This window comes from Cyprinus carpio, chromosome B18 (assembly GCF_018340385.1).
Source record: "Cyprinus carpio isolate SPL01 chromosome B18, ASM1834038v1, whole genome shotgun sequence".
Classification (NCBI taxonomy): Eukaryota; Metazoa; Chordata; class Actinopteri; order Cypriniformes; family Cyprinidae; genus Cyprinus; species Cyprinus carpio.
In genome coordinates, this window is record NC_056614.1 from 19,535,559 (window position 1) to 19,607,647 (window position 72,089).

Sequence of the window (72,089 nt, forward strand, 5' to 3'; positions counted from 1 at the left end):
ACACACCCACACATTGTGGATTTGCTCTGAACATCGGTTAACACCGCCATCCTCGGAGGTCTAAATTTGTCAGCTGGGTTAAGAGGGACAGAGGTGGCTGATATTGGCTGTGAAGAGATGTGTGGCTGACTCAGGCGGCTGGTGTCTTTGTATGTCAGGGTGCAATGGAAAAGCCAATGAAACAGTTCTCAGAGGGTGTCATAAACTCTGCTTTATTGCCAGTTTGTGTTGCCTTTGCAGATTAAGTTCAAAGAGAGATGGCTTCTCTTCTACCTCCATCTTAAATCCCGTTTCTATTGAGTTTCTTCTATGGATATATTCTCGGGGGCTCTGAGAAATAACCCTGCAGTCAGCAGCTGCAGGGCAAAGAGTGATTGTAAATGAGGGAGGATTACTCCCTCAGGGTGCTTTTAACCCCTAGGATACTGGATAGAAATTGTGTCCTGGCATAGAACCCAGTGGTTACATTTACTTGGGCTGGTAACACTTTAGAATACTGTTTCTTACTTACTACATAACTAATAAGAAATTATTGAAGAACTAACAGGTAATTTTTCATTAACACTTAACTCACTACTGTTAACTACTAAGGAAGATATGTTAATTAATCAGTATGTTATACAATTCCATGATTGTGTTAAGTAACAGTTAGCTAATCAATAACTAATGTATTCTGTCATACCTCTTGAAGAACTACTATTAATTATCTACTAGTTAAGGTTCAAGATAAATAACTATGAAGTAACTACTAATGAACAGTTATACAAAATTACATTGAATTGTGACCCTTTCATATAAATGGTATTAGCAGCAGCAGCAGCAGCAGTAGTAGTAGTAGTATGAAAATGCAATATTAATAAATGCAATAAATTTTATAGAGGTTTTGCCTGTGTAGTTAATTGTTTTTGTGAGTGTGTTTTGTAAGAAATCAGCTTCCAATAGGAACCCCACCACGACTTATATTTTATATACAGTACTGTATGTGTGCCTCATCAGCATATACCACATTACCATTAATTCATTTTCTGTTTGTAAGGCAAAGCCTGAGGAAAAGTGAAAATACGGGTAACCAATTAGTAATTAATAAATAATTATCAAATAATTCTGCAGGACTTATTTCAAACCTGAAACATTAGGCCTATTCTAAAGTGAAAATATTGGGAACCCATTAGTAATTAATAAATAATTATTAGATAATTCTGCTAGAATTACTTAGAACCTGAAACAGTATTCTAAAGTGAACCTATTAGTAAATAATAATTACTACATCATTTTGACTCAAATCAAACTTACATTCTAAAAATAAAAAAAAAACTATAAAGTAATTATAAACTATGTAAAATAACCAACACAACTTGTTTACGATCTTTATTTCAGATTAGAACATTTCGTAATACAGCATATTTTATTCCATTTTAACATGTATACTGCCCATATTTAAACAAATTTAAAAAACATTTTATAATCAAAAGTTAGAAGCAAACAAAATGCATATTTCATTTCCATTATAGGCTAATAAGTGGACTGTAACAAAGTTGCTGCTGTAGTAGTACTTTGTACTTGTCCTTTTACTCAAGTAATTTTGAAAATGAATAGGCCTACTTATAATTTTACTGGAGTATTATTTTATTGGGGTATCTGTACTTTTACTCAAGTACTTGATTTGTGGGCCACAGCCTGATTATTATAGTGATTATTTGCGTATAACTGTTCAGTAGTAGTTACTACATAGTTATTTTTCTTGAACCTTAACTAGTAGATAATTAATAGTAGTTCTTCAGGAGGTATGACAGAATACATTAGTTATTGATTAGCTAACTGTTACTTAACACAATCATAAAATTATATTACATACTGATTAGTTAACACGTCTTCCTTAGTAGTTAACAGTAGTCAGTTAAGTCTTAATGAATAATCACCTGTTAGTTCTTCAATAATTCCTTATTAGTTATGCAGTAAGTGAGAAACAGTATTCTAAAGTGTTACCCTTGGGCTTTATTTAGAAGATATGATTCATCTCGCAGTATCCGTGGGGTAAGGTGTTTTTGCAACCATTTACTCATAATGCCTCTTTTGAGACATGAGCCAGACTTGTTTTTTCTTTATCCAAAACTGGAAGTAATAACACTGGGCAATAACACTGCACTAGAAACGAGAAAATCTAATATTTTTTCCCTGCCACTTTTTTTTTAAGTAGACTATACCACTGGGGAGTAACCAACTAAAAATAGCGAGTAATAGCTAATTAGCTGCATTCAGTACCATGAGGCTGATTTTGCTGCATTCAAAACAATCGCCACATTGCTGTTTATTCGCGTTGTATCGAACCTAAAGCTTTAGAAACGAGCGAGCTGAGTTTAGAGAAAAAAATAAACCCACTTGGGCTGTACTTGTGCTCCGTTTTCAGTCATATTTAGCGCTAGGAAGTCTGATTCATATGAATGAATCGGTTCATTTGAACCGTTGCATGTAAATGAACGATTCATTAATTTTAACTTGCGCAAAATCCTCTATATTCGCAGTATTCTCAGAATTATATTAAATGGCGCTGCTTTCACCATATATCTTTGCAAAATGAATGATATATTTCTGATGATTTTGTATGTGCTATGGAAATAGCCTATAGCTATTCTGTATCCTATTCATCAACCCAATGGTTATCATCCATTAAATATGTTAATGTCAGGCATCCTTGCCTTTGAAAACAAAAAGAACTGACAAAAAAGGAATCTGAAATATGGCCATGTACCTTGGTAATCACTTTTTCGATTTTCAAGCTAAAGCTGGACTGCTGACATTGAGAAGATGATCAGCACTTCACCAAATGCTTCAGCCTCAGCAGAACACCACATGACAAGTTTTAAAAGAAAGTGGAAAAATTATGAGAATAGCAAGCCATAGAGAATACCACACAGCAACAACAAACACATAGGCCTACATCAAAACTAGTGCTTCAGATTCATTTCCATTTGCCACCAGTCCTGCTTAAATATTAATAACACAGGTCAAACAATGTGTTCATGTGTATTACATAGAAAGCTTACATACAAATAAACACTCAGAAACTATCATTAATACTGCTAAATTATAGTTGCACAGTGTCCCACATAATTCTGCACCTTTTTCCATAAATAAATAATTTTCCATAAATAAATAACTGAATGAAACAAACATATTATATCATTGTGAACCATCAATTCTAAAGGAATGAAACAATATGAAAAGGAATAATTTAGTCCACCATATAGCTTTCCTCTTTTCTCTGCATATTTATTAATTGGCAGTGCACATTGCATTTAAGCATCATATACCTGAGATGAGGAACTGTTGTTTACACAGCGTATTTCCAATATGTAAAAGTGTTGGCGTTTAAGGGCATGTTTCACATAGAAGTAATAAACTGCTTAAATGAACTAGCAGAATGACATGAACAACAACAAAATTTACAAAGACATCCTGAAATCCAAGATGTTTTTAAAGGCTAAACACTGGCACAATTTAATATTCCCAAGCTCCATAATCTCTGCATTTCAATGCAACATATGCAATGAAATTACATTAGCAGGTATTTGAGCTCAGACTTCCAAAATGTGATAATTAGTAGGGCCACATTAACCCAAGGGATCACACGGGCTGCAGCCAAAGGCTCAACCTCAAGGGGGCTCTGTGAACAAGAGATAGCATATTAATTAAATGAGGATTTTGATTTGTATAGTTTCATATCTGTTATCCACAAATTGCAAAGTGGCTGCATAGCTCCAAAGTGCTTTTCCCAATGTTGACACTACTCTTAGAAATAATCACTGACTCTGACTCACAAAGCCATCAGAGGGAGATAATGTTTGAAGTTGTGGCTTGCAAAATAAATAAAAAAATTAGAGGACTTCAGTGGATGGAACACATTGAACTGTCTGCCAGTGATTTAAACTGAACACAACCTTCTGTGCCGACTTGATTTCATTAGGGACTTTGCTTTTAAGAAGAACATGGAAGGACATTTCAGTCATTTTAGATCTCTGTTTGAATGTTTATGGGGTTGTAAGGACATATTTGCTGATCAACATTCATACTTAAGGCCAAGGGCTCGCCAGACGATACATGCTATTTATTTGATCATTTGACCAGCTTTGGCATGTTCATCACTGGCAAGTCTGCTGTGCTTTTTGTCAATAGTTCTTTGGTCACATTAATGCACATTTACAGGCTGAAAATGGTGGGCCTGGGTGCTTATTTAGCATCATACTTTTCTAAAGGCCTGGCTCATGAATATTAAGAACTTTAAAAGGGATTGTTCATTCAAAAAATGAAAATTCTATCATGATTTTTTTTTCACCAATATCTTGTTCCAAACCAGACTTACTTTCTTCTGCAGAACACAGAAGAATATTTTTTTAAGAATGTTGGTTACCAAAACATTTTGGTTACCTTTGACTTCAATTGTATGGGCAAAAATCACTGAGACAGCGAAAAGTAATAAGTAAGGGAATGATAACAAATTTTTTGGTACCTTTAAGGAAAGGTACCAAGCATCATAATCATGACCTAATTATTATTAATGAGCTAGCTTGTCACCAAAGTAAGATCTATAATGTTGCATTTACAGTACATGGCACTGACAACTGGTATGCAAGTTGCCAAAACAAACTGAAAAATATAAAAAAATTCCATAACCAAATGTACTTTGTTGGGACTTACGAGTCCTGTTTGATTCAATGTATCCACTGAATGTAATATAAGTCACTTTGGATAAAAGTGTGTTGCAAAATGAATTAGTAGTTTGCTTTAAAATACCCTTTACTATGTCCTGGGCTCCATTAAACTTTTTGTTATATTCCTCAGTTCATCTACAGACTGAACAAGCTTATAGCCAAGTAGAGATAGAGTTCTGTTACAAAGAGATTGAACTGTCTTAACAATGTCAAAGTTCAGATGTACTCTCCAGCTCTGAGCTGTAGCTTTTGAGTCTCTTGTGGTGGAGTACTTATAGTTCCACTCTGAAGAAGATGGGACAGTGCCATTGGTGTTATGAGCAATCCATTTGAGGACTCTTTGATGCAGGTCCAGCCCCAGAAATCTGTATATCTCCTTGGCCTTTTCTTCAGGATTCAAGGCCAAGTCTTCATAGCGCACCAACAGATACCTACCCCTCAGCCATGTGGGTTTCTGCAGGCTGGTCTCCACAGAATACTCGATATCTCTGCACGTTCTTGTTATCTGCGTCAGGTCCACATACCGTGGTTGGCGGCCGGTGGCATTCCAGATCTTCCAGGCCCTGAATTTACCGGCAAAAGCAGTCATGCGGGAGGCAAGAATGGCTCGGGGGTCTCTCACCAAATGGACGATTCGCAAATCTAAACGGGGGTCTTCTGAAAGCGTACGTAGGTCGCCTATCTCTGGGATACGCACCGTTTTTATGGCCATGTGGGTTCGTGCTTGGCAAGCCTGAGAGGCTAGTGTGAGGTTCAAGGCCTGGCACTTTTTTGGGCACCAGACTTCATCCGGCTGGCCTGCTAGAATCTCCTCGACACCTTCCTGGCAGACAGGCGGCGTGCACAGAGCGTGACTGGAGCTGCGGCGGAAAAAGGCCCCGGTCATGTGATCCTGTGGTTCGGGGCGAATGTAGCTCTCCAGGAAGCTGAAGTCACAGTTGTAAAGATTGAGTAGGAGGTCTCGGTAGGCTCCAAGAAGAGCTCTGCCATCCAAAGCCCTTTGCAGACGGCTAGTAGAATTGGTGAAGGCCTGTTGCACGTGAAAAAGGGGCTCAAAAACATAAAATATGCCAGGATGTTGATTGAAAAGTTGTCCCGTAAATGAGGAGCCACTGCGGGTTTGCGCAAACAGAAGGATGTGCTTTCGAGCGGTGGCAGCACTAGTCTCATCAGGGACGTGGCTGTCATCGCAGAGAGATTTCCATCTCTGCTCTGGGGAAGAGAAAAAGAGAAAGTGAGATAATACGATGCTCTGAAACTTCAGAGGACATTATAAGGCCACAAAAGACCCAATTAGTTCAGCTTCAACTTTAATCAATCATTTATTTGGGTAAGAAAATACCTGGAGCTGTAATTTAGTGGAAAAACACAGTATTATCTGAACAAAAACTGCAATTCAAAAACCTATTCTGCCCACAGAGAGGAAATGTACAGCAGTAATAATGTTGTTTTGAAGACTTGGATTGCCTCCCTCTGTGGTGGTAATCATTTCACCATTTTGAAGCAATATTTGAAAAAAAAAAACGAATAAAATTGAAATATGAACAATAAGTGCATTTCTCCACATACGAAAAAAGATTATGTGACTTTTGCTCAAAATGAACAATTACTATATATAGCATGAGGGTGGGAGAGACTGATAACGCTTGTAATTATGGCTGATGAGAGACTGATTGCGCGTGGCACATTAGGTTGTGTGAGTTGACGCTTGCTGGAAGTGCAAACAGCTGGTCCGTGAGGACATATTACGGCAGATTAATGATGAGATAATTGTAGAATTAATTATTGATATTCCATCTCTCGCTCCTTACAGCAGAGGGGGGAATTTCCAGGTTGCATTTCTAACAGTTCTGCTAATTTCTTTCCTTAGAAACTTACTCATTACAGAAGTGATGACCTGAGAGAGATAAGCCTATAGAGAGAATGTCATTTGATTCCTTTAGGGTGATCTTGTCAAACCAGCTAAAGCTAATTCCATAACCAAACATGAATTATAATTGAATTTAAATCTCTATGCAAACTATAATTTAATGGAGGTAAAAAAATGCATTGAATGCAGATGAAATTCAATGCACATCAATAGATGGGTCATTGCTGTTATGCAGTTTTTGAGCTCTGTAACTTTATGTCTGCATAAAAGTATTTCTAAATGTTTTGAGGTATATGATCTAGTCAAGCTCAGATACTTCATTCATTCTGTTTATATGATTATTTACATAATGGCAAGAAAACAAAGAGAATTTTTATCATCTTTTGACATATAGATAATATAATGTAATTTTATCTAAACTACATTGGATGCTTTTAAAGTAAGACTCATCAACTAGATCAAGGCAAATCAACTTGATATAATTAACCATAAAACATTGAAAATTTAACAGAATACACTAATAAAAATACAATGATAATATTAACTGTACTTGCTGAAAAGTGAACTTGAGGATACGGAGAAAATATAAAATGTTTACTGATCAATACAATTACCCCAATAAATAATGTTTTGTTTGAAATATATTTTAATTAGAGATTTTTTTTTAAATATCTGTTTTCTGTGTGTTAGTCATTTATTAGATTTTTTTTTTTAAATCCCTGCTAGGTTTATTTTATCCAATATATTTCAGCATTAAATGAAAATTCACCCAATCTAAAATGCATTTTATTGATCTCATTGTGAGCATTGTGAATGTTTTTATTTTTATTTTTGACCTTGTACGTTTTAATCAAAATGTCATAACCCAATCTTTGAGTGAATCAACATACTTCTCATGCAAAGAACTGTCATTTCATTTATTTCATCCCAGCTTTAATAAATATATTGTATGATGGGAACATGCATCTGTACAGCACAACAGAAATGACTCAGAAGCAGATAGAGGAATTAATCAGAATAAATCTAAATACAATCCATCAGTAAGGTTTTGTAAACCTGATACAATTTGAATAAAACCCACACATTTCCACTTACAAATTTAATTTTCTTTCTTCCAGTGATGGCACTGATCTGCAGAGTCCTCATGCAATGTTAAATGTCATTGTGAAAATCTAATGCATTGTGTTCCAGGACAGTGACTCACCTTTACCCTGGCGTCCTTGGCAGTGGGCGGAGTCTTGGCATGGGCCACTGAAGGAGTCGTGGAGGGAGCGGATGGCAGTGTACTGCACCCCCAAAGACGTGCACACGAGCAGCAGAAGAGTCTTCCACGAGCACTCCATACTGCTCCGTCACCATCACATGCTTCATTCTGTCAGAAACGCAAGCATGGACACTCATTAACTAAAGCAACCTATATAACAAAAAGGAAGGATTACACTTTATTTTTGGAGTTTAAAGGAAGTGCATTTCAAGAAGATTTGTTTTAAAATTTTAAACAGTGTATCTGCTTTGCTTTGAGAGATCATTACACTGAGTGCTTGTGGAGTTTTATTACAACTAGGCAGATGTGAGATGCATTATTGTTCAGGGAGCTAAAGCAAGGGGTTGGTATTACATATTTTTCACATTTAATCATTCTCACAGTCACAGAATAGGCTGCTTGGCCCTGGTATTTCCATATTTAAATGATTGCAAACTCATAACCTCAACCACAGTAACAAGGTGGTCATTTCTGTCACCTGGACTTACACCCACTGACCAGTTCATTCCACCAGTCCAGTCCACCAATAGCTAATGCATACAGATCTCTCTTGATCTGTCAAGCTCTAATCTGATTTATTAGTCAACCAGGGGACACATTTGTGTTTACAAGGTACCAAGCTGATACAACAAGCACCACCAAATTTTGTCTATTATTCTTATTAGTCTTGTTGCTTTATATGTCGACATGTTGATTTTCATGTTGATCAGGAAGTTTTTTCCTATCCAGGGTTATTATATAACTATAACCATATTAAATGAAAACCATTTTCTTAAAATAAATGTTACCTGAAAAAAGTATTTTATTTCAGCAAGTTGCTAAAGAAAATACCTCTCATTTTCACTTAGTTTAAAAATGAATTAAAAACCTATAGACAAAAACATACAACAAAAACTTTAAAGGAAAAAGGAAAACATAAAAACTATAATAGTATCTCACTGATACTTAAAATAACAATGTTCTGTTTATGTAAGCAGTTCTTGGCCAGAATAAGATGTTATGTGGACCAGGCCTTTTGACTTATTTTCAAAGATACGTAAGACTAATGTGTCAGAAGCATTCATCTTTGTCCATTTGCATGTGATTTAAAATTCATTTACTTTTGAATGCCCAGAATTCAGCTCAAAACGTATAGCATCTCAGTATTAGTCACAGATGACAAACCAAGCTTTGGTCTTTCCTCATCTAAAACATTTCAAATTGCCCAAACCTGCTCCAAAATCAATGTGTTGCTGCAGTTTTCAGTTCACACTGTTTGATCTGCAACATATTCTCTCATCACAATCTCATTTCTCTTCAAATGCCAAAAAATACCATCTTAAATAATGCAGTGCCTATTTCAGCTGTGATGTATGTTGCCACATGTTTCTCTTGAGGAAGTCCTTAAGAACCATTTCATCAATCATAGATGGCACAAAATTGGCAGTGATAGCCTCCAAGTACAAGTTATTCCCTAAATGAATACGGTCTGTGGTATCAGGGATTTTGTAGCATGGCAATATTGGACTTTGTCAGAATTTCAAACACATGCCAGAGCATAAATTTACAGATATGGCAATCAAGCACTCAACAAACTCCTTATCAATGAACAACCATGTCACTTGCCTCAGGTTCCTTGAACTTTGCAAGAAAACGCTCTTGCTGGCCTGCTAATTGAGCATTCAGTGAGGTGGTTTCCTTATGCTTTTTATTAGCTCCTGAGAGGGACTAGTCACCACTGCAGGCTCTGTATATAGTGACAGTTATACACAGCTAATGGCATAAGAGGGCTGTGACTAAATCAGTCAAGCATGTTCAGGAGATTGATCAGATTGTTTTGTGTCAGTGACAATCAATATATTGAAATCAGTCAACTTATATCTGCATGTGACCAGCCTTTTGTATTTTTGTGAACCTCTGGTTATGTCAGCTCTCCTGTTTGTAACATATCTACACTTTCATTTCCAAGAGAGGCCAAAAACACATTATGATGGCTTTTGAAAAAAAAAAAAAAAAAAAGAATCAAATCTGACATATATTTTAGGGTTTAGACTGCAGTAAAGATCTTTTTCTTTTCAATCACAGCGATCTTGAAATCCTCACTGGCTGCAGCTCTTTTAAAACCATTTACAGGATTTTCAGGGTTGTCTCTTACAATAAACTCTCTTATGATTCTGCTTTTTCAGTCAACAAACTGATTACCACACTGGGAATAGGGAACATGGGGGAAAATTTATGTCCATCAGTGTGCACACTGAGAGCTACGATTAGCTTTTTCTGCCATTTGACAAATTTGCTCCAGCCACATCGACCAACACAATCAAGCACCAGTACTATCAGCCGTCAGCTACTGGAAGAAAATTTATATATTTTTCTCTCTGTCACATTTCTCCTATGTAAATGTCTTTAGGTCTCTTGACCTTGCTGTGAATATATGAATCTGAAACTCATTACAGCCATGTTAATGTCGCCAAAGATGACCAAATAGTTATTATTTTACCTCACCTAATAAATGTCAAGAGTAGTTTGAAAATTCATTAAATATCTGAACACTCACCGCGATTTAAAACTTAGGTTTAATTCTTGCCAAATAAAAGTGCTTCCAAGGTCTAAATCTGCATTGGTACATCTATAGCAGATATTTGACCACTTTGAACTAAGTCACATGAATGAAAAGAATGTAACTTGTATTTTTATCATCATATAGATTAATTACTATGTTAATACAAGTCTAGAAAGATATGCAGGATTCTAAGTTATGATAAATTATTTATTATTACATATGTGTCTGAGCTCTCTCCATGTGTCTATATTCCTACAGCCACAGCATGCTACTATTCAAGGTTAATGTGTGTCTATGGCCAGTATAGCTACAGGCTAGACATTAATGTGAGCGACCAATCCATAATATCCAAAAAATCATAAATACTGTATCAGTCAATAAAGACCATCAAAATGTCTATAGAGCATTACCCAATAGCTTTCCTGCAGAATTTGTAAGAATGAAAACACCTGAACAATGGTTTGCTGGTCTTATCTGGTTTTGCTGGTTTAAGATGGTATCCAGTTGGTTTGCTGGTCTCATTAAGACGGCTCACGGCAAGGCTGGTTTCCAAGCAAATTCAGTGAGAAGTGGCTAAACCCTACTTAACCAATGAACTCAGCATGACCAGGTTTGGAGACCAGATAAGACTGGCAATGTAGTAAAGTCTGGTGTTTTCTATTTTACCAGAGCATAATAGCTGGAACAAGGTGCAATACATGATATTTAACATGCATGGTTTTTAAATCGTGGTTTAAAAATGAATTAAATGTTTTCTTTTTACACTGATAAACCAACCATACCTAACTCTTCCCAAGACTGCCAAATTAATTCCAAACACATATCTAACAGAATATTTTACGAGCATCTTACTGGTAGCTACATATAGCTATATTAGTTTACATATCACTTATGTTCCCAGTTTATATCGCCAGCTTTTTTATACGACTAAATCTAGTCACATCTGTCAAGAGCATCACTTGTCACACAGCATCCGCTGACACAACTTCTTGCCCGAGCTCCGAGAGAAGCTGTATCAAATACATTTGCAGCGTAAGTTATTATGATCAGTACCCCAGTCTAAAATCAAACGCCACAAACACAACATTGCTGAAACCTGACGAAAGCAGTAAGAATGAGAACGGACACTAACAAAAGGAAGATCCGCGCATCTCTTACCACTGACGACGTGCAGAAATATTCCCCGATAAAATACGCATGGACTCGGTCCAGTAAAGTTGCTATCCAGATAGTCCTGCGGATCTCGAGTCAGCCCACCTATATCAGCCCAACGATAGGCTACATGTGCTGAGCGTCTGTATGAAATCACAGATGGATAATGCTGGCGTTCTGTAAACGCAGGGGGTGGGCATCACGCGTGGATAACCAGTGGGTTTTTCTCTTCCTCTGTCATTGGTTTGTCTGCGTTTATCAGAGACGATCGCAGAAAACCGGCATTAGGGAAGACAAGAAGTTTCTGGTTGTTTGTAGGCTATACCTGACGCAAACCAGTTGCTGCTTTCTTTTATTGAGTCTTTTTTGACACTTATTCACAGGGTTTCTTACAAAAAAAATCGCTTATATATGTGTTTAATATCGGGATAGTTCACTTAAAAAATAAAAATGTTGCTATATTTAATCAGCTTCATGTCGTTTCAAACCTATGACTTTCTCCTATGTAAAACAAATTAATTTCGAAGTAGGCTATAAACTGGTCAATATTTTTCATGCAAGGAATGGTGATATATCAGGATCGTAAAAGGGATCTTAGTGCACTTAGTGCATAAATACAGTTTTTCTTAAGTCACATGATACCTTTTTTGTGATGAATAGAGCGACATTATTCATGATAAACCAGTTGCCTAAACCGGTTATTGCAAGAATGTGGATTAAGATATATATAGATATAAGATAGCCTACTGATGTCAAAGCGAGATTCGGCTTAGGACCAGATCAAACAATTTATGAACGGATTCGACTCCAGTAATTCTTCCCACTATTGGACATTGCTAGTACTCCTGTGCATTGAATATTCATGAACGATCCAAGACAGTTACGGCAATTCAAAGATTTTTAATGAAAAATAACAAGTTGCTATCATAAAAGACTTAGCGAAAAAAATTGTGCTGACTACTTGGGGGTCAGTGCTTTTATGGTGATTTTGCATATCGTTTTCCTTATATCATTTTCTCATTTAGAGTATTATATTATACTTGCAACCCTCATGGGTCAAGCAAGGATTAATCGTGATTAATCGCATCCAAAATAAAAGTTTTTGTATGAATAATATATGTGTGTGTTCTGAGTATATTTATTATGTATATATGAATACACACATAGGCTACAGTATATATTTTGAAAATAATTAGATGTATTTACATGTCTATATTCATATTTATATCATTTATATTGTAAAAACACATTTTATCTTATATATAAAAATCACATATTTTTCCAAAATATATACATGTATGTGTGTGTATTTTATATATACATAAAAAATATACACAGTACACATACATATATTATGTAAACAAAAACTTTTATTTTGGATGTGATTAATCGCGATTGATCATTTATATATATATGTATATATATATATATATATATATATATATATATATACATAGTGTGTTTGTGTGTGTGTGTGTGTTTGTGTGTGTGCGTGTGTGTTTGTTTGTGTGTGTGTGTGTGTTTGTTTGTGTGTGTCTAAGAGTAATTCCTCCCCAAATTCATGAATATTGTAACAAATACCTTACTTAGCATATTTTACAAGTACAAAGCTCTGTTTTTATCAAAAGCACTTAACAAAGACAAAACCACTAGCAAAAAATATAATCAGTGATAGATTTTTGTTTCGAAAGGTTGGATACTCATTACAAGATCTCACTAAAGGCTTGTCTTTACTGTCCTTATAGCCACCAAAGGGGGAGCTGACAGACCCCATGCCAGGCTCCAAATCACTTCAGAGGAGTCCACCACCAACAAAAACCTGTAGAAAGATAAGCACAAATATACACCTACACATAAATACCCATGCAACAGGCCAGGTGCAATAATTATACCCACATAGCATGCAGGGAGAAAGAAATGCAGCCCATGGCAGCAGGAAACTGAGCCTGCAGGTCTGCAAACACCCTGAGGAGGCAGTGTACACAAAAAGACTAAAACAAAAACATTATTTACACTAGGCAGCTGGTCCCATAAAATGAATTAAAAAAAGCCACACAATCCTTCAAAAGAGGAATAGTAAACATTATGAAATCAACAAGATGAGAATAAATTGACTATCATACTAAATCAGATAATAAAAATCTTAACTATATCTGCCAGTTTAATGTACAATAAAGTCAATTAGTTAATTAAAAAATAATTATATTCTCTGACACATAGGGAAATTTCATAATAAGGAATTTTCATACTAACTCAGGATTGAAGTACCACCTGCGTATTTTAAAATCATTTTTTTTCGCATTATCTAGTCAATGATGTACTGTACTGATAATTTTTTAACTTATTTTAATTTGGGGAATTTCCTCAGTTCATTTGAAAATGAAGATATTTAATCAGCACTGTATGTAATTAATTCAATTAAATAAATTGTTTAATAATCCTGTTATTAACACACTGATTGATTCATTTTTCAGGTTTGTGAACCTCATCATTTGAACAGCCATTATCTCACCTAGAAGCCCCACACTCATCACATTCATGTTGAAATCAGTTTACTGATAGACATTTGATCCTCTCTCCTTAATTTCAGCCCCCTCAGAAAGCAAGAGGACTTATGCTGCTAGTGGCTTTTTTGTCCTGGAAGTCACTCCTAGCTCATAGTGTTTGTATGTGTGTGTGTGTGTGTGTGTGTGTGTGTGTGTGTGTGTGTGTGTGTGTGTGTGTGTGTGTGTGTGTGTGTGTGTGTGTGTGTGTGTGTGTGTGTGTGTGTGTGTGTGTGTGTGTGTGTGTGCAGTTCCCGGGTTATTTCAGGGGGCATATCCTGTCTGCACAAATACACTTGGTTGGTTGAGCTTATTAATGTGATTTTTTTGATTTAGTGTTGCTGTACGGCAAAGTCACATTGCCTCATGACACACATTTGAGTTATAAACGTGGCTCATCTCTAGGAACCAATATTTTTGGAAACAGTCATATTATTTGTCATGTTTAACATGCAATGCTTTATGAAAAAAGAAACTGGATACCAAGGTCTTACAAGTCAGTGAACTTTTTATGTTTCCCTTTCTGAAAAGAAAAACAGCATTCTTTCATGCATGCATTTTTATTTGAAATCAATAAAAGGTAATTCCTTTAAGGTTTGGTGGCCAGTTAGATCACCACAAACTCTATGTTTAATTTTCTTTACAAAAAGGACACCCCCAGTGGACATGCACTTCATTACAGGCCTGAAAAATCTTTTAGATGATAATTGCAGCTATTTTATCAGCAGGGGTGCAGCAACTATTATATCTGAGGAGTGAGACGTGTCTTTAGGTAATGTCTTTCAATGCATGCTGCTGTTAAATGGGTTTAAACAACACAAGACCATGCAGAACCTAGATAACCTGGGTAAAATTAATTTACAAAACAACCTAGACAGTCTTAGAGTGAATCTTTTGAATAAAATAAAGCTTATAAGAGTCTACAGATGTTTCAGATAATGGACAAAAGTGTTAAAGTTTTAAGACAAATACAAACGTGTGTTGGAGCAGAAATGACATCCATGAAATACGACTCTTGCCTTGTGGCGAAATGCATAATGACAGTTAGGGAGGTTGACAGCCTATTTTGACAAGTGAAAGCAGACATGGCCCATCTAAAAACCTGCTGAACTGGTCTACATTGCTGGATGATTCATGGTTAGGGACTTCGTTATGAATCATTGACATTTATCAAAAGAAAAGAAAAGAAAACAGTACACTAGAGTAAATTAGAGATTAAATGTGTCAAAGTGGCTACAATCACGCAAAGGCAGTCTAATCGGTTGTTTTGAAATGTAAGCACTGTTTTTATTTAGTGGCAACCATCAACACCTCTTTAAATCTGGCTTTGTGTCTCACTCAGCATGTTCTGTTATTATGGCTATGCTGCTATGACATGTTCAGTTAATTATCAAGATCGTTATATGTTCCAGAATCACCTTTTTCCAACATTTGACAGGATTTCGGAATGCAATCAAGGTGTTATTATACAAAGAAAAATCCATTAACAAAGCCCTGGATCTTTTATATCCAGTGGATACATTGAGAATGCACCTGTGTTGTAATAAAAATGCAAATATGGATTAAAGCTTTCAAACAATTCCAACCATCCCACTGTAACTTAGATGATTTTAATACCTATTTAACAAAGACAGTACTTTGGCTGTCAGCCCAACCACAGCAAAACACATTGGTCATATTTGGAATGCACATTAACAGAGTCATTTCTCTAATCTGTGTTTCCACACAGGACCACCAGCACAGCTTTACATGACATAACCGTGTCCATCAAATCCACACTGTGGATACACCGTCCGTCAGCCTTTCTCTCACTAACCGCCAGTGCTTACACAGCCAGCTGTTAGACTAGGTTATTAGTTTCAGCAGTAGATTCAAACTCTGTTGACACATTAATGGAAACCAAAGAGAAATTAGAACAGGAAGTGTTCTACACGTCCCCAGTCAGAAGAAGAAGGAAAATGTTTACGGATGTGTTTGCACATCTGTTGTTTATCATTACCAAGATTTCTGTCTTGGGAGAGATGATGTTCTAATGGTAACAGTTCAGTAGGGCTAAACGCCTCTTTGCAGTATGGGATACATGAATAATGGAGGTGTTTTTACAAGACATGTTGCAATTTTGAATCATAAATGCAGAAAATAACTAAGAGAAATGTATGTATAGGTACTACATATACACTATCCTCTACAAAGCATATAGTTAAAGGAATAGTTCACCTAAAAATTAACATTCTGTCATCATTTACTCGCCCTCAGGTCATTCTGAACCTGCATGACTCTTTTTTTTTTTCCACAGAAATAAGTCATACTGGTTTGGAACAACATGAAGGTGAGTGAATGATTTTTAATTTTTGTGTGAACTATCCCTTTAGGAGCCATATGTTTGTCTTCATGCGAAATGAGCTTTGATGTAGGCTTTATGGCGTGTTTATTTTTGAAGCACCATTTGCTTAGTGTGTACTCAAGATTTGACAGGGAAACAAACCAGCTGGTCTTGTCTTTGTTGCTCGAGGAAATGTCACGTGTGCCAGTAGCTCTTTTACATTACCCTCATGCCTTGCTGTGTGATCACCTAGAAGACACTTTTGTGATCTATTTCAACATTAACAAGAATAACAATTGCCAAATGTGTAATTGTGAAATAGAACACCCTTTTGCTATACTTGAGCACCCTTTTGAGTAAATCTTACAAATCTTTCAGGGTCAAAGGTGAAATTGTACTCTAAAGGGACAGTTCACTTAAAAATAAAAACTCTTTCATCATTTACTTACCCATAAGAGAAGATATTTTGAACAATGTTAGTGACCAGTTTTGGTGACCACTGATTTTGATGGTATGTACAAAAAAAAAAAATCTTTGTTTGTGTTCCACAGAAGAAAGAAAGTCATACAGATTTGGAATTACATGCTATCCCATTACCTTAAGTAGTTTCCTCTTAATTTTCACAATTACACTGTTCATGAACATTATGCACAAATTATTGTTTAAAAGGAGCAGTGACCTTATATTCTACGTGTTCGTTGATTTAAGTGCTATTCCTTCCTCTTCAGATGGTTTAAGACCTCCCCCATGAATAGATGCAGATCTTTTCTTAGCTCTAATTTTTAGAACCACCACAATACAGATCACAGCCAGTAATAATAGGCCTACAAGCCCTGCACACAAAGCATACATTGTCAGGCTAGTCTCAGTTTCAGGTTCTGGTTCAGTCTCAGGTTCTGGTTCAGTTTTAGGTTCAGGTTCAGGCGGAGCTGCATTATCCCCCATTCGTTTTATAACAGGTTGGTGGGAAAACTTTAGATTGGTGACCTGCCTAAAGAGACACATGTCCATGTATTCTTCATCCATTATCCATATAAGGTGTTCCTCCTCATCATCTTCGTTACTGCCATCATCACCACCGTTAGCATCCTCATCATCACCCTCATCAGTCTCCTCATTGTCCAGCAGCACCACACACCAGTACGTCCCACTGTCCTCTTTTTGGGGATCAGTAAAGATGAGAGAGGAATCTACCTGTGAGAACTTTACCCGACCTTGTAAATCATTGGGTGGGGTTAAAGAAGGATCCCCTCGGTCCATTATTTGGATGTCCTTCTCACCATTCTGTCGATACCACAGAACGCTGGCGTACTCAACTTTACCGCTAAATGCTGGTAAAGACATAAAGTTACATTGGAGGACCACCTTCTCATCACTTTCAGAAAACAAAATATCAGTTGATTCATGCAAAGGGCACACATTCAAAAAATAATGTACAACGAGGAAGGTAGAGAAACATTTATAGCTCCCAGAATGATCTGAAATGATCGACTGAACGACTAGGGAATAGTTATCAGAATTATTGCTTGTCAACACAAACATCCGCTTTTCGGTTGTCCCTTCTGGTGAGGATGAATTAATTTGTCCAAAGGGTGTTTTCCAGTGATTCTGTCTGAGGGGGTCTACTGAACATTTAAGGATGACATCTTCTCCGTAAGAACGGTAAATAGTCTTCAATTCAGGCTCTTCTGGCAGTCCTATGGTTTGGAAGCTCCTGCATTGCTCTCCCTCCATGACCTGACAGAAAAAACGAGGTCTGTCCTGGATAAACTCATCTGAAACGTGTAAAAATGAGCCTTCGCCATGAACCTGAATGAGGCTTTTAAACTCCGCTTGTAATGGCTCCAAAGAAATCTTAGTATCCATGAACAAAGACACGTTGTGCACATCTCTGTACCATTTCACTGTAGCATGCTTTATGGAATCCATATTGCATACCAGATCTGCACCTGTGCCGGATGTCAGTGAAATTTCCTTAATGCCGAATTCCTTGTCACAAACATACAGATATTGTTTACTATAATTTTCCATAGATCTATCACTCCAGCACTCTCTGATGTAGATGCCAGAATCAGAGAATTGAAGATTTGTGAGCTTCAGACCAAGCAGCCCTTCAACTTCAGTGGAGAACCTGATCCGACCCTTAAAGGCATCAGGTGGTGAAACTGTGGGATTTGAGAACTGACCCAGTAGCTCCTTTCCATCAGCAGTCATTCTATACACAGCAATATCACTGCCAAAGCAATAACCCATCTCAAGTTCCCCACCAAGAGCTTTAAAAACAGGCTCTGGGTCTTTTTCTGCAAAAGTGCTCACCAGCAGAAGAGTGAGAAGTATCACAGTGTTCCTGGTTTGAACCATCCTGTTCTACTCTGTCCATTCGCGAGACTGGATTCAGTCTGTTGCCTTCCACATACTCAGAAATTTGAGTAACCTGTTTCTGAAGTTTGGCATTAAGATCCACCCACGTTGTGATGTTGTCCTTCTTAGGTGCAGGGTTTTTTTCTTCAGCTTCTCAGGTGCAGTTTTTCTTGCTTTGCTTTCCTCATGCCTAGTATATCCTCCCTTATAACCCAGAGCACATGGTTATCATTTATCTTTCCATTTAAGGTTCTTCTTTTAATCTTGTGTGCGGTTGTCCAAAGTTTTATCTCATGCATCAAAAGAAATCTGAAGCATTGCATAGACAAACTGGTTATTTTCTCTCTTGTGCTCTTCCTGTATCTTGTGTGTGTCTGAGTATTTATTTCAAGAGACACTAAACATGGTATTTTAACCACTGTGTTAATGAAGCATAACAGAGAAAATGCAATGTGTAAAAAATGTCTATTTTAGTTAATTCTGGCATAAATCTGCAAAAAGAACACATCTGCACATTTTTTTAGAGAGTCCCAGCTTCAGTCAACCATTTCAGCAATGCTCTGCAAGAACCTGATTGTTTGCATACAGGGAAAAACGTTCACATGAGTGTTCACTCTTGTACTACGACGACATACTGCAATATCTGGCAAAGTAATTAATTAAATAGCGCAGATGAAATGTGTAATTGATTTGAGTTAAATTTATATTAGAATACACACCAACTCGTGCAAACTTCAAACTTCCAGGTCAAAATCAAATACTTTAGTCAAAGACATGTTCTTTTTTTTCAGACTCAAACTTTGGCCTCAGATGACACACAAACCTGCCAAATACACAAACTACTTCACTGTCAAGAGAACACTAGTGAGATCAATTCAAATTACTGTTACGAAAACCTCCTTTTGGGAAATAGGAATCCTTTTGCTAGTCAATGACTGTTACAGTATACGACATAAATAGAGGGGAGCAGATACAGTAAAACTCAGCAATAAACTTTAAGAAACGTTACACTACTGTAAAGAGATCTTGCAGTAAATGAAAAGCACTACAAGAGAAAAGTTAATATATTGTGGGGAGATGTTACAGTAAACACACATTGGAATATACTGTCAGTTACTTTACAGAAATACATAAATAATGAATGAATAAATAAATAAATACATAAGTAAATTCATTCATTCATTCAGCATCATCTGCCAATTTGCATTACAGCATTGGTAGTATCCTTATTTCTTATAGCAGTTTATTCAGCATCATCTGCCAATTTGCATTACAGCATTGGTAGTATCTTCTCTCAGTTCTGCACAAATACAATACATACTTGGCTACAACTTCTATTTTCATGGTCAGTCCATGCAGAAGAACATGGTCAACTAGTGCTTTGTCATCAGGAACAAATGACCTTTGACCTCATCCCCTTCATTTGTATTTTCCCCTCCTATTCCTCTTTGTTTCTCACTATCAGGATTCATTTTTACAAAACTCATAATCACTTGTGCTCCTGTGCATCCTGAGATTCTGTTCATCAGTTTTGCTACTGAATGTTCACACATGAATAAATGTGCATTTTTTGATGCTTGAGTTAATTATATTGTGTATTTGTGTTTTCTGAATGAGAACTTGGTTAAACCTATGCAAAATGATGGCGTTTTTGTGTAGAGTTTTGTAGAAAACACTGAGCAAATTGGAACGTGTGTGCAAACAGATGAAATGTGTTAAAAGTTTTGATAAACGTGTCTTTGTTTCGAGAACTGTATGAATGGTTTGGAAAATTGGGTCAAATGAATCAGTTATAGTGTGTTAGCAATCGAGAAAAACTGTAATTCAAGTTCTTTACTAAATATGGTTAAAAAACACTATAGTATTTAATATAGATTACTATAGTATCTTTTCATGTGGGCAATATATATATATATATATATATATATATATATATATATATATATATATATATATATATATATATATATATATATATATATATATATATATATCTTTCTTTTTTATTTTATTATACCTACAAATTTAAAAAAAAAAATATATTTTTAAAAAATCAAATAAAATCTTCAAATAAAAAAATTTAAAAATCCATTGTCTTAAACTGTACCTTGTCGGCCTATGATAGTCTGTGGGGGCTGTCTGAACACAAAGCTCTTTGTAAGTCACCAGATTGTAGAGACTTCATGGGTGGGCTGAGTGAACAGTTTGAGTAGGCAGGCATGATCCAGCATTGTGATTAAGCTCCAACTGTGACTCACTCTCCATTGCTGTTCAAACTAATTGCTCTCTGTGCTGATTATAGAACTCACAGTCCTTGATGCCATTTTAAGCAACTTTTCTGTTTTGAAAACACAGTCCCCAATGACTGCAGCTTAAAATAGTATTTTCTGTTAAAAAGTTGGCCGTCATTCATATTACATTAGTGCCAGTTTTGGCTATTTTGTAGTTAAGGTTAGTGGCAAATTCATAGGCATATCTCCCTTTACTGTGTTCCTATTACCTATCAAACTCTATAAATCTAAATGTTTGTATATTTACCCGTTTCAGTGTTCCTCCTGTACTAAGGGTGGCGCTGCTGTGCTCAGACCTCATAGGCGTCACAACCAGAACAAGAGATCCAGTAGTGAAAATGTGACCGCTGTCACTGCGGAGGTACTAATCAGTTTGTCTTATGATCGCGTTTCAGAAATGTTATTATTGACTGATAAATGCAATCCGCATTTAGACTATGCTGTTTCTTTACCTCGATGTCATGACTTATGTTTCATAAGAGAGAACGCACTCCCTCATGTTTTGTTGAGATTAAATGTAATGTGTTTATGTGTAACTTTAGATAGATACTGATGTGCTGAAGGAAAGAATTCTAAATATTTTATTTTTCATGGTGGACATTTAATGTATGCTATTCTGATTTTTGAATGCATTTTACTGAACAACAATTTTGATGTGCCCCTCAGTGCAATATGTGCTATTGGTGATTTGTTCTCTTTCTTCAGAATCCAAAAACTGTATACTACATACATTTTTTTAGTATACTTTTTTTTTTTTTTTTTTTTTTAAACACGAGAACACCGGTATATGCTTGCCTCAAAAAAGCCACAAAAGTCTAAAAATGTATTTATATGATCTAAAAGTCCCCAAACAGATCATGGGGGTTAATAGTGCATTTTAATAAATGTCATTCAAGAACTATTGGGACATCCTGGCCCCTCAAGGTATCTAGTGTGTGTTTTTTTTTTTTTTTTCAATCTCAAGATAAAATTTCATGATCTCTTTATAAAGAAACTGTCTAACCTGTTTCTACCTTTTTCTGTGTGTGTACCCAACAGTTGCTGTTGTGTAATTTTGCCATTTTCTCCAAAGCTAATATCTAACAGTTAGTAACCATAAGTAAATTATCTTAGGTGTTGATGTAAAATAACTTGGTTCTTTTAAGAAACGTTACACTACTGTAAAGAGATCTTGCAGTAAATGAAAAGCACTACAAGAGAAAATTATCCTATGGGTAGATAGTTTAGTGTCTGGGTGCTCACTCTATAGTGTTCACTCGAAAGACTTCATGTGATATCAGCTTAATGGGAATGAGAAAGTGTTTAGTTAACACTGAGACTTATGTTATATGTTTTTCCAATTGTTTCAGACATGTTACTTTCATGCAATGCAAACAATTACCCAACAGCCCCACCCACAGACCTGTAGATTGTGCAAACATGTTGCGATTAGTCACGACATCCCTGTGTCTCTACTGCCAGCTGGCTCAAACAGCTCCTTTGGTTCTCACGAGGCCCCGCTCCGTGATCGTTCAAGAAGAGAACCCACTTGCCATAAACGCCCTGTATGACTTGTCCGTAGACATCAGTAAAGTCCGGAAGCTGAGGAGTTGGGTGTTGCACCAAAGTCCTGTGTACGTGAGCGAGACCGCAGCGCTGCTGAGGGACATGGGGACTAGCGTGTTTTAGAACTCCATCCTGAGGCCATCCTCTGCAAACCAGATCAAATGGAGGCACAGAAAAAGCTGTGGATGTCAGTATGCGCCAGTCAGAAGGATCTAGTAGGAATCATAGAAAAATTCCCTGCCTCGTTTTTCTCCTCGTCCTCCAATCATGACAACCAGAAAGCCAACATTGCGTATTTCCAGACATTACATTTAAAAAAACACATCATCAGCAAGCTCATGGCCAGCGCCCCTCAGAGCTTCAGCCAACCCGTCGAGCAAAACGAGCAGATGATCCAAACCCTGCAGAAGACCTATTTGGACTTGGGCGGGAAACAGGACAATATGAAGATCTGGTTGCGGAAGCTGCTTACACAGAATCCCTACGTGCTTCTAAAGCTTCCAGAGGCCTTGCAGATGCAACGTGGGCTTTACCGGGATGAGCTCTTGTGGCTGATCTCCAAACTGAAGGGATTTGTTACTGAGCTGAACCCTAAAAATATGAGACTCACCCCGATCTACTCCCGGGAGACCCTGGGAAGCACAGAAGCAGAGCTCAGGCAGATCATACTTCAGTGTCCAGCCTTGTTATATTATTCTGTGCCTATACTAGCTGATCGCTTTAAAGGCCTCCTTACTGCTGGAGTCAGTATGGAGCAGATCATGGAGACTCCCACAGTGTTAGAAGTGATAATGCAGATAGTTCAGTATCGCATTCAGAAACTGCGCTCTTTTGGTTATGATGTGCGTTCAGGTAGTCTGGAAGTTCTCAACGGGACAAAAAAGGACTTTGAGATGAGCTATGGGAAGTTGCGTCTTAGGCAAGAGAGGCCACTCTTTAATCCAGTAGCTCCACTTCGAACAGGAGATTAAGCATGGAAGCCTGTTTCCAACATGGAATTAAAAAACAAATATAGTAATTGCAACTTTTTAATGTAAATTCTGACTGTATTTCTTGCAATTCTGAGTTTACATCTGGCAGTTTTTAGTTAACATGTCACAATTCTTACAGTTATGACGCCATTTCTTGCAATTCCGAGTTTGAATCTCACAATTTTGAGTTAAAGGGGTCATGAACTGCCTCTGTTTTTATTTTGTACTGTTCTCTGAATAATCTTATCAAGATTTTTACATCAAAAAACATAATTTAGAAGCAATAGGCTATATTCTGTCCTATTTTTGACCCCCTCTTCAGAAAGCTCTGTTCGAATAGGCCTGTCGGATTGTAGACTCGGAAGTAAACGCCCACTGCTATGATTGGCTTGTGTGTGTTTGCGATATAGTCAGCAAAGCATCGTCTTTTAATTTCAATCTTTCTGAAAATCCTACATCGAATTGTGTGTGCATGCGTGAATCTGTGGGCGGGGCTAAACAGGCAGTGATGATTATCTTCTGCGGAGGCGGTGCTTATCCACACCATTACATCATAGAGTAGAACATTCCAAAAGCTGTTGTTTTGGCAGACTGCCTTCAATATAAGCTGTTTTTAACGAGTTTTGAGTTCTGAAACTTAATTTTATTCAAGTACAATGACCCATCAACCCATATTGTTATCAAAGAAAATGTCTTATGTCATTTCTCTCCTTACTACATTGTAAATGTACATTTCTTGCCGTTTGTGGCACTCAGTCATTGTTGTACTGTCACATACTGACTTGTGCCAAGTAATTTATGTAGCTTTTGAAATTCCTCATCAAAGTCTCTAATAATGAGCAATATAAAATACCTCTCGAAGGTATGTATTATGCAGATAAATATTCAGATCAATGAATGTTTACTTGCGTGTTGCTGTCAGAATCTCATTTGCAAGTATTGCCCAATATTTTGGCCTCTGGGCAGCATTTTGAGATAATTTCACGCTTTTTAATGATTAGACTAAAATCTTCACTGGTATCTATAATGAAGTTACATTACATATTGCCTTGTGGCATGAGCTGTTTACGCAGGACTTTATGAGTTCTTTAATGGTAAACTACATTTCTCACAAGCTTCTCATAGCTTCAAAATAATGGATATTTTTGAGCTTGATTAGTGTTGATGAATCAATTAATTTATGCGGCACCTTTCTGGGAAGGTTTCATTAATATTTATTACTGCTCTGATTTTTCTATATCTATAAATTCTTGCCTCTGCCTTTCTCTTTGTTCTCCATTCTTTGTCCACTCCTCGTGTATGGCTCCAACCGGATGGCTGCTTTATCCTGCAAATGACACTTTGAGTTATACCCGAACACATAAGGTTATTAAGCGAGGATATAAATAGCTCTTTTTCATTTGAAATGTGACAGTGGGTATTATTAGCAAATGTTACACATTGATTTTATGGGGCATAACTCAGGGAAATTATGAAAATAGATTAAAGTCTATAATTTCCTGCCCTGGACTTTGGATGCTGGAATATTAAGGTGGTAAATATTCCATGTCTGAGGTCATGTTGAAGCGCTCCGCTGTCCTCTGTGCAATCTGCTCTCAGATCTTCTAATCAGAATGTGCTGTATGCAACCATGAGTTGGTTTTTAGTGATGTCAATGTGGAAATTTTAAACATTAGATTTAAAAACCAACCAGCAATAACACCAATTTGTTTTTGAAAAAAGTGTCTTGTATTCACCAAGGTGTCATTTATTTGATATTTGTTTTCAATATACTGAAATGGGAAAGATGAATTTTAGCATTTTTCATGTCATGTGATCCTTCAGAAATTATTCGAATATGCTGATTTGGTGCTCAAGCAACATTATTTTTTTATTATCAATGTTGAAAACATTTGTACTGCTTATTATTTTTGTGAAAACCATATATATTTGTTCAGGATTCTTTGATAAATAGAGAGTTCAAAAGAACAGCATTTATTTGAAATAGATTTTTGTGTAACATTGTTTTTACTATCTTTTTTTATTTAATGCATCCTTGCTGATTAAAAGTCTTTTAATAATGATATTATATTTATTATTAATATTAATAATAATAATAATAATAATAATAATAATAAATTCACTGACCCCAAAGATTTGAACAATAATTTATATTATCAGCATAACAATTAACATGGATTCCTTATTATTTGGTAAGCCTATATGTCTCCCTTTATCTTGTGTGTTTTCAATGTTATCCAGCATGCTTTGAGATTTATTTATTTATTTATTTTTTTTTGTCGGATCTTCTGTAAAGTCACGGGTGGGCCAAACTCATGTTTGGAAAAGCTAGTTATGCATCTCAAAAACCCGATTACTGCAGGACTTTCTAGCTAATGGCTCCATCTAGTGGGGAAAGCCATTCATATACATACATACATATATACATATATATATATACATACATACATATATACATATATATATATATATATACACATACATATATATATACATATACTTTATTATAGCACCACAGATTTAATTTGACAAAAAAAAGTGTATAGAATGATATCACAAATTTGTGAAGTTAAATACACTGCCTACAAAGCATACATAACAAAAAACTAATACTTACTGCAGTAAGGCACTGAGTTCACACAGCAGATGGTATATTTACACAAACCATATATGACTCCCACTGTGTCCCATCCCACGATCTGCTTTGATTCATCACACTCGTGTCACCATGGTGACAGTGAGATGAGTAACAGTAGATCTGGTGAGTGGTCAGAACCTGTTGCATGTGTAATCGTGAAAGAAGTGGTGCTCATCACTATCAGCATGTCACAATGTCTTTGTCCATCTGCTGTTTCAGGTCATGTGTGGTGTGATTTGTTATGTAATAAAAAAGTTGACATTGGGAAAATGGTCTTCATATGGTTTATATCAAGAACTAGCTGCTTTGAAATACTTATGACTTTGACTGTTCTCTGTAGATCCCACCTTCTTACACATACCACAATTGGTCGATTATGTATAATGCATGCATGCTATTGGTCAAACTTTTAGATCATTACCTTCAACAAGTATGAAAACAGGAAAACAAAAATCTGGATATTTTTTAGGCAATACAGAAATCCTGGCCAGAACGTGTCCCCGGAAAATGGCGCGAAAGGTCACCTTATTCTTGCACCAGTGGCCCTTGTTTGAAATTGTTTAATTGGTATTTTCGTTTAATTTATCGATTTGTGCTATTTACACAATGTTTAGGTTTTTTTAAGTTTGTAGTATAGGTACAGAAAACAAATAATTAAATGTAAAATAGCACTGCATAGTCAAACTAAAATTTATTCAGACACCTTCAACATTTCTCTCATTATCACAGTTTATTTGCTATTGTTTATTAGATGGTGGTAATATATTATGAGAAGTAAGAGTTAAACTGTCGGAACAAATTCATCTTGATAATGTCAGATAACTTTGATAGAAAGGTATGTAATGGATTACAATCAACCGGGCAAGATCAGTGAGTGATTTTCTTTATTTCATTTTCTTGGATTAACCTTAATGGCACAATATGTCATTGAATGCCGCTAGAGGGCGCATATTCAAAACAAACAAAGACCAGGTAGCATACTTTGATGTGACTAAATGTGGAATCATGGGAGTTGTGGTCTTCATCCCAGTAGTTTTTCCGCGTCTTGTGTTTGAATGCTTTAAACTCTTGAATGTTTAAATTGGCAAGGCTTAAAAACACGTGCAGATGGTAAGCTTTCGTGACGCAGCCCATCAACTGTCCTGAGCATCTTATTAGGCTGGCCTTAGCCGTGGGCTCCTAGAATCATCACTACCTTTTACCACACTTGCGACGGCTCTGGCAATAGCTACTTTGGGGCAAGAATATTTATGCATTTGATGCATAGAAGTCTGATCAGTAACACTTTACAATACGTGTCCACTTGTTAACATTAGTTAACTGCATTAGTTAACACAAACTAAGATTAATAAATGCTTTAAAAGTGTTTTTAATTTTTAATGTTAATTTCAACATTTCCTATGGTAAACAAACATTAACAAAGATTAATAAATAGGCCTACTGTAACAAATGTATTGCTCACTGTTATGTTGCATTATAACTAATGTTAACAAATAGGACCTTACTGTAACGTGTTACCTTATTATCTTTATAACTCCAAATAATAAATGAGAGGATAATTCTACCCCTTTTTTTTCTGAAAACATTTTTCAGATTTTTGTAGTCAAACTCGGCCATGATGTCGGTGAGATAGATGAGATCACACCATGGATGCTCAAGACTTTCCTAAATAGCAGAGTTACAATATAAATCTAATTACTATATTAATTCACATATTATATATTATAATATACATGTTGTATAAATCAGGCTTCTGACCTTATATACATCTGGACCTCCTAAAACCCAGATGGTCTCCACAATTTGACACAAATGACGCTTCAGAAATCATTCTAATATACTGATTTGCTTCTTAATGATTTATTATCAATGTTGAAAGCAGTTGTGCTGCTTAATATTTTTCTGGAATCTGTGATACATTTCTAAAACATTCTTTGATGGATATAAAGTTTCATATGAAGGATACATAATTTATTTGAATAAAGATAAAAACAGAATCTGAAAATTAAGCTATGCCATTATAGGAAAAATACTAAAATGTATTTAAAAGTATATAATAGATAACAGTTTTAAATTATAGTAGTATTTCAAAATGTACTGCTAAAATATCAAAATAATTCTGCTTTTACTGTATTTTTGATCAAATAAATGCCTTATTGGTGAGACGTTACAACTTTCTAAATCTTACCAACCCCAAACATTTGAATGGTATACTGTCAGATATTAATGTTTGGAAGGGAAGAACCGCATTACTCAGTGAAATTTTCCATGTGTCTTTACTGTGTACGTGTATTTTCAAATTTAGGTTTACAATCAGTCTTTGTTCAAATCCTACAAACATAAAAGCTAATCTGATCGTGTACAACAGATTACATGTGGTCTGTTAACAGCTAACACTTACATGAATGTTAAGAATTTCTTCTTTTTAATAATACTGATGAACATGCTTAAATCATAATCACTTCAACAGGTCTATCATGTTTTAATGGTGATTTATAACAAACAGAAGACATTACAACATTCAAAAAAAGTATTGTCTCATAAAAAATATAACAGCGAGTCTGTAAATAAGAAAGAAAAAAGTTATGTACAATGGTTTGTAGACTGAATTACTTACAGTATACTCTTATATACATAGTAGGCTTTGTTTCCCTGTAATTGCCTTGAAACAAATCCACTTGTGCTTAAGAGCCACAGGCCTCAACTATAGTTACTCTAGTATAAAAAGCACAATTTAAACTTAATATACAGATTTTTGCTCTGGACTTCACGGATATTTTAATGTGTCTATTTATAAATTAGTACTGAACATTTAGATCAATCAAATCCTTTGACTTGACAAAAAGTTGAAAGGTTCTCAATTGGTGGCCAGTATGCTCTCGATTATCGCTATTAAGATAAGAATTTCCAAATAAACCCCTCTTATTATTACATAGCACAGTTATTGCCCAAAACCCAACACTGCACAAATGGACGTCAAATGGTATGTTAGATACACACACTTTCAAAAAGAAACTGATGACTGGCATTTGGATTGCTTGACCTCAATGCTAACTTAAGCTCTACAAGCAGAATGACATTATGGCAAAGATAAGCATGGAGGAGTAGATATGGTGTGCAGAGACATTGTCCTTTGTGCTACGGTTCAGGAGAGGTCCAAACACTAGTCTGAGGAGGAGTGTGTAAATCCTTGCTTCCGAGACAGCTAGATACTGTCATGCCTTTGAATCTTCGATGCACTGTCTGAAGCTCTGTCTTCAGTATGTCGTTTTAAAGTACTTGTCCCTCTCCCTGAACACAGAAACAGTATGTGAGGTTATACGTTCTATTTTACAACATTATTGTTGGAGTGGCATGAAAAACAAACACTACCGTTCAAAAGATTGGGTTAATTAATACTTGTATTCAGCAAGGCCACATTAAATTGATCAAACGTGACAGTAAAGACATTTATAATGTTACAAAAGATTTCTAATTCAAATATGATTATACATGATAACTTTCTATAAGTGGAAAGGTTTCTTTATATTACAGAAAACAGCTATTTTTCACAATATTAATGTTTTTACTCTACTTTTGGTCAAATAAATTCAGTCCGGAAGAGCATAAGAGGCTTTTTAAAAAACTATTTAAAAAATCATACCGCCCCAAAACTTCTAAATGGTAGCGTAACTGTGCTTTCATCAAAATTATCCTCCACAAACATGAGGTAAACCCTTGTTTTTAATGCAAGATCAGATGTGTTTAAACTAGTCTGTCCAAGAAGTGTAGTTCAGTTAAATCAAAACATTTCAGGCCACATTTAGACATAAAACTGTTTTGTGGTTCAATACAGCTTGAGTTCAGAATCTGTTAAGAGTCCTCTAAATTGGTTTGGACAGAACTCACCTCTCTGTGACTGTTTGTGAGCTTGTCCAACCATACCATTACCCGAGTAACCTAAATTAGAAAGAAAAACATCTTATTAAAGCAGCCTAAGGCCTGTTTCATACTTAATAAGTCAACAGCATTTATTATATTTCAAAACCCATATTTCATCACCTGTTTGTGGTTGCACAATATTTCCAGACTGCAGATCACATGACACTAGAAATGGTGAGAACTCTGGTTGAGAACTTGCTGGTGATGGGTGCACTGGTAAAATGTAAATATTCAAACATAATTATAACTTGAATAAACCAGACTGCCAATATGCATGAGGAATTAAACAGAACTAAATTTGGATCAATTAGACCAGGGTTTCACAAAAATAGGGTTCAAAACCCTTGTGTTTATTTACACATTTGCATAATTTCTAAAAAAAATTTGTGGTTAGAAGTTACCAAAATAAAGCCAAAACAAAAGCTAGAGGATTTGGATTTGCTGATGAAAAAATGTGGAAACCCCTAGATTACAGCATCAGCATTATCAGACATTTCCAGAGATGATTTATAAGATGTATGACAATGTGCTTGTTGGTATACTTGTAATGTGAGTGATCTCCTGTGTGTTGTTGTCTCCTGAGGAAGGACCTGCTCCATTACCATCTCCATTGTTGGTTGTATTGGATGGAACAGTTGCAAGGAGCCCTGAAAAGCATTATGAGAAAACCCATTAAACCCAAGATCGTACAGCAAAGCACCTGCATTTAACTGAACAAATCAATCAATAACAGAAATAAATAAAGTTAAACTAGATTTTGAAATGCATTTTCTTACCGAGGCCCCGGTAGCAGGACAGCTGCTGGTAAATCTGCTTCATTCGCTCAATGTTTATCCTGCTGGCCTCAGCGTGATTAACCATGGGTTTAGGGTAGTGCACTCCGATTATGCACTTTGCAATCTTCTGAACATTTTCTGGGGCATTCCAAGGGTCATAGATGAATTTGGCAGGGAAGCCCCTCAATATGGGCAAATAGCGTCTGTAATAATAATAGTAATAATTTTAAATCAGCTTTTAAAGTGAATAGTCTCAATATTGAACCAAACTGGTAAATTATAGTAAACCAAATATTAGTGAATATAAGCAAGGGTCAAGAGTGGCACCTTATATAGTCTCCATTAGGGTCAGTACGTCGACCGAAGCCCACCGGACAGTAACAGTGAAAGAACTGCTGGAAGAATGAGCTGCATGAAAGCCACATCCAGCTTCCAGCATTGACGCTCCAGTCTGCATCCAGCAACAACTCCTCAAACACTTCAAATTAACAAAACAAACAATGTCAATATAGATCCTAATGCAACCACAACAGATCTTTTACTGAAATCCAGTGTTGCAGTACCTTCATGCCCTCTTCCCAGCTGATCCACAGGTCTCCACGCGTGAGGAAGCAAGCAACAGCATGCCTGGCCAGATGGTGGATCCACCCCTCCTGCCTCAACTGGGTCATTATGGCATCAATCCACGGGAAACCAGTCCGGCCCTCTGCCCACTTCGCCAGAGCTTCGGGGTTCCTGTCCCATGGGATTTGCACGCAGATGGGATTGAACTCCATTTTGTCGAAGTGTGGGTTGTTAGTGGCGGCCGTGTAGAAGAACTCACGCCAGAGCAGCTGACCGTAAAGGGACAGTGGTGGGACACTGTTTTTCTTGACCTGTGATTGGAAAGACATGAGAATAATGTTTTATTTTATTATCAGTTAAACAGTACCTTAAATGTCAGAGTAAGACAGTGCTGTTTTCTTTACCTTTCTGTAGAGGTCTGTGAGTTTGAAATAGAAAAGTCTGCAGGAGAGGCAGCCAAACCGGAGGTAAGGGCTCAGGCCTGTGGGGCTAGCCAGCAGGGAATTAGCATTCATTCTGGGACGCTCGAAATTAGCCACCCAAGCCTGAAAAAAATATTTTTTTTATGATGTTGAAAGAAGTCTCTTATGGTCACCAAGGCTATATTTATTCAATGAAAAATACAGTAAAAACAGTAATATACTTACAATTAAAAAGAACCGTTTTCTATTATATTTTTAAAATGTAATTTATTTTTGTGATGGCAAAGCAGAATTTTCTGCAGCCATTACTCCACTCTTCAGTATCACATGATCCTTCAGAATTCATTATTATATGCTGATTTGATGCTCAAGAAGCATTACTTATTATTATCAATGTTAAAAACATTTGTGCTGCGGAATATTTTTTGTGAAACCATGATATTTTATTTCTATGATGTCTTTGATGAATAGAAAGTTCAAAAGAACATCATTTATTTTAAATAGAATTTTATTTGTAACATTATAAATATCTATGTTACTTTTAATCAATTTAATCCATACACTTTAATGCATAAACTATATTTAACATGTATAGTTTTTGTTCGTATTTTGAATTAGATTTTGTTTTTATGATTTCTGCTTTTATGTTAAAGTTTTGCCTTTATTAGTTTCATTGCTGTTGTTTTCAAATACGTCTAGTTTTTTTTTTTTTTAGTTTTAGTTTACGTTACTTTAGTACATCAAATTAAACTGAGTGAAAATGAATAAGTTGTTTTGGAAAGTAGCTGAAATAAAAAATTAAATAAAAAAAGGTATATTTTTTCTTTTATTTCAGTTAGCATTTATTTTATTTCAAGAAACCAAAATGTTATGGTTTTAGTTTTTGCTAACTATAATTAACCCTGCTCAGTGTGCAATGATTATTATACTAATTATGGTGTAATACAATGCAAAAAAGCACAACTGTAAAACAGTGTATGAAATTAGAAGTCTACCTTCCTCTCCAGGTGTCTCTCTAGTCGAGTCAGAGCTTCAGTCTCTCCACCAGGCCACACAGCTGAAGAAAGCCCATCTGTTTCAAAACCTGAAGACACAAATCCTCATTCAAAAACTCATTTACAACAGACACATGCACACATACACAAAGAGAGGTGTCTCACCAAGCTCTTCCAGAGAGGGAACACCAAACTTGCCATCGTGGTCATCGGTGACCGGTGTGGTGCATTTGCCCATAACTTCAGCCGTGATAGTCTCCGCTGGTATTTCCACAGCATCCATTCTACTAATGAGTGTCTGAAATCGTTTATAGGTGAGAGGAGACTGTCCTCCATTTAACTCTATGATTCTAGAGACAGGCAGAACACATGGGATAATTAAAATATGTACACAATATTATGGCATTTTAGGGTCGTCATGATACCAAAGTAAAGCCAATAACAAGAACTTGCATGATTGTCAATACAGCAAATGCTAATATACTTTTGATCACAAAACTTAACATCAAACAGCTTCATCACATATTCATGTAAACCTGTAGAAACTGAATATAAAATTAAAATGAAATATTCTATAATATTACAATTTTATTATTAACAATAATTGAGGCAATTTTATTGTTCTCATATTGTATGCAATTAGACCTTTTCATTTAACACAATCTATATATAATAAGAAATTTTATTGTTTTCATATTTGTCTACTTACAAAAAGTACAATGAAAAAATATAAAGTAAACATTAAATGCAATAAACTATCATATTATTAGAATTTGAATAAGAAAAACAGTTAATTTTATTTTCATATTTTTGTACTAAACTATATATACAATATTATATTGCCATATTAAATTACAAAATTTAAAATAAATTGTGTTATATTATGAATCAAATTCTAATGATATTAATAATATTATAAAGTGTATTAATATATTTAAATTTTTATATTTTAGGTTTGATTTAGTACTTTTTGTAATATAATTCATATCACAAAAAAAAATGTATATCACGCAATCACACAATTTTTTGAGTATCACAATATGTAGTATTTTAAATGCCATTTCTTTTTGATATTCATACGACAGATTAAAACAACTCTCTACCTGTGTGATCTCAGTATCTGTCTGCATAACATTCTCAATGAAGAGTTAACTATCAGGCATGATGGGCAACAGCTTCCTACAGGACTGCTGGCAGCTACGTGGGAGTCATATGGGCATATGGCAATGATTACAGATACACTCACTTGTCCAGATCATAAAGTGTGTGGGAGATCCTGACGAAGACTTCCACCCCTGCCTCAGTGGCCAGCTTCTTAATGGCTGCATCACGATCCTTCCCGAAGGGCTCGGAGTCGTACTCATATGACAGTCGGGTGATTTTCCACTCCTAGGGAGAAAAAAAAAAAAGGAGCGATGGAGCATCAAATAAGGGGCAGACACAGAACAGCATGTACTGACAGAGAGTTTACACAAAACTGTTGAACAGGCTCTAGGCGGTCTGTTCGCTGACCTTGAAAAGTCTTGGAAAGACATCCGTGGGTTGTCCCCTGATGACAAAGAGGCGGGAGTTAAGTTTGCGAAGGCTGGTGTCCAAGTCCTCAAGACATTGCAGCAAAAACCTGTAATACAAAGAATATTTAATCAAATTTTAATAAATGCCTAGCAACTGAAATGCACTAACAGACAAATGGTATGGAAAAACACATTGGTTAAACTCTGCATTACATGAGCTGTGTTCAGAATGGAACGGAACACTAGTTTACTGTCAGTGTACTGCATACTATTTCTTAAAAAAAAGAGAGACAATTATAGTATGCTACACCTGTGTTTCTGAAAGGAATAGTTCTTCCAAAAATGACAATTCTGTCATGATTTAGTGATTTTCTTTGGTTGAACACAAAGTATGGTAGCCACTGATTTCCATAGTACAGAAAAAATAAATATATTAATTAATAAAAAATACTGTACAATTCGATGGCTAACGGCAACTGTTTGGTCTCCAAAATTCTTCATAATATAATCTTTTTGTGAAGAATGAAACTCATACTGGTTGACCCCTCATTGTTCACAACAACATTCAAAGGCCTCAAACCCCAATTTTTTTTTTTTTTTTGAAACTTTATTTAATCTATGGGAACTCCTGGATCATTTACATTAAAGAAAAGTAAAAATTTCAGCTTGTTAGAAAAACATTAAGCAGCCATTTTCAACATTGATAACAATAAGAAATGTTTAATGAGCAGAAAAACAGCATATTAGAATGATTTCTGATGGATCGTGAGACTGCAGATTGGAGTAATGACTGCTGAAAATTAGGCTTTGTTATCCTGGAATAAATTCCATTAAAAAATTTATATATATATAATTTTTTTTAAACCGTTTCAACAAATCTTAAGCAAAACTGTTTTCATTGCTTCTTGAGCATCAGTTCAGCATGATTTCTGAAGGATCATGTGACACTGAAGATGGAAGTAATAGCTGTTGAATATTCACAAAAATAAATAACATTTTAAAATATAATCAAATAGAAATGTTATTTTAAGTTGGAATAATATTTTACAATATTACTAATGTTTACTGTATTAGGGTGTAGGCTACATTTTATAATTAAGGATTTATAGGATTTGTAAGGATTGTGCTTCTGCATAGAAACAATCAGTATTTTTTGGCATATTAGTCATTTCAGATTCAGTTGCTGAGCTGACTTTCACTGTAAAGACAGCAGCACAGTACAAATGAGTACAACTTTCTGTCGAGCTGTACTGTACAAATAGGCTGTGCATGTGTATGCAAAATTAAACATTACCAAGACATCAGTCGGGGTGTCTTTGACACATAGACCTAATACAAAAGAACAAAAGTACTGCAGAGTATACATGTGACCTCTCAAAAGAAGCCTTTGTGTGGGCTGTAATTTTGGTTACAGTTTAGCAACCATTAAGAGAAGTCGTGGTATACCGTAGGCGAGAGGCTGTTTGAAGGAGGTGGAAAAGTAGGTCAGTGCTGAAAGGGGAATGAGGTAATAGCATTTACTAACACACTGACCTACTTCCTCACATCCTGCACCAAAGAGGAGAGGAGAGGTGGCTGAGCTGTACGTTACATCACAGCTCTGCTATGAGGGTGACCGCTCAAGCATCTCACAACACAGTACACTCTTATAAAGATATATCCGCCCAGCACTAACAATAGGCAAAAAGAATGGCAGTTAGTTTGTATTTACTCTTTTGGTATTGTACAGCTCCTTACAAAATGGTAAAACAATCACAAATTAAATGTAATTAAATGGTCTTTAAGATATCTACATAAGAAAAGGCTCCTCATGGCCACCAAGTAAAATTTAAATTGAAAAATAAGCTTACAGCATATAAATAAACAAACTGGAAATGTAAAGCTTCTTACTATAAACACAAACTTTCTCATTATACAGCATGGCACAGCTTACAGAGCTATTTATATTCAAACAATGAAACAAAAAGACAGTTAAGAGGTCACTCTCACAATTCAGATCTACAGCTTTTAAGTCACATAAGTGTGTGTGTGCTAATGAAATTAAAAACAGATACTACTGACTAGTCACTATGTATGTGTGTAGAGAGAGAGACTAGTATTCAATCAATATTAGTATTGATTAATACAGTAGTACATATGCATTCAATAGTTACCAGTGAAATTGCTAACGCTAAGTGAATAGACAACAGAAATATTGGCCCCAGGTAACTATTTCCATTCTTACTGGTAACAAATTTTGCACTTATGCTACTGAATTTTATGTGGGTCTACGGCAGGGGTCTCCAACCCTGCTCCTGGAGAGCTACCGTCCTGCAGACTTCAGTTCCAACCCTGCTCCAACACACCTGTCTGTAATTATCAAGTAGCCCTGAACACCTTGATTAGCTGGTTCAGGTGTGTTTGATTGGGGTTGGAGCTGAAATGTGTAGGATGGTAGCTCTCCAGGAGAATAAATACTAGTACCTGATGACTAATTACTAGTAGTAGTAGCAGTACTGGAAAAGTTACTAACAACGACTGGAATACATACTAGTCTGAACAGTTATTATCTAAACCATAGATTGGCATAGAATTTAACTGCTAAAATAATTTAAACGTATCTGTTAAATTATAAAATAGTTATTTACTAACTATCCCTAAATGACTAGTATCAAATAACTAATACATTCTTGTCACTTAAATTACTAGTAGTAACTAATTAAAGGTTACTAGTTAACATGGAATATATTAGTTTAATATTGGATTACTTACTAGTAATGACAAATAAGCACTATGAATGGCTACTATTGAAAGTGAAAATATACTAGTTACTATTCAAATACTTATTATTATTAACAAATACGTGGAGTGTTACAGGATCTGATGTCTGCTCCCCTCTGTTTTCTGCACACACGTGCTCGGATTCAAAAGTAACTCGCCTCCATCTGCTGATTCCCACGTTAGACGATCCTGCAAACCAGGGGTCCAGTATGTAAACGCATCTCAGAGTGTCGGCTCCTATTACAGAGTCCCGCAGAGATGGGTTATCATGGAGCCTTAAGCCCTTCCTGAACCAGTGGATCGTATTGACCACCATTATCCCTAATGAACCGCAGTCCTCTGAGATCACGAATGCTCCAGCAGCTCACACACTTGGCAACCCCGGACTTCTCAATTCAGGTGTAAAGTCTGATCTGGTTTCGTCTTCTTCACCCTTGCTCAAGAAAAACTTTTCTCATGTTGAAGCTGGATCTCTGCGCTCGTGCCTGGTGCTGAACTACACAGCAAAAATTCATATAAGTTAGTTGCTTTACACCTTGTGATTGACACGATGCCCGTGCATCAGAGAGTTTACAGTGTGTTTAGACCGTACGCCTCGACAAAAACACGCACCACTAACGTTAAGTGTAAAACTGGACGGATTGATATAAAAAAAATAAATAAAAAATAAAAAACACGCACGAGAAAACCTCAACAATGTAAGCACGCGAACGTCAACATGGACTCGCGAAGACAGAAATAAAAAAACAGCCGTTTAACTTCTTCCTAACCCGTTCAATATTTGCGTTTTCAGATTAAATCCACATGTAAGTACGCGTTCTCTATCCGGATGACAGTACAGGCGTCGATTAGCGAAGAATATTCACACGATTGTTAATGTCAATTTAAAATCACACCGTGAACCGTCAGCCATCAGTCGACTCCGCCCACTCGCTGACGCAAACTGGCACCTACGCCGCCGATTGGTCAGATCCGCACGGCAGACGTAATAGAACATCACGTTTCTGCGGCGTGCTCGCGTAGACCCGCAATTTTAGCACTGATAACATCACAGATGAGGTAGATGGCATGTTCTCGATTATTCGATTACTTTGACCATGAAGTGTAAAGGTCACTTAAAATAATAGCGCATTTAGATAAATGCATAGAAAAAGCTTTTTTTGTGTGTGTCCATGTTACTGCTCGACTCTGATTGGACAGGGCGTGAGTACCCGGATAGGCACATGAACAGGGGCTCAAGGGAACAGATGAGTGATATGGTAAATATTTGTGCACCAATGGAAATATTATGGCCACAAGTTCACTTCAATTTATGGTAAACTAGTAGCGATCTAATAATAAATTATGTTATTGTTATATAATACACAATAAGCTACTATAGAGATATATTAACTATATATGACTGGAGATAGTTTGTCACGAGGGCACAGTAAATTTTGAGTCAAAAGTCCAATAAAACATCTGTTTTCTCAGTCAATCATTTTGTTTGTTGGTTTCAAACACCTTATGCAAAACCATCCGAACTAAAATAACAATATTATTACTTTATATAGATATGGGTAAATAAATGAAACCATACAGGCATACATTGAGGAAACTACGTAATAAAGGCAGAATTGTGCTGTATGTAGAGAGTGACAGTCAAAAACACCAGAATGGGTGGTCACAAGTTATACAAATTTTATGAAGCCTTGATTAATTAATTTCAGTGCTCTTGGCCAAAATTGACCATTATTGGTCATTAAATTGTAGGTATTTGTTTGTTTTTTAAAATAATTATGTTACCGTTTACAATTTGCTGCAATGCCTGTAATAGTTTGTTATAAGGGCAGTTTCCCCATAGAATGTAAATGATATGATATGTTAAACTACTGGAGGATGTTATCATAAAAGGTTGACATTATTCATAGTAGGCTATCTTTTTCTGGAATCAAGCAAATGCAAAAAGGTGTTGACATTCAAAACACCCAAATTACACTGAACAAAATTATAAACGCAACACTTGTTTTTGCCCCCATTTTTCATGAGCTGAACTCAAAGATCTAAGACTTTTTCTATGTACACAAAAGGCCTATTTCTCTCAAATATTGTTCACAAATCTGTCTAAATCTGCGTTAGTGAACACTTCTCCTTTGCCAAGATAATCCATCCACCTCACAGGTGAGGCATATCAAGATGCTGATTAGACAACATTATTATAGCACAGGTGTGCCTTAGGCTGGCCACAATAAAAGGCCACTCTAACATGTGCAGTTATATCACACAGCACAATGCCACAGGTGTCGCAAGTTTTGACTGAGCTTACAAATGGAATGCTGACTGCAGGAATGTCCACCAGAGCTGTTGCCTGTGAATTGAATGTTCATTTCTCTACCATAAGCTGTCTCCAAATGTGTTAAGAGAATTTGGCAGTAAATCCAACCGGCCTCACAACCGCAGACCACGTGTAACCAAACCAGCCCAGGATTTCCACATCCAGCATCTTCACTTCCAAGATCATCTGAGACCAGCCACCCGGACAGCTGCTGCAACAATCGGTTTGCATAACCAAAGAATTTCTGCACAAACTTTCAGAAACCGTCTCAGGGAAGCTCATCTGCATGCTCATCGTCCTCATCGGGGTCTCGAACTGACTGCAGTTCGTCATCATAACCGACTTGAGCAGGCAAATGCTCACATTCGATGCCGTCTGGCACTTTGGAGAGGTGTTCTCTTCACGGATGAATCCTGGTTTTCACTGTACAGGGCAGATGGCAGACAGCGTATATGGCGTCGTGTGGGTGAGTGGTTTGCTGATGTCAATGTTGTGGATCGAGTGGCCCATGGTGGCGGTGGGGTTATGGTAATGGCAGGCGTATGTTATGGACAATACAGGTGCACTTTATTGATGGCATTTTGAATGCACAGAGATACCGTGACGAGATCCTGAGGCCCATTGTTGTGCCATTCATCCACGACCATCACCTGATGTTGCAGCATGATAATGCACGGCCCCATGTTGCAAGGATCTGTACACAATTCCTGAAAGCTGAAAACATCCCAGTTCTTGTATGGCCAGCATACTCACCGGACATGTCACCCATTGAGCGTGTTTGGGATGCTCTGGATCGCCGTATACGACAGTGTGTTCCAGTTCCTGCCAATATCCAGCAACTTCGCACAGCCATTGAAGAGGAATGGACCAACATTCCACAGGCCAAAGTCAACAACCTGATCAACTCTATGTGAAGGAGATGTGTTGCACTGCGTGAGGCGAATGGTGGTCATACCAGATACTGACTGGTTTTCAGACCCCCCAATACAGTAAAACTGCACATTTTAGAGTAGCCTTTTATTATGGCCAGCCTAAGGCACACCTGTGCAATAATCATGCTGTCTAATCTGCATATTGATATGCCACAGCTGTGAGGTGGATGGATTATCTTGGCAAAGGAGTAGTGCTCACTAACACAGATTTAGACAGATTTGTGAACAATATTTGAGAGAAATAGGCCTTTACATAGAAAAAGTAATAGATCTTTCAGTTCAGCTCATGAAAAATAGGGGCAAAAACAAAAGTGTTGCATTTATAATTTTGTTCAGTATAGGTTCAGGTGCACAATATAAAAAATAACAAGAAAAAAAAATAAACAAAGAAAAAATAATGTACACACATTGAAATTACAGCTACAAAAATGTATTTACCAAACAGCATAATGTTTTGACCAGTCAGGTCTTCATCAGGCACAACTGCTGGTCTTTTTTTTCCTAGGCATTGGAAACAGTGAAAATTTTGATTGCTTTGATTTATCAATGTACCATAACATATTTTCACATTTTAGTCTATTACATTTCTTCACATCCATATTGATAGTTCATTTGGTGCAAATCTTGAGGAGTTAGACTATTTATTTGGAGACAATAAATAGTCTAACTGATGAAAGATCAGTATACTGATCAGTATGTTGAGAAAACATTGTAAATCACAAAGGGAACTACTATATTGATCCAAGACATAATTACTTTATTGATTAGGTCTGTGCTTTCCTTTAGATACAGAGAACATTAACATACAATAAAGTAAATGAGGCGATTTATCATTTAAAGATCAAGTCTCCTTGCTACTGCATTACTGCTGATTTAAAATCAGGCATGGTCATTTTCGTTGTTAATCATGGAAATTAGTTTGGACAGATCTAAAAGTCAACCAACGTGATATAACCTCTATCTTTCATCCCTAATGAAATTATTGACAGATTTCAAGTCATTCATCTGTAATGTCGCTGACTGATGTCTCATTGCAGACTAATATTGTCGTTTGAGTGAATAAGATATGATGATTGTTTTGGTTGAACACTAGATGGCAGTCTACAACAACAAAATGCTAAATTCAAGTTTATCTCAAATAGTTTGTTAATCTGACACTTGTTAATAGAGTAATTATGAGATACAAATTAATTATCAGATTAAAATAGAATTGTAACAAAATTTTTCACTAACAACAACTGCAATTGTATTTACAGTATATTGTATACCTAAGTTCACTGTTATCCCACCAGTCACTATTGTCACTATCAACATGTTTACTCATTCTATGACCACACTCAACAAAACTGAATATATGTGAATTCATATATTAAAACCAGACACCCTAAAGATAAAGATAATTTATATCTCTTGTCATGTGACAATTTGCACTAACCATGTGAAACTGCACACATTTAATTGAGACCCTTTTTTTCCATATTTGCAGAAAGTGCACTGAAACATCAGTCAGTAAGGTTTTTATAGCTTTATAAATGAAAACCTTTTTTATGGTCACTGTTGTGACCAATGGGATTAAATGGGTTAAGGAAAACAGGTTACTCTTGGCAGAAACAACTTTCAAACTGTATCACTTATAGCCACAGGTTTACAGAGGAGTGTTGTCCAAAGAGGTCAGTGTTGAGTAAAATATTGTCCCCTCTTTATTAAAGCAAGTTTGAAAAAAAAAAAAGAAAACACTTAAGTGATGAAGTGTATTTCAGCTCTAAAAGCATCTTGTTTTTCTTTCTTATGTTACAGTCACTGATTTATGCTATTGCAATCTCTTAAATCTGTAAACATAAATGTCTTGATGTCATTTTGAGTTAGGTCTATTATTTAGTATTTTTATTTGTGTCATATACTCACTGCATTAGTCCTAGCTATTAGAAAATTAGGAAGTGCTTGGTGTGTCTCATTTTTATACTTTGTTTTACATTTGAAAACATATGACCTTTTTCAGACTGTGGGAGTGAAGTTCACAAGAAGCCTCAAGATATATTATGCATACTCTTCATTATTAATGAACAGGAATCTCGTTACTCTAAGCCCCATCTGAAAGGAAGAATGGGGAAGAGGACAGGTGTTCATTTGATCCCTTGCTTTTTGTCCTCAAACATGCTGCCCTGCTTGGTCTACTGGATCTGAGCAGTTTCATGCATGCTGACTACTAGTTGTATAAAGTCTATCTAGTTTGTTTTGGCCACTTAAGACCACTAGATCTAAAGCTCTGCTTTCACTCCAGAGACCAATTACAGTTTATTAACTGATGGAATTCTTAGTAAATAGAATGCAATCTGATCAAAATAGTTTCTGGAAAAAGTGTTTTTTATGAGCAATTCTTTAATTTAATTTAAACTTTTTATTCTAAAGTAAAATCCTAAAAACGTTTATCTATCTGTCTGTCTGTCTGTCTATCTATCGTGACCTTTAATGATCATAACACAAAGAAATTATTTAGATCTAGACCTTGTTTTCATTAAAATTCCTTTGCTTAATACAGTGTAAAGTTGGAGTCAAAATGGGACTTTCATTTTTACACGATCTAACATCTCTAAATAACCTTTTTAGAGGGGATCTCCAGATAAACAGAAGTACACAGAACCATCATGCAGCACCGTTCGAATTCAAAACCAGCTGTACGCAGCAATGGTCCCGTCAGCGTATTGGATTCAGTACTGTTATGTGGCTCCTCCTCCAACTGATGCTTCGCAGCCTTCAAACACACTAGTGTGTGCCATAACAACACCACTGCTCCTTCAAAGTTGGGGGCGCATTTTCAACAGTGAACGCAACAATTTGGGAACTCGCCTGTGCCTTCTCAGTAACATTGTGGACAGAATAAAGCAGGCGAATAGTGGCGTTTGTTTGCAAAGGAACGTTTCCCCTTGCTTTCAGCCTTGTGGACAATATGAAGTGCAGTTATGGCAAAAAGTGGTAAATCCGTGGTGAGGACCCTGGAGGATTTGACACTGGATTCGGGTTACGGTGGAGCCGCGGACTCCTTCAGGTCATCCAGCTTGTCTCTGTGCTGCTCCGAGGCGCACATCCCCTATGCGCATGGAGGGCACTGCTGGCATCTGACCGACTCTATGCGCAGTCGACACAACAGCCTAGACACCGTCAACACCGTCCTGGCTGAAGACGGCGAGACCCTGGAGTGTTCCGGACACTGTGCGAAACTTCCCGAGCTTGAGGATGTGCCCTGGAGCCTCGGGGAGGTGGAGAACGCGCTCAACAAGGAGGAAGAGTTGAGGTTCGGCACCGTGTCCGCGGATCTGCTAGCGCGCCTCTCCACGCTCGTGAGCCGCGCGCTGGTGAGGATCGCCAGGGAAGCGCAGCGGCTGAGTTTGCGCTACGGCAAATGCACCAAATACGAAGTCCAAAGTGCCATCAAGATGATCCTATCGTGGACCATCTCGGTCAACTGCATCGCCGCGGCGCTTAGCGCGCTGTCCATGTACAACATGAGCACCGAGGATAAATTCAGCCGGGGGAAATCGGAGAGATGCGGCTTGGTCTTCTCCGTGGGGAGGTTCTTCAGGTGGATGGTGGACAGCAGGGTAGCGGCGCGCATCCACGAGCATGCGGCCATATACCTGACCGCCTGTATGGAGAGCCTCTTCCGAGAGGTCTTTACCCGGGTGTTGAATAGCTCGGTGGTGGAAAAGGATAACGGGATCCCCAAATTCACACTGGAATCCTTTGAGCAGGCTCTGAGCAATGATTCGGAGTTGTACGGCCTCCTTTTGCCCTATCAGCACCTCACATGTGGGAAAAATGCCAATGGTAAGTTCAGCACTTGAAAAGCACTTCAACGGGCTTTTTAAATGAACAGATTTATTTTTTATTCAGAGGGAGGGTGAACGCTTAAAGCTTGTTTATGTTTTTATGCCTCACGTTCGGGTCAGATTTTGATTATGGTAACTGAGGGAAAAAACGTAACCAGCTATAATGTTTATACAGTGACATTAACTTTTAGGCCCATTGCCCAGAAACTGACATCATCTGTGTATATATTATTACACAGCTTCAATGACTGCCTTTACATGCTCAATAATATTACAGCATTAATCAGAATTTGGTTGTATATTCTGGTTACATAAGCATCAAGGAAGTGCATTATCCTGATTGCCATTATCAATAATAAGGTTAAAGATATTTGTGAAATGTCAGTCTATTGAAGATGATGTGCATGTAAAAATGGCCATCGGCTGCATTTACTTGGGCAAAAATTAAAAAATGCTGTTATTCTAATGCACTCTTGTGTTTTGTTGTTACTGTTATGGAACATAATAAATGGCAAAATCATTCCTAAATGTCTTTTATGGATGCCAGAATATAAACATAATAGCAAAATAATGTGCAAGTAAACATAGTCATTATGATGTTTGGCCCAAACACTTCAGAAATGTGAGATAACTTAATTTATCAGGGATGTGCTTTGATTTATGTGTGCATGGATGTATTTATAGATGTGTATTTGGTTGTGTATGCTGTGCACTGTGTATAATGTAAGTGTGTGTTAGAGAGCGGTTCATTTTTAATACCGAGCTCAGCTGCATTTTCCATGGGTAATTAGCTCACAGTACCATCTTGTTCTTTTTAATGTATCATTTGTACAGTTATGGTACTTATGAATGTGTCATCCAGAATGTTTCCAGGCTGTAGTTTATGTACAGGGTGACATAATCCAAATGATAGACCCTGGAGCAAAAGGACTATTCAATGTATAACTTCCAGCAATGCTTGTGCAACAATGTGGACTTGACAGTATTGCAGCACCAAACAGAGTGATGATGTCATTGATTTAATACAGCTGCCTGGCAGAGGGGCTTTTCTATAATAGTCCATAGGAATATGTACAGATTTGTGCCACTTGTAACGATATATTCACTGAACACATAATATATTGTTTTTATTGTTTTTATATATACTGTGAATATATAAGAAATATATAGGATATACATATACTAAGTCAACTCAAAATTCTGTGTATAGTGCTCTTCATGATACACACTGTTTCATTCAGTCATGACGTTAATTTTTTATGTTAATCTTAATATCTTCATAGTTCATCAGATTAGAGCTGGGCAATAATATAACTAACATTGAGTGATGATACAAGCAATCAAGCAGTTGAGATCTTCTATACAGTATATATTATCTTACGTGAGTAATTTGTTGTTTGTTGAAGCTAAAAAAAATAAGACAACATTAACACTTTTTTAAGTTGAAACACCTTTTTTATATACTTTCACTTAGATCTCACTTTTAATAAAGAGCTGGGTGATAATGTAGTTAACATTTTGCAATAATATAAACAATCAGGCACTTGAGATTAGCTATTTATATAACTTTACGAGAGTATACTGTGTATATGTATATATATGTATGTGTATATGCATGCATGTATACACACTGCATATATATGTAACTACTTATACAGTATATGTATAACATGAAACAAAGGAATTTCAGATTCGTTTTTGTGTATAATGGACGGGTTTCAGTATCCCATTACCGAGTTTTCTCACCTCTGTCAGAATGCCTCATTTTACATAGATTAAGAGGTGAGCGTTTCAACAAACCAATTACATGAAGATTACATCTCCTCCATAGTAAGGTACATTTCTCCCTCAAGGGTGGTATCAAGATGGGCTGCCAGATAATATCCCACCCTTTGTTCTTCTCTGGAGAGCTGTTTTAATTGCACTAGGGGTTCATTTTGAGAAACAGAAAGCCTTCTTCCGCTGTAAATTGTGTTACAGTAAGTGTACATTTTAGACATGCAACTGTTACACAACCTCTCAATTTTTCCTTGAATATGTATAACTGCATTTAAATGCATTCCATAATGCAATCGGCAAGCTTTCTCCAGTGGTGTAGCTGTGGAGGCAGTTGTTTCAGCTGCAGAGGTGGCCTGCTCTGAGTTACCAGGTCTGTTGTGTGCCTGTGTTTTCAGTGCCAGGCACCGAGGGTTGTTTAAGTGTATGTTTGTGTTTGTGTGTGTGTGTGTGTTAAGGGAGGCAGTGTTAGGGAGTCCAAGCATGACACAGCTCTAGTTGTACCAGGCTGCCCCAGTACACAGCAGGTTCTTTACTGTCTGGAGCTTTGGGTGTCAGGGATTTCTTCTGCAGCGGGTTTGCTGGAGGCATTAGAACAATTAAGGGTAATGTTGGAGGATGAGGTAACTGTGGAGTCTTGGTTTCACAGATTATTGTTTTTAATACTTCAAATCCTTGTCTGTTTTTATCTATCAGGAATCACTGAGGAATGGGAGAGCAACACATTCATTGTCAGAATTCTAAAAGCTATCAGTCGTTCTGATCTTAATTACTCAATTCAATTTGTCACACTCGAAATCCATTGACTCTGGGCTTTGAATCGATCCTGCAGACGAATTAGCTCTTGTATTAGAAGAATGCCAGCAGTGTTGTGTTAATTTTTTTTCCAGGTTCTTCTGAAGGCTCTTGGCCGTCAGATTCTTTGCCCACAGACTTTGCTGAAAATATGTAGATGATAACATCGCTACGAAATTTGCATTCTGCAGTGCAGGAATCCAGCAGGATAGACAGTACAGTTAAAAAGCAAAGGTAACAATACAGAGACACCCCCTAAAGAGAGATACCTGCCTAACCTATAAGGAACAATTTTACTCAAAGCAAGACAAAGTTCAATGTAATCAATTTGTGCAAACCTGTACATTTCAATATTGCACAATGCTGTAATTTAAAGAGGTCATAATAGGGTTGGGTTGGTATGACCAGTATCTCACTGAATGACTATTATGTCAGTTTATATGTCACAATAGTTATTTTCAATATAGAGAATATGGCCAGTACATTATGATTATATGTTTTTAGTAAATCATTGAAATTCTAAGTAGACGTAATGACAAAAAAAATAAATAAATAAATAATTACCCAAAATAATAGCAAATAAATAAATAACAACAAACCCTAAAATTTTTATATATTATTTAATTATGCCATTTGATTATTTTCTTTTTGTTATATAATGTCACTATGTTATGATCATATGATATGATAATATGATCATCATTTAGCCCAATTAATATTATAAGTAGACAGTGACAAATAATATTATTTTATCAACAAAGACAACAACAACAACAATAGTAATAATATTAATAATAATAACCCCTAGAATATTTGTATTATTTAATGATGCCATATGATTATTTTTCTTTTCATTAAATATGATCATTCATATTATCATATTTTAGACAACTTAATATTATACAGTAAGTAGACAGTGGAGTTAATATTATTTAATGATGCCATTGTGTGTTGAAGCCAATTTTTTGTTATATTGATAATGTATATAGATAACATGTTCATGTTTAAGCCAATTTATAAGTAGACATTGGAGACAATATTATTTTAATAATAAAATTATTATTACTACTACTAATAATACTAATAATATTAGTATTGCTACTACTACTAATAATAAAGTGACCCTTTTACATGATTTTTAGTTTCATAACTGGCACTTGTTCTGTCCTGCCAGTGTGACATTTTGTATATGCATATTAGAATAGATACAATAGAACCTTAAAAGTAAAGGCACTGAACTCCTGTAGGCATGAGATGTAGTATGCATGAGAGCGAAGCCCAATTGCACAGATGGCTCTCAGCGTGACCGATGTGGCAGGTCCTGACAGAGGGAACACTCCTCTATTCATCAAAATTGACTGAACTATGAAACATAATGAGCTGAGCATTACACACTGTGTTTCTCACTCGAGCACGAGTATGTGCAGATTCACCCACACACATATGCACGTGCACACATTCCAGCTCTTGTAAATAAACAGACACACATATGGATGCGAGGCAGGAGTGAGGGCACCCACATTCACACAAACACACACGATCATAGACAATATACTGACAATATGAGTTTATGGGTCAATGATTTAACACTCAATTATATATTTCAATTAAATAATGTATTATTTAAAAAAAAAATTAAAACGCAAATTATAGAGACGATAACTTGATACGTTAATTTATAAATTTAAATTATATCATGTATTATTTAAAAAATAATTCAAATACACATTTTCTATGAATATGTTTTCAATTTCTGATATTTTATGAGGCAAAAATGTCAAGTTCGTATAACTGTGCCTGAGATCATAAAAAAACTAATTAAAAGTTTAAAATCACTGAAAAAAAGTACTTAATCTGCCACTTAAAGCCATTGTGGAGTAACTAAATGCAGGAAGTCATTTACTTGTCATGTGACAATAAAACCAAGAAAATCATGTCAAATTGAAGGTCAGGGTAGTAATAAATATTAAATAACTTATTGCAGATATTGTTCTGGCAAAGTCTATAGGCACATACAGTAAACATCTCTTCCATATTTCCCCACAGACGAGACAGAGATTACTAGCAATCCTCACAGCAAAGATTCATGACAAACAAAGGAGGAAAGACCAGATCTTTATCAGTGTAATGCTCAAACTGAAGTTCACGATTCACCATTACAACATTCCAAAGGGAAAAAGACGCTAGAGATGCAGTTGTGGAGAATGCTATCAGCAGACTCTTAGCAGCAGACAGTAATGACAAAGATCAGTTTGTGGTGCAAAGTAATGAACACATTTCCACGAGCCCAAGGTCAGACAAAGGTCAGACAGCCCCCTTCAATAGCAATTGATACCACTAAGGGTTTCAGCTTACTAGTTTTTCTCTTTGTTCAATAATTGCAACAACCTTCTATTGCTGTGTTCCATTCTGTATAATTCCTATCATATATTAAAGAAATGTTCCGGGTACCATTCAAGTTAAGCTCTATTGATTGCATCTGTGTCATGCTGTTGATTATCACAGACAACTCATTGACTCGTGCCTTGGTGGGTGAAAAAAACAAAAACCTTGTTTGCAATTCACTTACAATAGCAGTCTATGGGGCAAGGCATTGGGTTGGAGGGTTAAAAAGCCTTCGTTTTTGTGCTTACATTATTCTTTTAAAGACAATTGGTCTTTAAAATAAAGTGTGACTGAATATTTTAATATTCTGAAGAACGTTTTCCCCATTATAAAGAACCTTGGAAAGGTTATTCATGAAACCACCCATGCCAATAAAGAACCTTTATTTGTAAGTGTACCTAATGTAATACTTTAAAACCATCCATATTTGACCCAAAAGATGTGCTCTCAGTTTTTAATAAAGAGCTGAATTTTGAATACTCTATGACATTCAACACCCACAACTAGACAACACATTCAGACAGGCACTATTGCGGCAGACCTGTACCTACTCACACCTGTTTGCCGTGTCACTGGCTGTTCGCTACTTATCTAGAAGATGAAATTGCTGCTCACATCCTGCAGAGATCTCTTCTCTGCTAGTGAATAGATTGGTGATCCTGTAAAAGAAAAAGACATAAAGAATGAAAGCAACAGAGAGAAAAAGAAAGCTGCAAAAACAGTGAATGTAGTGGTGCTCAGATGAAGAGGTACTGCAGACAGCCAGCACACAAAAGCCTGATTAAATTTAGGGCTTTTTTAAGTGGAAGGATTCACATAAAAACACCTTTTTCTGTCAGGCTGCCATGGTGTGTGTTTCGTCTGTGTGCATGTATGTGAAAGATTTGTGCATGGGAAACCACCACATGTGCAAGATCACATTTATAAATGTGCATACCGAATCAAAACAACAGAAACCATAGTTCATATTAAGGTGTACAGGGTTCTTTTACTTTGGATTTGGAAAAGCAAAAGTCTGTCATCCTGTGTGACCGATTGCTGCAGCTTCATCCTGTGCAGTTGGCATATGGTTTATATTATTTCAAGGTGTGTGTGTGTGCTTGTATTTTTTTCTGCTTTCATGACATTTTTATTACAAACACATGCTACTTTCAAAAAAAGACATTTAATGTAAAAAAGAGGGGCTGCCGCTAACATGATAAGAAGTTCTATATATCATCCTGGGTCACTTTCTGGAGAGGATGGACACACAATTAATGGCGCAAATTGCCACAAGTTATACCGCAGAAAAAGTTTAGAAAGAGCCTACTTCTTTTTTTTTCCAGTGACATAAACAGTGTGCAATCACTGAAGTTGGCCTGTGCTGTACTTGATTCTGTTTTCCATTAATGCGGCTACTTACAGTACTACTTTGTTGCTTACTCAAATGGCATTAAGTATAGGTGGAGACATTTATGAAATTTAGCAAAGCTATAAAGCCTTCTGACCAAATTTGGATTTCGGTTCTAAAGCCCTCTAGCGCCACCAACAGTTCAATTTTACATTTAATTTTATTTATTTAGCAGATGCTTTTATCTGAAATGTGGAACATTTGTGATGTTTAAGTCATCTTTTTACGTCCAATAGTATCAATTCAGATTTACGCCACCATTAGATTTTCCCACTACCTTGGGAATTTCATTAAAATATACTTTTTTTGAACACTTGCTTTTCAAACAAATTTGGGTCATGATGGGCTTAGTCAGGTTAGACGCCATAATGAATTTCATGCAGATTAAAATTAGGCTATGAAGGATAGACTTACAGTCTCATTTTCACAAGTTTTATGGAGTATTTGTCTACTGAAAGTTTTTCGGAAAGACGTTTAATCAGCTGAAAAATCGGTGTGTTAAAACAACTGTAGAGTCCATTGAACACACTGTACTTCTGTCTCTTATAAACTTGTTTTCATTCCTGACACAAATTAAATATGGTGTTATCCTGATAAGGTAAACCAATATTTCATTGAAGCCCATTATTTCAGAGTTAACCATTTAGTTGTACTATCTTTCCAATACTTTAGTCTGTTGAGATTGAGCAATGTAAGAGCTGTGTGTATATTAGTGCATATCGGTCATTCTATTCTTGCATTTTGTGTTTATCCATTGTTGTGTGTGAATCTTGGCCATGGGGAAAGTTTGTGACTGAGTCATTAGAATATTCATATTTTATGCCTCGATCAGCCGTGGAATCCTGGCTGGCCTGGTGTCTGTGATTAAAATGATGGATGACAGAGGGTGTGATTTATGCAAACACTGAATTAAATTATGACTATAAAAATACTGCAGCACAGTGTTTGAGATTTTAAAGACATTTGGATTACAGCATCATTTTATCGTGGGATGTTTGAACATGACTGATAGGAAGGACTTTTTGTGACCTTTTCAAAATGACAAAGGGTAGAACTGGTTGATCTGGCTGAAAAAAATAAAAATAAAAAATAGACCTCTACATTATCATTCAAATGTTTGGGGTCAGTTTTTTTTTTTACTCTTTTAAAAATACATTAAAAAATACAATTATTCAGCAAGGATGTTTTGAAAAATAATCAATAATGACAGTAACGACAAACAAAATTTGTTCGAATAAAAAAAGTAAAAATTCAAATAGGAATCTTCACCAAAAGTAGTAATGGCTGCTGAAACAGTCTGAAATGGCTGCTTTGTCATCACAGAAATAAATTGCATTTGAAGATATAATCAAATAGAAAACGGTTATTTTAATAAGATTTCACAATATTGCTGTTTCTACTGTATTTTTGATCAAATAAATTTAGATTGGTGAATATAACAGACTCTAAAAACATAAATATATACGTTTATATATATATATATATATATGGTTTATTTTTATGGTGTATTGTTTATTTGTTGTTGTATCACAGAAAAAATTGCTTAACTGTGTCATGACCCATCCTGTCATCTGTCAGTGGTGACTCACTCTGTTCTCTTTCTGTTTTCCTCAGAGGTTCCCCCTTTTAGGACATTCTTGTTGTAGTTCTGTCTGTCAGGAAATCTTTAAGGAAGTGCCTCTTAGCTGTTACAAACATTTAAGAGAACTTTCGGGAAATTTACTGGTTTCAGGTGACCTGCCTTTGATGCAATTAGAGGAAGCGCTCCACAAGCAGATGGCTCTAAATCATGTTGTGACCATTAATCACATGCACATGGGCATCATGCCTGAAGGCTAATGCTAATGCTGATTTACAGTTAACCAGTTGTTTGAAAGTATGACTGATGGTTTTCATTTCTTCAGTTATGTAATATTTAATATAGGCTCAGCTTTAGGTACCTCACTTTCTGAATTAAGTTTACAACGCCGCCTTTGAGGAAGAACCTAACAAGGGTGCACACAAAATAAAATTACTGCACGCCCAGGCATGTTAGCCAGCATGCTACATAGCGCTGCATTAGTTAATAAGCGGCATCAGAGATGCACAAACTCGCAAAATCAGACCCGCTTGCTGTGGTTTTAGCTTTTAGACTGTCTGCGGGGCCACTGGAGTGCAATTAATTACTGTTTACACATACCCTTAGGTGTACCAAAGCAAAATGAAGTGCTGTGAATCACGTTGACTAAGCTAACTCACTGCTCTTCTGAGATTAGCCCTTATCTCCACATCAAAATACAGCCCTGATGTGGTTTTAGCTGCAGTTTTTCAGAAAGGTACCATCTGAGTCTCAAGTTACTCACTCTATCCTTGCCATCTAAAGCTATAAATAGGTTTCTACTCTAGTATATCCAGAAAAAAAATCTAGCCTGCCATTTTCTATTTGTCTTCAGAAAGTGTGTCTTGCGCATTTCCCCTTAGAAAGTAGGTTGTAAGTGTCTGCAGCACGTAAGAAAGAAGCAATCTTCCCGTGTCTGCCTGACCAACCAAAAGCCTTGTGGTGAATGGTCAGAGTTGCACAAACGAGTAAAAACGTTTCCATCCAATTTAGTCCATTCACTCTCATAGCCGAGGCCGAAAGTAGGGCAGCCAATGGCTAAACGCTGAGCTGCCTGGGTAAGCCTTTATGCGAATGGAACGATGGGGTTGAAGCTGGCAGTCGTTTAGATCTGGAAAGGATAGTGACATAGTCGAATCAAACAGATGCACTGAAAATCCACTCACCGTAGCTTCGCATGCACCAGACCGCATTCTTTAATGAGCCTGTCAAAAAGAGAGTGACCATCTGGAAAACAAAGTATTGGATGGAGAATGTCATAAAATGTTGAACTTTTCCTCTCCACATCAGCTCAGGCACACATTACCAAGCTGTGCTTGACTTTTAAAGGAGTTATATGATGAATTCTTAAGAAATTCTCCTTCATCTTTTGAGATAAAAGAGCTTGATGCACTATGAAAACATACGTCAGATTTCAAAACTCAAAACTTTATTTCTGTTTGGATTGTCATTTGAATCTGTCAAAATGTAATGCAGGTTTTGCGAACTGGAGTTGAAGCTGACAGCAAACCCAAACTCTTAGTGTGAGCACAGAAAAGTGCTGATATTGATATTTTATATAAAAAGGGGACTTGAATTAAAGGCTTACAGGCACAGTAGCATGGAAATGAAATAAAACTGAAAATTCTGTTGTCTTTACATTACAGGAATGAGAAAAATATTAATATATGATTTGTAAACAGTTGATTCGTTTGAGTTCTTTTGGATGAATCATTCATTCATTGTAAGCTGAATCATTCACAGATCAGACTGATTCAGTTCTCCCCGCAATGATCTGGTCACAGTGCATAACTAAAGGAAGATTATAGATTAAAATTATTTATCAAAATGTCATCTTTTGTGTTCCTCAGAAGAAATGTTCATACATATTTGGAACAACATGAGGATGAGACAGTTGTTATTTTTGCCTGAACTCCACAGATCAACCGTCAGATAAGCTCAAGAATTTTTATTACTTTTTTTTTTTTAAACTTTTTAAGATAAGAGGGTGAATAATAAGGAAATTAAAGAGTAGTGTTAGTTAATTGTAGAAGGTTGAAGCATCTCATCAGTGACTCATATACACTATCCTCCCACTCCTACAGGCATTCATAGGAGGTGACAAACGTGCTGATTTCTGTTTTCTTATTTCTCCAGAGAAGTTAGCCATCATTACAATCCATGACAAAAGAAAATTCTATGGTTGCACAAGATCTGTCAAAAAGCATTGTTCATAAATACTACGTAAGATGATTGATTGATTCTCCACTGAATCAGGCCTGATTTCAAAATGTGATGACACTGAATGTAAAGTCATTTTAAAGGAAGATCTGACTCATTTAGAAACCACCTTGTGTTAATCAGATGACCTATATTTTATTTTAAGGAAACTTCTTTAAAAGAAGAAGTAGGTGTTATTTTAAAAATTACAAGAAGCACCTACTGTGTGAATCTCCTTCTATGGGCTAGTTTTTATTCTGGGCCTCCCCTTGGAAGACATAGTTACATCAGTGAACAGCAGTATGTGTTGGCAACATCACAGTTACCCACATGGTGACTAAGTTCAGTAGTTCAGCATTGATTTGTGGGAATGTCCTAGCCTTTATAGAAACATTGTGGTGTAGAATCTGCTATCATGTCTTGTCAGAATAAAAACTGCAGTACATGCAGTGAGATCTTTGTTGTTTCTGTCAGCATTCCATACAGTTAAGTGAAATGTTTCAAGGGTTGGTGACAGAACTGGTTCATGTTTAACAAATATTAGGTTTTCAGATATGTGGCAAGAAATATTTCAGTTGTCCAAGCCTGAGGTGATCTAAGGAATGCATCACTGTCATTTCAGATGGCTAGCTGGATCAAATGAATAATAATGAGAATGAATCCATAGTCTGATGATTGAACATTCCACAGCACTGCAGCATATCCAGCCTCTCCATCCAAAAAACAAACCAGTGTAATTGTTTTGAAATTGGTTCATTAGCAGTGTTTTTGTCAAATTTGAATCTTACCATGGTCAATACTGATGGATAACAAGTTGTACTGCAATGTAATGTGCCAGGAAAAACAACAATGAAGTATAACAACAATGAAGTACAAAATTTAAAATACAGTCAAAACATTTTAATAAAGATTATATATATATATATATATATGTGTGTGTGTGTGTGTTTGTGTGTGTGTGTGTGTGTGTGTGTGTGTGTGTGTGTGTGTGTGTGTGTACTTGTATATGCTACATTGAGGGGACCAAATAACAAAATTATTAAAAACAGTAAATTATGTTTATCTGAAAGTGTAACAATGCAAACAGGTCTTCTGTAAGAGGTAGGTTTAGGGTTAGGGTTGGGTTGGGTTAAGGCATAGAAAATTGTTTGGTCAGTATAAAAGTAATAGAAGTCTATGGAAAGTCCTTACAATTCACAAAAACAAATGTGTGTGTGTGTGTGTGTTTTTTTGTGTGTGTATTTATATATATATATATATGTATATATGTATATATATACATATATACATATATATATATGTATATATGTATATATATATATATATATATATATATATATATATATATATATATATATATATATATATATATATATATATATATATAGATAGACGCACATAAAATTCCATCATATACAGTATATTATGGCTTTTTACAGTTTTTACTGTATTTTTGATCAGGTAAATGTAGTCTTGGTGAGCATAATAGACTGGTTTTAAAATCTTTTAAAAATCCTACCAATCTCAGGCTTTTGAAAGGTACATATGAGAATTGCATTGCACACAGTATTTCACACTGTTACACCATCACCAGATGAAGTTGTCAGACCTTGCTAGAGTTTAAAAAAAGGTTAGTTTTGGTGATTTTATAGTTGTTTTTGGGATCCTTGTCAGAGTTCGCCTCTCACTTGCCACTCTGGAGACGTTTTAGTCTCTCCTCTGAGTATGTCGATAGATGTTTACACAAAAAATAACTCAACACGCTAAAGGGCCCACTTGTCAAAAGAAATCAGCAAACAATAAAGCAGTGCCCCTGCCAATCCCTCTGGCTTCTGTTCAGAACTCATGCAACCAGCCCATCTGTCCTGAGATGCTCCCTCTGAAACGTTCCTGCCTGGCTCCCTTTTATATTAATCTTCCTGCCAAGCGCAGCAATTCCCTATGGTAGAGTTGCACTGTAGATTGGAAAAATGTGTTGTGTGTATGTTAATGATGAACCACGCAAAAGGCCTTTATGAGACTTCATCTCCATCTCTGAAGTGAGATGCTTTTAAGGCAGGTATGCCTGCGTATTACAGGCTATATACTTTTGAACCTCGCGGCAGGTGCTTTATTCGGTATCGAGCGCATGTGAAGGGGATTCTCTGATCATCGTTTCAGAATCAAAATGCAAGACTGCGCTCACTGACTGAACTCTCTCCAAGTGAGGGTCTTGTGCAAGAGGCAGCAGTGCCTGTCAGCTGTAATTCTTGCATTGATATTGTTGTTTAACATCGGTTTCTTATACACTGCCTTTGACATGGTGGCCTATCGCCTTAGGATGCATTACGCAGAAGAAAAGAACAAGCTTGTTTAAATTTCGTTCTGCATGAGGGGTTATGCCACTGCAGCTCCTCCATGCCTGATGGACGTGTTCTAGCAGCAGTCTGTAACAAAATACTGAATTCTCCTATAGAATTATACAGATTCTTGATGGTTAAAGAAGAGCAAAAATAGATGTTTTTGTCTATTTATTTATCCATTCAATTTGCTCATTTCTTGTACTCAACCTCTCCAACCTTCCCTATTCCACAGAACATTGTGACATTAACACTTCTCATGTCTACATATAGCTTAAGTGTGTTGTATAAAGTTGCACTTTTTTGTTGTTTACAACTGTTGATTGTCAGATTGTTCACTCCTGTGAGATCTTGGATAAAAAGCTATTTTGTTTTTTAATGTTTTTGTTTGTCGTATGTCAGACTGTGTGATATACATCTTAATTAAGACTTTGGTCATGACTGACAGCATTGACTAGGCTTTCTGCCATCCTCACTTTGACGTACGGAGCTGAAATCCAAGCAAGCCCTTTCACTAATGTTGGCAATGATTGTCCTGGAAAAAAAGTATATGTAGTCTGTTATGCATGACAAAATAAAAAGTTTGTAGATTCTTTTTGAAATATATTTTAAATATTATTTTTGACATATGAAGTACGAGCCTCCACTATACAGGCTAGGTTTTAAACTTTTGAAACCCTCTGTATTTTTTATAGGTTTCATCAATTCGATTTTTATCTTATTGTAATTCGATTGTTCACTCCTGTGAGATCTTGTTATTATTACTCTTGTAATTATTATTATTACTATTATTATTATTTATAAAGGCTTTTGCAATTGTACGTGGTTTTATAATATATATTTGTATAGTTTTAGTGTAGTTAAGTGTTACTTTTTATATTATATGCTATTTATTTATATATATATATATATATATATATATATATATTGTACGTGGTATATATATATATATATATATATATATATATATATATATATATATATATATATATAGTGTTTTTTTAGATATTTTAAAATTACATAAATATTGATTTGATTTTTATTTATATACACACACACTTTATAAATACTTTTATAAATATATTTTTTTATAAATATAATGCTTTTATTATATATAATAAATACAATTAATAAATAAAACAATTAGCAATAAATAAAAAGAAAAATATAAATATATATAATTATATACTTTTTTTAATGAAGACATTTGATTTGCTCTACTAAACATTGTTAATCTGCAACCCAAGCTTTGGTCAGATGGCTTTCTAATGTAGTGACTGATTTACAGCCAGTGCCATTATTTCCTGACCCGGGTTAACATCCGCCATACTTAGATTGATCCTTGTTTGTTTGACCACATAGTGCTGGCTCTAAAAATAAACCAGCAGCAGGCAGTTCCTCCCCTGCTGCTCAGTTCAGTGTGTGTGAGATGTGATATAATACATACAATATGAGGTTTCTCTGTGCTGTTATCAGGTGTAGCCTTATAGTTACTGATAATTAAATATTATATTTAATAAATAAAGTAAAAGTAAATGTGCGTGAACTTTTGTCTTTTGGCCAAAGGGTATGGAATGAGTCAGAGAGGCTAATTTCCATTATTTGATAAGAGACAATAACGACATGCTTGATTGGTTCGTTCACTTCATTGCTTTGTCATTTGGTAGTCTAATGTTAGTCATTCAGTGCCAGTGGGAGAGTGTCAGAAACATTTAAACTCCATTTCAACAGCATGAAGAGCTATTAAGATTATCCTCTTTTTGTTGTAATTGCTTCATTTACAGTTGAATGAAAAGAGATGATTTATTTGTGGTCAGATACAACCAACACAGATTTCAATTTAAACATTGGGCAAAAGCTTAAAACCACTGGGTTTGGATAAAGGCGACATGCTTATAGACGGTTCAACCATTTATAGGTCTGTATTTGTGATTAATATTATATACTACATATTCAAGTTTTTACTGTGGCTCTGAAGCTTTTTTTAACTCTGAAGTCACTATTTAACCCCCCCGATAGGAACAGAAACACAGCATGGAACATTCCATGTCTGTGGCCACAAACACTACATGACTAGAAACCATTGAGAATCTCTCGCTAACACCCAGCAAACTGACATCATCCCTTAAATATCCAGAGTAAACAAAGTTTTCCGTACTCCAGCATGGAAGAACTCCATGTGCTCAGAGTATGAACAGCAAATGCTGTTGAATTTACAGCCTCAATTTGTGTCATCGATTCAGAAGTGGATGGGTAAACCGCCCGTTATTATGCAGTTCATTCATTCTCTTCTTTGGGTTTCTGAGGCCCTGATAGTGATGTCGTAAAAGAAAGTACTGCATTCAAGTTATTTCGGAATTACTGTAATTATAAGATGACAAATTCTCCTCTGAACTGAAATGATTCATTTCTATGGCCCCATTCATATTGTAGGTGTGGCATTGGTGATTAATTGTTCCTGTGGCTCAGTGGTAGAGCATTGCGTTAGCAGCACAAAAGGTTGTGGGTTCGATTCCCAGGGAAGACATGTTAGGTAAAAAATGTTAGCCTGAATGCACTGTAAATCGCTTTGGATAAAAGCATCTGCTAAATATAAATATCAGTCAAATATCAATGCACCTGTGTGTAATCTTGCAAAATGTGAACAGAAATTAATTTAAAAAAGAAACAGAGGTTGCTAAGATTGATATGCTTCTGCTTGATTAATTGAATAAATATATACAAAATATGCTGTCAGTCGGTGTATTAGTGGTGGCGAGTTTTCATTGACTCATTCAACTGATTCTTTCAGCTGATTCGTTCAAACATGTATAGCCACTGAAATATGACACAGCTGTTGATTCTTTCAGGGCTGTGCAGTAAGTGTTATGGGTAAGTCATTGAATCAATCATTTAACCATTCAAACCTGCTGATTCATTTAGAAACAAGTGAGTCTTTAAAAGGTTCACTCAATTGATTCGTTCAAAAACGCTCATTTATTCAGGAACGAAAACCCACAACACTGAGTTGCATTGAGATAGACACGCAAAGCTTCTGCTACTTTGTTTAGATCAGTTTTCATTGAAAGTATTGTTTCTACAAATATAATTCCTCAATATAAACTTCTTGTATATTGAGCTGTTGTGTAAAAGCAGTCACACCATCAATCATGCTGTTTTTCTGAGTATCCTCCGGCTGTCTGTAAGAGGTCGCACTGTCGCAGTGTGATGTTGCTCAAGCTATTTTGTACTCTTTTAATTTGTTTGTTTATGTACACATGCATAGTTTTTAGGGCTGTCAATTTAAAACTTCATTAATTTATGATATATCTGACATGGTGTGAATGCAGTATAAGCCCAGGTTGTGGGGATCTGGACAATTTTTGGGCTCCGTGATGCAGCCAAAGTGCTAATGTTAGTTTACCAGGGAACACAAATTCAGAAAGGTCAATGTAAGAGGTCCAGGACATGATCACTGATTTGGCAGATAAAACTAATGAGGTCTGCTGAGTCATTAAAATGACTATGATAACATAAAGAAACAAGTTCTGGCATGATGAGATCTGTAAGATGGAGCCGGTCCACACAGTGAAGCCTGCTGACATTGGGTTTCTCTGTTACTGAACAAACTTCATCCTGAGTGTGTGATTTGATCTCTAGAGACTGAAATTTTATTCCTGCTCTCATTGATATGCCCGCGCTAGGCTGCTTTCCCACACTGTTGTCAGCGCCATATGGAAATGATTTCACCAAATCCACCTGGCAACTCATGAGGCCAAAAGTGATAAGAATATTCCCTTAATCTAACCGGACATTCGTGCCTTTATGTAACTGACAAGGGTTCGTTTTCTACTCAGCACACCTGTCAGCTGTCGGTGCATTATGTTGAGGACATATATGTATTCAGTGTTCATGTGCCTATATATATATGATATATTGTCATCTGGAGCATCAGTAATAAAAAGTTGCCTCAGATTTTTAATCAAACTTTCACCAGATAAGAGTATCATCAACAGCCAAAGCTGTGGCTGTCATATTTGTGGCGTACTTATTACTTGGCCAAACCCCATTATGCATTTTCAGCAAATGACCTCATGGGAATATCAGCGAACTCAATTACTTCAACTAGGGATGAACAGGCGTCCTATTTTTCCCAAAACAGTCTAGTATTTAATAAAAGATTTTTATAACTTAAAGGGATAGTTCAACCAAAAAATAGAAAATATTCTGCCATCATACTCACCCTCATGTCATTCCAAACATGACTTTGTCTTATTCTTTTTCAAGAAAATCTTTGGAGTATTATGACAGTAAATGTGTACTGGACTCTAAAATGCTCTAAAATGACAAAAAGCACCATTAAAGTGTCACAAAAATGTGAAAAATGCACTGTTTTCTAGCATAAAGCCATATGACAGCATTCAGTGTCCAATTTGTGATGAATCATTCTTTCTAGTCATCTGTTGAATGAATCATTGTTTCTGTTCACGAAATGGTCTGAATGTTTCATTCACAAATTGGACTGATTCAGTTCTCAAGTCCAACATTTAATGGGTCTTTGGAATTCTCCAGTCCCAATTCATTGTAAATGCATGGAAACGAGTGACATTATTCAAAATGTTTCCTTTTGTGTTCCACAGAAGAAAGAAAGTCATTTGGATTTGGAATGAAAAGATGAGTAAATGATAACATTATTTCTTTTTCTGGATGAACTATGGCTTTAATCTGCAGTTTGGTGTAGAAGATGATTTAAAATCAATAATTTCAAAGAGGTCTCAAATATGAACAATCATTTCCCTGGAAAATAGCATGTCTGCATGTCTCAACACTGTAAATGAATGTGAAGTATTTTAATGCTAAAGAAGATAAAATGAAACAATAGACTCGTTAATCAACAAAGCAGTCAGGATTCTGTTGTCAAATGCATTTTGTGAAGGTCATGGAGGTTTTTGTGTTTTGTGGTTTGAAAAACTGCTGATGGAGTCAGCTCTCTAGCTGACAAAGGACCGATTGTATTTCATAAGCTCCAGCAGCAAATCTCATGCTTTTTCAATGCAGGCACATCTCATGCTGTCTATGCAGAGGTGTTTTTTTTATTATTTATTTTTATCTATTTTGTAAAGATGAGCCATTAAGTACACATCTGTAATTTAGCACTTTCCACCTCCTCTTAGCATTTTCTCAGTTATCATAAGATCAAAGTTATGATCCAAGATATTTCACATGGTCAGATCATGACTGATATATACCTAGTGGTGTAATGGACTGAAGATGTGGTCATCAAGACCCCATCTGCACTGGGGCAAAAGTTCTGTAAAGTCATAGAAATTAAATACTACAAAAGACCTATAGAGACCTATAAAATGATGACATATTGAATGAGGTAATATTTACATACATCATAATAGTTAGATTAATTTGTCATTTATTTTCTTCTGAATTTTTTCTTGTTATTTGCAAATCATCACCAGTGAGGAGAAAATGTGCATATACAGGAAACACAAGTTGCTTTACTAAATGATGTGGCAGGTGTTTTCAGTTAAGTCATTAACAAGCAGACAATTTTCCACAGATTTTGACATTGTTGCCCTCACAGATGTTGTAATTTGCACATTATTGCAAGTTGCTCTGGTTAGAAAGTACCCACTGAGAACATAAATAAGTGTGTTTTGAGGTATCTGAACTTATGCTTGCACGTTCGCTGCAAGTGATTCATTTTTTTTCTCTGGCAGTGGAGTGGTTTGTTGTTTCTTTCATCACCTTGCGTAAAATCATTTTTCATTGCCATGCACTTCTGGAGGATGTGCAGGGCAGATTGACTGTATAATAGCTGTCATAGCTTCCTCTCATTTCTGTTCATTTGCACTTTATTACGCTTTTTTTCTACACTGCAAGCGAGCAACAAAACCAGAACAGTCTCGCTATAATCAATGGAGCTGTCTGTGCTCCAAGCATGCAACATTGATTATGACGATCTCGGTGTAGACAGCATGTTAGACTGAAGATGAACTGTAGGTCTCTCAGCGGAAGCAAGATCTCACATTTCCTGTTGAAACCCATTCAGTGAAGTTTAAGAGCAGAACTAAAAGCAAAAGTGAGAGAGCCACAATTTAGTCCAAGGCTGATGTTTTGCGATATGGGAAAAAATAACACTAATACCATCATGTGACATTGCCAGTTGGCTTACTTTGTTTCAGCCAGCACAGTATGTAGATTGAATTAAGGCCAGACATGGAAGCTGAGAGCATATACTTGTTCACAAACACTGAATTCTATATTTATAGTCCCCCTGTTATGAATTAAAAAAAAGTGTGTTTTTCTGCTGTTGATTTAAATCTGTTTAGTTACCTTTGGCTGTCTCTCTACTCCGATCACTGCAAATTTAGGAAGTCTGTAACTCTATCAGGTTCACTCAGTCACTGAGACCCAAGAGACGGACGGTCAGTGCAAATCCACTCAGGTCTGTTACGCTGCACAGTATTAAGTACGGATGTCATGTCTCGGCTCACAGTCACAACCCTATCATGTTTAACTACTAGACATTTCACTCTTGGAAACATTTTGGTGTGTGTTTTTTTTTTTTTTTGAAGTTTAATAATAATATTCTAAACTTGGTTTGCTTTTGGCATTTAAAGGGATATTTGACCCAAAATGTAAATTCTGACTTTTTCCGTGGAGGACAAAAGGAGATATTTTGAAAAATGTCTTACTATTTTTTGTCCACCCAATTAAAGTCAATACACACTGAAAATAAAGCTTCTTTATTTATTATTATGAAGAAAAGATTTTTGAGAAAATATATTTTTTTGTTTTTTTGGTGTTATTATGTGTATTTTTTATATTGTTATAGTGTGTGTTTTTTTGGGGAAAATATGTGGACTTTTTGTGTGAAAATATGTGTACTCTTAAAAATAAAGGTGCTTCACGGTGCCATAGAAGAACCTTTGTGTCTAAATGGTTCCATAAAATACCTTTAATATCTGAAGAACGTTTCTGTTTCACAAAAGGTTCTTTGTGGCGAAAGAAGGCTCTTCAAATGATAAAAAGGTAAAAAAGAGATGGTTCTTTAAAGAACCTTTGACTGAATGGTTCTTTGTGGAACCAAAAATGGTTCATCTATGGCATCGCTGTGAAGAACCTTTTGAAGCACCTTTATTTTTAAGAGTGTACAGCACATTTTAAAAAGGTATTACCCCAGTGACAGCTTTTGTAACTTTTTTTCTGAGAGTGCTGGCATTGGTGGTTCCATGAAGAACCTTTAACATCCATGGAACCTTTTCATTGTGCAAAAGGTTCTTTATTGAGGAAAAAGTTCTTTGGATTATTACAATGTTCTTTAAAGAAAAAAGGTTCTTTATAAAACTTTTCTCTGAAAGGTTCTTTGGGGAACCAAAATGTTTCTTGCTGCAAACCCCCCTTTTGTAACCTAGGATAACCTGTATCCAATGTTCTTTGAATGATTAAATTTTTTTCCTTTGTGTTCCGCAGAATAAAGAAAGCCATACAGGGAATTTTTTTAAAAAAATTGGGGGTGAACTGTCCTTTTATATAACCAGGAGAAGTTAACAAACCATGTGAACATTTGGTCAGATTAATGTTGCATGCTAACCAAGCCCTATAAGCATCTAAATGCCTCATTTCAGTTCATTCAGTGTCCAGGATTATAAAAGACATGTTTTAGTAATTTAGATTAGGTAAATGGGTCTAGTCTTTGTTCTCTGACTTTGAACCTTTTAAATTTTCCACACCTCTGGAAAATAAGCAAAGCTTTCCAAAACCAAGCACAGTAGTAACATTAAGTCAGTTTTTGCACTTCCAAAAAGTCCTTTATTCTTCAGGCATTTTCTAAAAATCTTGTGCCTTGTAATTACAGCATGAACTTTTCCTAGTCTTATTCTTCTCTGAGCTTTCATGGCTCATAATTGCAGCAATCACGTTTTATGAAAAGTGTGGTTTGGACCATTCTCTTTAAGTTTAATAGTGTGTGTTGTTTGGGTGGGAGTATGGGGGAACGAGGCACGATAAGATGAGAAGGACGGAGGAGATGAAGTGAGGAGGGGTATTGGTTGTCACCGAAGCAGAAGCCGTTCTTTTCAACACATGCTGTCACTCGCGCACGCTAATCCGCAAAGCTGTTGCTCGTGGGTGTAAACAATGCCAAAGCGGCGTGGCACCCACATGAAGTAATGACAGGGCGATATTTCACATGAAAGGTACAAGCTGACTCCAGGTGCGGTGTGTATTTCTGTGAAGCCGGTTTCGCTTAACGACTAATCGACAAGCCTTAATATTCACTTACAGTATTTTGATGAAATGGCCGCTTAGTCATATTTGTGCAGTTTTAGTGTTTCAAAATCACTCTGATTTGTCAGACCTTTTTAGCCATAGCTCCTTCAAACATGTTTGTGACAGCAATTTTTTGATTTGTTTATGATGGCAACTCTGTTGCACAATTGAATCAAGCCTATGATTTAGTGTTGAATGATGTCATTACCACCGCAGTTTCAGTAAGTGGATTTTGAAGCTGTGCTCTGAAGCTGCACTGATACCAAAAGTGTCATCCAACAGCAAAATTGCATTGGAAACGTAGGGAATAACCTGGAAATGATGTAATATGTCTGCAGTGCTGGTTGATGTCTACAGACAGTGAGGATTAGAGCTGGAGTCCAGAAAAATCTCATTGATTTTAAACAGATCTTGTTACTTAACGTATAATCTGCTTCAGGATTTAATTGGTCTAGCCTTTAGAAATATTCAAAATTGGACCTAAGGATTGGAAGGTTACCAACCAGCATAATCTAAGAAAACTAAAACTGAAAGAACTTCAGTTTGGTCACAGGAAGTGAGAATCTTTAATTTCTAAAGTATTTTCTTTTTAAATTGCTGATGACATCAGCTATAATATAGAGCTTAGAATGGTTTATAGTCCCCCCCCCTTGCGTTTGCATTTTGCCTAGGGATATAGTATTTCATTTGATCCTGTTAGAATATCCCAACATATTTTTTTAATTAATTTTGCTTTAGTCATTCTTGCATAGTAGAATGTTTAAAACCATACAGGCATTTACTGTAAAATTACCTCCTACAGTTAAAGGCATGTGTTTTTCATAGAACGAGATACTTGCTCTATATAGCTTTGTATTTAAAATGCTATGTTAATAATTTGTTTTATTAAAAAAAAAGTTTATTAGTTTTCTCAATCGCTCTAGATTTATTATTATTATTTTTTTCTTCTTCCCCTGTCAGAATATCCCAGCATTTTTTGACTCTATTGACTTTATTAAAATATAAGGCACCGTTTCATAGAATGACTCATGTGCTGGCACATGCTAGTTTTACATTTCCAGATAGCGGTCTCTTAATCTTTTGCCCACCAATCTAAAATTATTTTGATCTACCCAAGATTGGACTCAAATTTCAAATTTGGAAACAACTCCTGGAGACTGGTCTGATTTTCTTAAGGGGTTTCCACCCTCTTTTCAAACAACATTAGCTGTGACCTCTTTGGCAGTCGATTCAGTATTATGTAATGCATGTGAATATGCCTATTGAATCTCTTTTAGCTTGGCTGTATTTGGCCATCACGAGCAGCATAAACAGAGAGAAAGCCACAATCAGACATCAGAGGTCTAAAAACATGCCTAAAAACACTTTTTAGCTTGAAACGCTGACCTTGAGCTGTACATTATAAAAAAAAGTTTCAGCAGGGAGCCACTGAATGTTGAACTTTAATCTGTAGTTAAAAAGCTCTCTTTCCAATAATATTTTTCATCAATGTGTTGCATAAACCTCACCCAGTTTTGGCTCTCAGCTTGGGGAGTTTGTTCAAAGGAGAGGAATGAGGCAAGTTGAACATTTGGAAAACAAGTTAACGCTTCATCTACTCCGGGTCTCTGGTTTGGAGCTGGTTTCTGCTAGACTGCGAGCTGGAGCCAAGCTCAGAGCTCTGAGTCAGGATGACGCTAGTGGAGATCCGCTTCCAGTGCACCTCACGGCTGAGATCACGTCGAATAGAATAATACTTACACTCTTGTTCCATAAACACAAGCTCTGTTGTCTTAATGGACATGATTACCTTCCAGCCCTCTCGCTTGTCGTAGAGGAGAGCACCAGCTGTTGTTGTGCATGCTCAACTAATGTCGTGAAGTTTGTTTACAAAGGTCAGAAAGTGTTGTGTCTCTGAACACACCAGAGCTGATTCACACCATCAGGCAAATTCATTAAACAAGCAAATTTTGCCAGCTGAGCCCCGAACATGTTCTGCCATACAATAGGAGTTTATTCATGGGAATTGAACCAAAAGATATTAAAAAAACAACCCTTTTTTATATCTATATTCACTGTGTTTGTGTGTATGTAAAAGTGTGTATGAGGTGATATGGTGGCACGAGAGAATTAGCCCCTTTTCCCGCATCACATTGCTATTCTTTGTGTAAATGTGTGTATTTATACAGTATGTGTGTCTGTGCTTATGTATGAGAGGAAGCGAGCGACAGTAAAGTGATGATAGTGCTATTATGCCTGGAGGAAATGCTGTGACAATGAGTAGGTAAGATGCATTTGTGAGTAACCACCTGCTGAAAAATTGAATGCAAGACTAAATTTCATATATTTACATGCAGATTTTGCAAGAACAGAGGGTTTTACTTGGAAATAATAAGTCATGACCCCATAAAATGAACAGGTCTAATCATTCTGCTATAAAAAGCTCATAAGCTTGTTTCTCCAGTGTGTATGAAAGGTTTTATTGGTGCATAATTCCGCAAGTCCTGTGTTCGGGATATAAAGTTATTGAGTAGCTGGATGAAGAGGTCAGAGCCAGGCCCTCATAGAATCTGTTCAGCAGATTTCCAATAAATCGGAATAACCTTCATTCACAAAGTTCTGCTTCATGTGTTGTGAGAAAAAGTTACAATTACAAGAAATAAAGTAGCAGTTATGGTATCTTTTTTTCTGTGCTGAAGATTGCCTTCTCCGTTTAACACATTTCACCACATTTTAAATAAATTCGGCAGAATTCCACATGTTTTTCCTCCAAAATCAGCACAGAAAATAGCTTTTTTGTGTGCCACCAAATAATTTATTAGGAATCGGATATATAGCTTCTTGAAACAAAAGCAACTATGATTGCAAGTTCTGTCATTAGCAATAGAGTTAAATGGAACTAACTACCATAGTTAGCTAATGATGCTTTTGCGAAAACGCACCCCTGATTACAGTATGCTTGATCCAAATAAACTGGGATCAGACTGAAAAGGGTAGTGTAGACCTTGAATAATATGATTGGTAGGAAAAAATGAGCATTTAAACACCTGAAGCCAACTGTTTTCTTTGGTTATTGGTTTTATAAGAAAAACACTCTTAAGCAGAACTTTCAGAATCTGAAACCTTCAAGGATTCATTCGTATTAACTCAAATTAGTGCTTGTAAACATACCTAATGTGAAAAAAGCCAGCAAATTCCACTTGGACCTGGGCTCTCTCGTGCTAGCCTTAGAAGGACTTAACCTGATTTTTTTTTTTTTTTGAGCAATATGAACATAAATTGCAGTAACTGATTACAAAATAGACAGATGAAAGACTGGACAATGAATGCATGAATACTGTTCTTGATTAAATGTATTAAATGTCAAACGCAACTGGCAGACCTTCTTAAAAATTGGGTGTACAATCAGAAAATTATAGGAAAATATTAACAGTTGAGCATATGCATTCAGTCTTTTACTGGAACTTGTAAAAGATGTGGATTTGCAAATGCCAAGTTTTTTTTAAGTATATCAAATGACCATTTTAACTACGATTGATTGGTTATTCTTCTGTGCAGTTTTATAAAGTCCTGCACAAGGCCTCAATCGGATTGCTCTCTGACGTCATGTGTGGCCTGTGTTAAAGAGCCAGTAGCCCAGAATTCCTCTCAGCGAAGTCAAAATGATGAATCGCACAGATCCAGTCAAACAATTACTGTGCAGTTTGGAGCTCAGTTGCATGCATATTACTACTCAGCACCGGGAAGAATGCAAAGAGTAATGAGCAGGGACTCAAAATAAAATAAAGTTTTCACATATGAATGCCTCAGAGGAAACGCTCACTGGAATCTCCTCAGAACTGTTGTACTTTTCTTCCAACAGTGTACCCCTCTGTTTGAATGACCAGAGATTGGTCTTCGATGGGGTCGGCTGATAACATGCTGTCGCAGATTGCTGATAAGGGAAGAACGTGCGTTTTTGATTGTTAGTGACAGCAAGTCTTACTTCAGCAGGGGAGAGTGGGGGGCAACACGTGTGCTGATTTGGTGATGTAATCGGGTCACTGCAGGAGGTAGCGCTTTCCATTACCAGTTGTTTTGGAGTTTTCCGGAGAGAAGGACCACAGGGCATCCAGGCTAGCTATGACACAGACACTTAGCTCAGTATCACTTTGGTGCATGCAGCAGGCGTACACAGCATGGTCATTACCCAGCATTCATCGACAGGACATGTTTCCACATGCAAACATGACCATGTTTGTGTTTTAGTGCCTTTCATCTCTTCTGATAACAGTTAATATCAGCTTTCACGGAGACTGATATCATTTCTGTCTGTGTGAATCATATTATTTTGATGTTTTCATTGACAGATCTGCAGTGCTCTCATGGTTTTGGACTTTGTTTTGCTGTTCTGACTGATCAATAGCAAATGCTTCTAGTGAAGATCACTGAAGGTCTAATAGGTTTTTACATTTATTCATTAGGCAAGTCAATAATTCACAAGAAATTCTCACAAGTTAGATTGGAATGCAACACTGACTCTAAAGTCAATACTATAGCATAATGAACAAAGTAAACAGAAAGTGGAAATATGAAGAAAAATACTGGAACAGAATTAAAATCAGTTAAATCTATAGGCCTAACGTGAAACGTACAGTCTGATTCACAAACAAATCCCTCTTAAAATCTGGTTCTTTTTAGTGAATCAAAATGTACAGTATAAACAATGTAGTTTGACTCCCAAATGCATGACTTTATGAACTAATTCTTTTTAGTGAATCAAGACATACAGTACAACCAGTGTAGTTTGATTCTTGAATTAATGACTCTTGTTACCCATTTTTTTTTAAAGGGAATTAATATACTGTTAAAACAGTATAGTTTGAATCCCAGTTGAATGACCAGTTTATGCCATGGCTATCATTAAATAGTCTAAACATACCTTTTGCTGGAATTGTTGTAAATGAATGTATTGGTTTATTTTTATTCATTTGGAAATGGAGTTGGGAGACCTGTGTGAGAACAGTTATTATTTCTCACTTATATAAATTCTATTTGGTGACGCTAGTGGCTTATAAATTACACACTTCACCTTGAAAACTCCAGTCAATGAAGACTGGAAGAAAATAGTTAAAAGCTTTTGTGAGCTCTTGTTTATGTGACCTGCAATTCAAGAACCAGTTTGGATCATTTAGAAGTCAACACACAATCTGTTCATCCATCACACTGTTAATAGGCCTTTTAAGGCAAATGTTGTTTATGTACATGCCAATCCTGTTTTCATTTTATGTCATCTCTTGTATTCACCTAGTGTTTTATTGTCCTTAGTATGTTCTAAGTGCCTTCAGGGTCAATGTTCCATGTGTTGAATACTAATATTGCTAACATATTTGCATACATTACTATTTAAAGCTTTGGGGTATGGAGACAGATTAGTCTCAAATATAATTCACGCAAAAAACACGATTCACACATGCGTAGACAATTTCACATGCATGAAACCTAATTCACGTACACACAAAAAAAATTCACGTGCGTGAAAAAAAAAATATATTCACAAAAAGCAATTCACATGCGCAAAATAAAATTATATATTCATAAAATACATTTCACAAATGCAAATCACAATTCGTAGATATACAACTGTGCACAAAAACCTTTGAATGTTTAAAATGTACGAGTGTCTGAATGTACAAATCGTCATTTACTATGAATCCACTCGGATTTGTGTGTGTGTGTTTTTGAGACTTTCCTGGCAGAGCTCTCTTCACACGTGGGTCTGTCGTACTCTTTAGCCAATCAGATGCGAGCTTACCATTCAACCAATCATATCATAAGCCACTGAGAGTGCATTCAGATGTTAGTGGGTTATGGTGTGGTTGTTTGGATGGTAGCCCATAGAAGCCCTGGCGTTACATTTTAAAATACTATACAAAATAATTAATCAGAATACTTACTCCTGCTCACTCACGCCAAAGAACTCCCCGCTGAAGCTCGCCGTCTCTGCAAGATTAACGATGGCAGTTTTCATGCACAGCTACTAGAAGATTTACATCTGTCAGACAGGTTGCTGACGTCATCAAGCTTAGTTTGAGTCTGCGCGTCAGAAACGGAAGTTCTAAAAATCGCTAAAAATGGGCTTCACTTGTCTCAATTGAGTTCCAATTGGGTCGCTGTGTCCATTTCTTTTACTGACTATGGAATTACTGATGTAAAGGCTTAATTTCCGTTCTAATTAATCCATATTGCGCAAAAGGTGCGCAGAATCGTGCTCCTTGAATGCACTCTCAGTGGCTTATGATATGATTGGTTGAAGGATAAGCACGCATCTGATTGGCTAAAGAGTACGACAGACCCACGTGGGAAGAGAGCTCTGCCAGGAAAGTCTCAAAAAAACACACACACAAATCCGAGTGGATTCGTAGTAAATGACGATTTGTACATTCAGGCACTCGTACATTTTAAACATTCAAAGGTTTTTTGTGCACAGTTGTATATCTACGAATTGTGTTTTGCATTTGTGAAATGTATTTTATGAATATATAATTTTATTTTGCGCATGTGAATTGCTTTTTTGTGAATATATATATTTTTTTTCACGCACGTGAATTTTTTTTTTGTGTGTACGTGAATTAGGTTTCATGCATGTGAAATTGTCTACGCATGTGTGAATCGTGTTTTTTGCGTGAATTATATTTGAGACTAATCTGTCTCCATATTGGGGTCTGTAAGTGTTTTTGGACACAAAAAAGGTGTTTTTGAAAAAGTATTTTATGCTCACCAAGGCTGCATTTATTTGATCAAAAATACAGTAAAAACTAATATTATGAAATGATATTATGATTTAAAATAATTGTTTTCTATTTGAATATATTTTATAATGTAATGTATTCCTGTGATGGCAAAGCTGAAATTTCAGCAGCCATTGCTCGAATCAGAGTCATGTGATCCTTCAGATATTATTTTAATATGCTGATTTGGTGCTCCATAAACCATGATAAATTTTTTTCAGAATCATTTGATGAAATTTGAATAGAACAGCATTTATTTAAAATGCCAGTCTTTTTAACATTATAAGTCTTGTTACTATCACTTTTGATCAATTTATTGCCTCACTGCTGAATAAAAATATTAATTTCTTAATGTTTTTA

At 36.2% G+C, this 72,089-nt stretch overlaps 3 protein-coding genes and 1 pseudogene across 5 annotated transcripts in view; 2 read left to right on the plus strand and 2 right to left on the minus strand.

The window, feature by feature from the left end:
* Positions 1-1,775: 1,775 nt before the first annotated feature.
* On the minus strand, positions 1,776-11,780 carry LOC109069229 (carbohydrate sulfotransferase 1-like). The gene is made up of 3 exons (XM_019085894.2): positions 11,544-11,780; positions 7,784-7,951; positions 1,776-5,921 (listed from the first exon to the last, which is right to left on the minus strand). The coding sequence occupies exons 2-3, from the start codon at positions 7,920-7,922 to the stop codon at positions 4,798-4,800; spliced, it is 1,263 nt and encodes a 420-aa protein (XP_018941439.1). The 5' UTR covers positions 7,923-7,951; positions 11,544-11,780; the 3' UTR covers positions 1,776-4,797.
* A 9,469-nt stretch (positions 11,781-21,249) lies between these two features.
* LOC109069226 lies at positions 21,250-25,455 on the plus strand (annotated as a pseudogene).
* A 3,212-nt stretch (positions 25,456-28,667) lies between these two features.
* Positions 28,668-38,154, minus strand: LOC109069230 (cryptochrome-1-like). 2 transcript variants are annotated; one of them, XM_042744248.1, is made up of 14 exons: positions 38,058-38,088; positions 37,320-37,657; positions 34,400-34,508; positions 34,134-34,276; positions 33,053-33,237; positions 32,888-32,976; positions 31,875-32,015; positions 31,470-31,781; positions 31,234-31,385; positions 30,907-31,109; positions 30,673-30,777; positions 30,251-30,343; positions 30,098-30,148; positions 28,668-29,500 (listed from the first exon to the last, which is right to left on the minus strand). In XM_042744248.1, the coding sequence occupies exons 2-14, from the start codon at positions 37,475-37,477 to the stop codon at positions 29,415-29,417; spliced, it is 1,827 nt and encodes a 608-aa protein (XP_042600182.1). In that variant the 5' UTR covers positions 37,478-37,657; positions 38,058-38,088; the 3' UTR covers positions 28,668-29,414. The 2 variants fall into 2 exon arrangements, with proteins under 2 accessions (XP_042600182.1, XP_042600183.1); XM_042744249.1 differs by lacking the exon at positions 37,320-37,657 and having other exon boundaries at positions 38,058-38,154.
* Positions 38,155-42,841: 4,687 nt separating this feature from the next.
* btbd11b (BTB (POZ) domain containing 11b) overlaps positions 42,842-72,089 on the plus strand; it is a 59,164-nt gene continuing 29,916 nt past the window's right edge. Inside the window, exon 1 of one of the 2 annotated variants that reach the window (XM_042744251.1) lies at positions 42,842-44,232. In XM_042744251.1, the coding sequence (XP_042600185.1) occupies positions 43,368-44,232 (865 nt within the window). In that variant the 5' untranslated portion in view covers positions 42,842-43,367. The remainder of the gene's footprint in view (positions 44,233-72,089) is intronic. The other variant, XM_042744250.1, reaches the window with a different exon arrangement.

Excerpts from the sequence above, each read along its gene's own strand:
- LOC109069229 (XM_019085894.2), bottom strand. The coding sequence starts at position 7,922 with ATGGAGTGCTCGTGGAAGACTCTTCTGCTGCTCGTGTGCACGTCTTTG. Across the intron at positions 5,922-7,783 it reads CCAAGGACGCCAGGGTAAAG|AGCAGAGATGGAAATCTCTC; the intron begins GTGAGTCACTGT and ends TCTCTTCCCCAG.
- LOC109069230 (XM_042744248.1), bottom strand. The coding sequence starts at position 37,477 with ATGGTGGTCAATACGATCCACTGGTTCAGGAAGGGCTTAAGGCTCCAT. Across the intron at positions 34,509-37,319 it reads GTGGGAATCAGCAGATGGAG|GTTTTTGCTGCAATGTCTTG; the intron begins GCGAGTTACTTT and ends TTTGTATTACAG. Across the intron at positions 34,277-34,399 it reads TCTTTCCAAGACTTTTCAAG|GAGTGGAAAATCACCCGACT; the intron begins GTCAGCGAACAG and ends TTTTCTCCCTAG.